We start from the raw sequence: 72,089 nt of genomic DNA on the forward strand, positions 1-72,089 counted from the left end.
CCTCAAAAACCAAGAAAGGTCTCTGGCTCCTCCTGCTTCCTCTTCTGCTGCAGTCTCGGCCTCTTCTTCCACCTCTGGAGTGACAGTGCCACCTGCCACCCCGCAAACAGAGGATCTGCAGCAACATCACCACCTGGGTCACCAAGCATCTCCACAATGTCGCATGGAACCATTCAGCTCTCCATCTCCCAAACACTGGAGTGGAAGAGAAATTACCCCCCTACCCACCCGCGATCCCTAGCCCTGAATGCCAGCATTTCTAAATTACTGGCTTTTGAAATGCTGTCATTCCATCTGGTGGAGACGGATAGTTTTAAAGGCCTTATGGCGGTGGCTCTCCCAAAGTACGTCGTGTCCAGCCGCCACTAATTTTCCAGGTGAGCCATGCACAACCAAGTGGGGGACAAAATCAGGTGTGCACTGCGCAATGCCATCTGTGGCAAGTTGCACCTAACTACGGATACGTGGACCAGTAAGCACTGTCAGGGACTTTATATCTCCATAACAGCACACTGGGTAATGGCGGATAGCAGTTTGGCACATGTTCTTCCACCACCGAATATTGCAGGGCGCTTCAGTCTACCTCCTGTTGCTTCCTCCTCCTACTCCGCTTACTCATCCTCTACCGGCTCCTCGTAAGCGTAACACCTTCACCACCAACTTCAGAACAGTCAGGAGTAAACGACAGCAGGTAGTTTTAAAGCATATCTGTTTGGGGGACAAACCCCACACCGCGCAGGAGCTGTGGACGGGCCTTGAACAACAGGCCGATGAGTGGTTGTTGCCAGTGAGCCTCAAGCCCGGCCTGGTGGTGTGTGATAATGTGGGAAATCTAGTAGAAGCTCTGGGACTAGCTGGTTTGACGCACATCCCTTGCCTGGCACATGTGCTGAATTTGGTGGTGCAGAGATTCCTTAAAAATTACCCTGATATGTCAGAGCTGCTGCATAAAGTACGGGCCGTCTGTGCGCCCTTTCGGTGTTCTCACCCTGCTGCTGCTCGCCTGTTAGCGCTGCAGCGTAACTTTGGCCTTCCCGCTCACCTTCTCACATGCGACGGGCCCACAAGGTGGAACTCCACCTTGCACATGCTGGCCAGACTGTGCAAGCAGCAGCAGGTGATAGTGGAGTTTCAGCTGCATCATGCACGGGTGAGTCGCACCACTTCACCACCAATGACTGGGCCTCCATGCGAGACCTGTGTTTCTTGTTGCGCTGTTTCGAGTACTCCATCAACATGGCCAGATAACGCCGTTCTCAGCGTAACTATCCCACTTCTATGCCTGGATGAAAAAACGCTACTGGCGATGACGGAAGAGGATGTGGCACAGGAGGAGGAAGAGAGATCATTTCGTAGGGTTTCCGGCCAGTCATACACAAGTGGCTCAGAGGGTGGGTTCCTGCACCCACAAATGCCAGGTACACAATTGTCCAGCCAGGGCACAGTTCTGGAGGATGACGAGGTGGAAGATGAGGAGGAGGAGGTGGAGGAGGAGGAACTATGTTCACAGCAGGGTGGCACCCAGACCAGCTCATGGCCATTACAGATGGCCTTGTAGTTCGCCCGGCGGTTGTCTCGCGGCGAACTTTGCATGTTCGCAATTCACTGAACATGCGAACATATGGAGAAATTTGTGCCCACCATATTCTTTTACATTATGAAGAACTTTGACCCATGACACATCCATCAGGTGGTACAGGACAGCCAATTGAGACATTTCAGCACATGGACATACCCCCTACCTTATAAATAAACCTGATCTGGCCGCCATTTTACACTCAGTGTTTTGCCAGTGTAGGGAGAGGTTGCTGTGTGGAGCAGGGACAGGCTGTTAGGGACACCAAACGCTAGCGAATAGGGCCACAAAAGTCATTTTAAGGACTAGTATAGGTGTGCTATCTATATGTGTGATACACAGAGGGGTGGCAAATACTTATATTTTTATAATGAGTCAAAAAAACATAGTTCTATATCGTGATTACCTGGAAGCCAGTTGCCTATTGGCTAGGGGCTTACTAGGGCCATTTTTATATAGGGTAAGGTTCCGGATGGGGTCGCTCTTATCATGGCATGTGGTCTGTGGTTAGGCTATCAGGGCCAGAATAGCACCCCCTGTAGGGCAATATCAGGGACAGTTCCTTGCTAACCCTTTCCTTCAATACCACATCATCATCTAGCCCAGGGATAGACACTGTAGTTTTTGTTTTCCCTCCTGGATTCATGGATGTGCACTGGAAGCCCCCGGATTGTGGTAGGACATATGGTTTCTGATTTGGTGCTGCTAAGCACCTGATTTAGTGCGGCCGAGCACTTGTTATTGCTTACCACATCTATGCTTTTTGCTTAAAGGGGTTCTGCACTTTGTTTTAACTGATGATCTATCCTATGGATAGATCATCAGCATCTTATCGGCGGGGTCCGACCAGTGGCGGATCCAGAGCCTGGTCTCGGGAGGGGCACTTTCAGATTATTTTCTGTCCGCCGCCACAAAACAATGGTGCTTATAGAACAGACTACACAGTGTAGGCTATATGTGTATAACAATCATATTTCACATGAACACTCACAGTTACTTGGCTTGGCCCTTGGGGATCTCGGACACCACTTCCACACTTTGGCAGGGGGCTTGGCGGTGCTGATGTGTTTTATCCTAATGAGAAAGATTTCATAATAAGGATTTGGAGAAAGGGCAGAGGGCTAGCAGAGCAGGGAGAGGATGGTGCTGCTACTAGGGGGTCATACCATGGGGGAGTAATAAAGCCCACCATAATGCCCCCCCAGTAGAAATAATTCTCCTTATAATGTGACAGTGCAAAAAATACCCCCTTGTAATGCCCCCAGTTGAGCTAATGTCCCATAGTGCCCCCATAATGTGCCAGTATAAAATACCCCTATATAGTGCCCCTAGTAAATGACCCCATAGTGCTCCACACCCTCCTTCCTCCTAGTGCCCCCCATAATGTACCAGTATAAAATGCTCCAGTAGATGCCCTCAGTGTCCCCCATAATTTGCAAGTATAAAATACCCCTTCTTAGTGCCCCCTGTAGATGACCCCATAGTACTCCTCTCCCCCCTTCCCCATAGTACCCACCATAATGTGTCCCAGTATAAAATTGTACTGTACAGAGAGCCCATATAAAATACCCCTTCTTTGTGGCCTCAGTAGATGCCCCTATAGTGCCCCCAATCATGTGCCAGTAATAATAGCCCCCCTGTGCCAGTAATAGCAGCCCCCAGTAATAACAGCCCCCCCTGTGCCAGTAATAACAGCCCCCAGTAATAACAGCCCCTCTGTGCCAGTAATAACAGCCCCAATAATAAGTGCCCCCTCTGTGCCAGTAATAACAGCCCCCAGTAATAAGAGCCCCTCTGTGCCAGTAATAACAGCCCCCAGTAATAACAGCCCCTCTGAGCCAGTAATAAGAGCCCCCAGTAATAAGAGCCCCTCTGTGCCAGTAATAAGAGCCCCCAGTAATAAGAGCCCTACTTTGCCAGTAATAAGAGCCCCCCTTTGCCAGCAATAAGAGCCCCCAGTAATAAGAGCCCCCCTTTGCCAGTAATAACAGCCCCCAGGTGGCAGTAAAAGTATTGTATATAATGAAAAAAAAAAAAAACACACATACTTACCTCCATGTCAGCGATGCGATGCAGGCCTCTTCTGGCCTGTGTCCCACGCTGTATGGCTCAGGCGGCGCGATGACGTCATTGCGCCGCCTGCGCCGGCCTCTGATAGGCTGCAGGCATTAGGCCGGCAGCCTATCAGAGGAAGGGAAAGGGACACGCCTCTCCCTTCCCTGCCGCAGCCCGCCGCCAGCTCAGGGGGGGGGGCAATTGCCCCGTTGCCCCCCCCCCCCCCTGGATCCGCCACTGTTCCCTGCACTAATTACACTGGAAAATGGCTGAATCCAAGATGGCTGAGGCTATTTATAGGACTGTGACATTACAGGGGCTGGCTGCTGATTGGCTGCATGCATGGCATTGTGGGTGATCCCTCGTTACCAAAGTTCTTTGCTCCTAACATGTGCAGCAGCCATTAGAAAATTTGGATTCGGATCGAATTTCACTTCGTCAACTTTGATTCTCTCATCTCTAGTTCTCAGCATAAATATATAATGGAGGAAATCTTTTGCTGTGGAAGTTTTTATACATGGGTGTCCAGCACTCCTGGAACATCACTGGAGAAGGTAAGTTTGAGGTATAATCAACAGTTGCTTTTGTCTCTGTTTGGAAGCACTGAGTGTATGGAGTGCTACTTCATCCAAGATGCCTGTGAGGTTATCATTATAGTGTTTAGAAGCCAGTTCTGCACAGGAGAGGGAATAGACTGGGGACATTGATGACTGTATACAGTCTGTCAAAGACATGTAGATTTATTAATGTGTAATACATAGGAGTTTGCTGAGATGGCTGAGGACTTGTGACAGTGAAGGAGAGAAGGTTCTGGTCAGAGAGTAGGAGGGGAGAGTTTGTAAATTCAGAAATCAGAAACTGAGCGGAGCTTGAAAAATACCAGGGGAAGTGTGTTACCCACTTTATGTGAGAGTTAGAAGTTGTGAAAGGTCGAGCGATGATATTAGAGATAGAAGCTGGGAGGCAGACGGGAAGATAGAGCCTTCTATGGGGTTGTTAAAGTTGCCCAAAATATGAGTTGGTAATTCTGAAATCAGGAAGTGTGGAAGCCAGCCAGCAAAGTGATCCAGGAACTGGTTGGGTGAGCCAGGGAGTCAGTAAATAGCTGCTACTCTGAGGATGGAAGAGTCTGAGGGTGTGGACCTTAAAAGATGGGATTAAAAGTAGTGGTACAGGGATAATGAACTGAAAAATGCATAAAGAAGTATGGTGACTCCACCACCATGGCTGTTGTCAGGTCTGTTAGTGTGTTAAAAATGTAATTCACAATAAGAAATAGCAGCCTGAGAAGCATTGTCAGATCGATTAATCTAAGTTTCGGTGAGAGACAGCATGTTAAGAGAATTAGTAAGAAAAAAGTCTTGAATGTAGGGGAGTTTATTACACACTGATCGTGGGTTCCAGAGCACACAGTTGAAGGGGTTGTGCAGGCCATATATATTGATAACCTATTGTTCAGCACCCATACTGATCAGCTGTTTGAAGAGGAGGAGGTACTCCATGCTAGCGCTACTTCCTGTTCATTACACTGCTCTTCTTTTCTGAAGTTTTGGTATTGCAGTGTGTATCGACATTTACTTGAATGCAGCAAGTACTTGCAATTATAGCCACTGCTCCATAGAAGATGATGTGCAGTGCAATGAACAGGAAGCAGCACTCACATGGAGCACTGCCTCCTCTTAAAACAGCTGATTGTCAGTGGTGCCAGGTGTCGCACCCCTGCCAATTAGATGTTTATGACCCATCCTGACAATAAGTCATTGATACATATAGCCTACAGAACCAATTTAAAAGAGGGAGGACACACAATAAATGTTTATGAGATTAGCAGGGTTTCTATGTGCGAAAGGGTTAAAGTAGGCCGGGGTTAGGAGAGATATTTTCTGCAGTTAAAAGCAAATGTATAAAGGGAAAAAGCAAATGGTTCTGTTACTGTAATTTGTGAGAGTTCTGATTGTGCTACACAATGGGACATGATTGGTTGAGATGAATCAGGAAGGTGAATAAATCATGTTAGTGTGGAGAGAGTGAAATGGAGGGGTAACGGGGCAGTGAGTGGAAAAAAGAACATAATAAAATGAACAGAGAGACAATGAACGTAATTTATGAACAGTGAGAACATGCGTAAGTGTATTTTACATAGCCTACCTGTTTACTGCCCTAACTGCCATGTTTAACTGCTAGACATTTGTCAATGATGGCACTTTGTATAAGATGACTGGTGCCCAAATCCCACACCCGTGCCCCCTTTATTTTTTCTAAATTTATAGGGCAGTGTGTGCTTAGCTCTAAGGGTAATCAACCTTGTTTAGTCGAATTAACAAGTTGACTACAACACCAGAGCAGGAAGAGCTTAGCACTAAGGATCAAACAGCATAACATAAGTTAAGATAATATCAGCTCACACTAAAGGTCCCTTTTTACAGAACGATGAGCGTTACTTTGAATGCTCTTTAGCGATGAGCAATGCGATTCCCGACCCATGTAGAGGGCCCTTAAGTCATATATACCATGGAGAGGTGATGGTTATACAGGGATAAAGCTGGAAAAATATGTATCTCAAGTAGAGTTGAGCGAACCCGAACTGTAAAGTTCGGGTTCGTACGGAACTTTAGGGTTTTTGGCACCCGGACCCGAACCCGAATATTTACGTAAAAGTTCGGGTTCTGTGATTTTTATGGCGCTTTTTGAAAGGCTGCAAAGCAGCCAATCAACAAGCGTCATACTACTTGCCCCAAAAGGCCATCACAGCCATGCCTACTATTGGCATGGCTGTGATTGGCCAACTGCAGCATGTGACCCAGCCTCTATTTAAGCTGGAATCACGTAGCGCCGCCCATCACTCTGCTCGGATTAGTGTAGGGAGAGGCTGCAGCTGCTGTGAGGAAGAGATCAGGGAGAAATCTTATCAAGAACAGTTTTTTTGTACTCAGCGATCTACAGCAAATGTGTTTTGTGGGTGCAGTGTACAATTTTTTAAAGCCTGCCCTGAGCCAACTACTACTGAAAACGAACTATTTTTTCTTCAGTTAGTCAATATCAATACATAATCGGCAGCAATTTTATGCAACTATAGTGCACCAGCACAGGTTATGTTCCAGAAATACAGCTTTTTGCTTACTGGGGTAAAAAAAACTCTAATATACTGCACATTTAGGATTACACATGCATAAGTGACTGTCACATTTATGCCAGAAATACGGCTTTTTGGTTACTGGGGTGAAAAAACCTTCTAATATACTGCACATTTGGGATTACACATGCATAAGTGATTGTCACATTGAGGCCAGAAATACGGCTTTTTGGTTACTGGGGTGAAAAAAGCCTCTAATATACTACATCTGGGATTACACATGCATAAGTGATTGTCACATTTAGGCCAAAAATACGGCTTTGGCATACTGTGGTGAAAAAACCCTCTAATATATTGCACATCTGGAATTACACATGCATAAGTGACTGTCACATTTAGCCCAGAAATACGGCTTTTTGGTTACTGGGGTGAAGAAACCCTCTAATATACTGCACATCTGGGATTAGACAAGCATAAGTGACTGTCACATTTAGGCCAGAAATACAGCTTTTTGATTACTGGGGTGAAAAAAAACCTCTAATATACTGCACATCTGGGATAGGACGTGCATAAGTGACTGTTAAATTTAGGCCAGAAATACGGCTTTTTGGTTACAAGGGTGAAAAAAAACCTCTAATATACTGCACATCTGGGATTAGACAAGCATAAGCGACTGTCAAATATAGGCCAGAAATACGGCTTTTTGTTTACTGTGGTGAAAAAAGCCTCTAATATACTACATCTGGGATTACACGTGCATAAGTGATTGTCACACTTAGGCCAAAAATACGGCTTTGGCATACTGTGGTGAAAAAACCCTCTAATATATTGCATATCTGGGATTACACGTGCATAAGTGACTGTCACATTTAGGCCAGAAATACGGCTTTTTGGTTACTGGGGTAAAAAAAAACCTCTAATATACTGCACATCTGGGATTACACGTGCATAAGTGATTGTCACATTTAGGCCAGAAATACGGCTTTTTGGTTACTGTGGTGAAAAGACCCTCTAATATATTGCACATCTGGGATTACACATGCATAAGTGACTGTCACATTTAGGCCAGAAATATGGCTTTTTGCTTCTGCCTCGGCCTCTTCCTCCGCCTCTGGAGGAACATTGGCACCTGCCACCCAGCAAACAGAGGATGTGCCACCAACAACACAACCTTCATCACCAAGCATCTCCACCATGTCACACGGAAGTGTTCAGCTCTCCATCTCACAAACCTTTGAGAGAAAGCGTAAATTCCCACCTAGCCACCCTCGATCCCTGGCCCTGAATGCCAGCATTTCTAAACTGCTGGCCTTTGAAATGCTGTCATTCAGGCTGGTGGAGACGGACAGCTTCAAACAGCTCATGTCGCTTGCTGTCCCACAGTACGTTGTTCCCAGCCGCCACTTCTTCTACAGGTGAGCCGTGCCCTCTCTGCACAACCAAGTATCGGATAAAATCAAGTGTGCACTGCGCAACGCCATCTGTGGCAAGGTCCACCTAACCACAGATACGTGGACCAGTAAGCACGGCCTGGGATGCTATATCTCCCTAACTGCACACTGGGTAAATGTAGTGGCGGCTGGGCCTCAGGCGGAGAGCTGTTTGGCGCATGTCCTTCTGCCGCCAAGGATGGCAGGGCATCATTCTTTGCCTCCTGTTGCCTCCTCTTCCTACTTGGCTTCCTCCTCCTCTTCTACCACCTCTTCATCCGGTCAGCGACAGACCTTCACCACCAACTTCAGCCCATCCAAGGGTAAACGTCATCAGGCCATTCTGAAACTGTAATGTGTTAAGGGGACAGGCCCCACACCGCGCAGGAGTTGTAGTGGGGTATAGAACAACAGACCGACGAGTGGTTGCTGCCAGTGAGCGTCAAGACCAGCCCGGTGGTGTGTGATAATGGGTGAAATCTCGTTGCAGCTCTGGGACTAATCAGTTTGACACACATCCCTTGCCTGGCGCATGTGCTGAATTTGGTGGTGCAGAAATTTATTTACAACTACCCCGACATGCCTGAGCTGCTGCATAAAGTGCGAGTTATCTGTGCGCGCTTCCGGCGTTCTCATCCTGCCGCCGCTCGGCTGTCTGCTCTACAACGTAACTTTGGCCTTCCCGCTCACCGCCTCATATGCGACATGCCAACCAGGTGGAACTCCACCTTGCACATGCTGGAGAGACTGTGCAAGCAACAGCAGGCGATAGTGGAGTTTCAGTTGCAGCACGCACGGGTGAGTCGCACTGCGGAACAGCACCACTTCACCACCAATGACTGGGCCTCCATGCGAGACCTGTGTACCCTGTTGTGCTGTTTCGAGTACTCCACCAATATGGCCAGTGGCGATGACGCCACTTATCAGCGTTATAATACCACTTCTATGTCTCCTTGAGAAAACACTTAGGGCGATGATGGAAGAGGATGTGGCCCAGGACGAGGAGGAGGAAGAGGGGTCATCTCTAACACTTTCAGGCCAGTCTATTAGAAGTGGCTCAGAAAGAGGATTTTTGCAACAGCAGAGGCCAGGTACAAATTTGTCCAGCCAGGGCCCACTACTGGACGAGGAGGATGAGCAGGAGGATGGGGACGAAGCATGTTCACAGTGGGGTGGCATCCAACGCAGCTCGGGCCCATCACTGGTGCGTGGCTGGAGGGATATGGAGGACGCAGATGATACGCCTCCCACAGAGGACAGCTTGTCCTTACCTCTGGGCAGCCTGGCACACATGAGCGACTACATGCTGCAGTGCCTGATCAATGACTGCAGACTTGCCCATATTTTAACGTGTGCTGACTACTGAGTGGCCACCCTGCTGGATCCCCGTTACAAAGATAATGTGCCGTCCTTAATTCCCTCACTGGAGCGTGATCGGAAGATGCGCGACTACAGGCGAACGCTGGTAGATGCGCTCCTGAGAGCATTCCCGACTGACGCCGGCGGACAAGTGGAAGCACAAGGCGAAGGCAGGGAAGGAGGAAGAGGTTGCCAACGCAGCTGTGTCAGCGCCAGCACCTCAGAAGGCAGGGTTAGCATGGCCGACATGTGGGAAAGCTTTGTCACCTCGTCGCAACAACCAGCCCCAACTGCTGATATGGATTGTGTTAGCAGGAGGCAGCATTTGAACAACATGGTGAAACAGTACCTGTGCACACGACTACACACACTGACTGATGGTTCGTGACCTTGTGGGCACGTCGCATATGAGGCGGTGAGCGGGAAGGCCGAAGTTACACTGCAGTGCTGACAGGCGAGCAGCAGCAGGGTAAGAACGCCGAAAGCACGCACAGACGGCCTGCACTTTATGCAGCAGCTCTGACATGTCGGGGTAATTTTTAAGGAATCTCTGCACCACCAAATTCTGCACATGCGCCAGGCAAGGGATGTGCGTCAAACCGGCTAGTCCCAGAGCTACTACGAGATTTCGCCCACTATCGCACACCACCAGGCCAGGCTTGAGGCTGACTGGCACAAACTACTCATCGATCTGTTGTTCAAGGCCCGTCCACAGCTCCTGTGCGGTGTGGGGTTTGTCCCCCAAACAGATAAGTTTTAAAACTGCCTGCTGTCGTTTACCCCTGGCTGTGCTGAAGTTGGTGGTGAAGGTGTTACGCTGACCGGATGAGGAGCTGGTAGATGATGAGGAAGCAGAGTAGGAGGAGGAAGTAACAGGAGGCAAACTGAAGTGCCCTGCAATCCTCGGTGGTGGAAGGACATGCGCCAAACTGCGATCCGTCTCAGGCCCAGCCACCACTGCATTTACCCAGTGTGCTGTTATGGAGATATAACGGCCCTGACCATGCTTACTGGTCCACGTATCCGTAGTCAGGTGCACCTTGCTACAGATGGCGCTGCGCAGTGCACACCTGATTTTGTTCCCTACTTGGTTGGGAAGTGAAGGGATGGCTCGCCTTGAAAAGTAGTGGCGGCTGGGCACGATGTACTTTGGGACAGCCACCGCCATAAGGCCTTTAAAACTATCTGTCTCCACCAGACGGAATGACAGCATTTCAAAGGCAAGTAATTTAGAAATTCTGGCATTCAGGGCTATGGATCGCGGGTGGGTAGGGGGGTACTTCCTCTACCTCTCTAGCATTTGGGATATGGAGAGCTGAACCCTTCTGTGTGACATTGTGGAGATGCTTAGTGACCCAGGTGTTGGTGTTGCTGGCAGATCCTCTGTTTGTGGGGTGCCAGGTGACACTGTCACTCCAGAGGTGGATGAAGAGGCTGTGACTGCAGCAGAAGAGGAAGCAGGAGGAGCCAGAGACCTTTATTGGTTTTTGAGGTGCTTACTCCACTGCAGCTCGTGCTTTGCACTTAAATGCCTGGTCACGCAGGTTGTGCTGCTCAGGTTGATGCCTCGCTTCAGGCTCTGATTGCACAGCGAACCACTCGTGTCTTGTCGTCAGCACATTGTCTGAAGACCTGCCACGTCAGGGAACTCCTTGGAGCTGGCTTTGGTGTGCTCGGTCCCTTGCTGCGTTGGGCAGTAGGAGGCGTACTGTCTAGAGCAAGGCCACTCCGCTTTTGCACCCTGCTCCCTCTTCTGCTGTGCTGGTGGCTCTGTGCGACCACTGCTCTTCCTCCGAACTACATCGGTCACTCGCATGACCTTGATTCCATGTGGGGTCTAGGACCTCATCGTCCTCCACATCATCTTACACCCGGTCTTCACCCCTGACTTCCTTGTTGGTCTGCACGCTTTTGAAAGCCCCAGCAGTTGGCACCTGTGTTTCATCATCATCCGAGACGTGCTGCGATGGTCCTCCCATGTACTCATCTTGAAAAATAAGTTGTTGGGCATCAGTGCACTAAATCTCTTCCACTTCTGGGGCAGGGCTAGGTGGATGGCCCTGGGAAACCCTGCTAACAGAGTCATCAAAAAGCAGAAGAGACTGCTGCATGACTTGGGGCTCAGACTTCTTGGCTGATTTGCAAGGAGGTGAGGTGGAAGACTGATGGACATCGGCTGCAGGTGCCAACTGAGGTCTTTCAGCAGGAGACTGGGTGGGAGACAATGTGAAGGAACTGGATCCACTGTCAGCAACCCAATCTACTATCACCTGTACTTGCTCAGGCCTCACCATTCGTAGAGCAGCATTAGGCCCGACCAAATATCGCTGCAGGTTTTGTCGCCTACTCGCACCTGAGGAAGGGGTTTCACTTGTGCGTGTAGCTGGCACAGATCAACCACGTCCTCTCCCTGCAACAGGAGCTCCACCAGCAGCACCACAACCTGGGCCACGTCCCTTATTTGACACTTTCCTCATATTTTTAGAATTTAGGATCTTGCCCTAAATGGCTGTTTAATTATTAGTAACAAAGAACGACAGTATGTAAAGGCTGTATCTCAAACGGTCTGAACCAGACTAGGCCTAAATTAAAGATGTCTTTCCACAAAATGGCTGTATTTCAAATGGCTATATTTCAAATGTATAGTAAAAAAGGCGGCTCTCCACTGGTTTTCTAAAAGCAGGTGCTCTTGCTCAATGTGACTCACCCTCGTCACTTGTGAATAGATGTAAAATTTATAAAAATAGTGAGCAGGCACTCTATTTATGGGTTCATGGAAAGGCAATTTTATTCATTAAAAATAACATGGATATGTAAGACAATAGATAGCAACAATATAATGACAATTAAGAACAATGTGACAATGATAAATAATATAACGAATGATAATATAGCAGCAATTCACCAGTTGATAATATATAGCAGCAATGGTAGCAGTATTAATAGTACACTCACCTAAAGAATTATTAGGAACACCTGTTCTATTTCTCATTAATGCGATTATCTAGTCAATCAATCACATGACAGTTGCTTCAATGCATGTAGGGTTGTGGTCAAGACAATCTCCTGAACTCCAAACTGAATGTCAGAATGCAAAAGAAAGGTAGGCTACAAACAGCAGAGGACCCCACCGGGTACCACTCATCTCCATTACAAATAGGAAAAAGAGGCTACAATTTGCACGACCTCACCAAAATTGGACTGTTGAAGACTGGAAAAATGTTGCCTGGTCTGATTAGTCTCGATTTCTGTTGAGACATTCAAATGGTAGAGTCTGAATTTGGCGTAAACAGAATGAGAACATGTATCCATCATGCCTTGTTACCACTGTGCAGGCTGGTGGTGGTGGTGGTGGTGGTGTAATGGTGTGGGGGATGTTTTCTGGGCACACTTTAGGCCCCTTAGTGCCAATTGGCCATCGTTTAAATGCCATAGGCTACCTGAGCATTGTTTCTGACCATGTCCATCCCTTCATGACCACCATGTACCCATCCTCTGATGGCTACTTCCAGCAGGATAATGCACCATGTCACAAAGCTCGAAAATTTAAAATTGGTTTCTTGAACATGACAATGAGTTCACTGTACTAAAATGGCCTCCACAGTCACCAGATCTCAACCAATAGAGCATCTTTGGGATGTGGTGGAACGGGAGCTTCATGCCCTGGATGTGATTATCTAGTCAACCAATCACATGGCAGTTGCTTCAATGCATGTAGGGTTGTGGTCCTGGTCAAGACAATCTCCTGAACTCCAAACTGAAGGTCAGAATGGGAAAGAAAGGTGATTTAAGAAATTTTGAGCGTGGCATGGTTGTTGGTGCCAGACGGGCCGGTCAAAGTATTTCACAATCTGCTCAGTTACTGGGATTTTCACGCACAACCATTTCTAGGGTTTATAAAGAATGGTGTGAAAAGGGAAAAACATCCAGTATGCGGCAGTCTTGTGGGCGAAAATGCCTTGTTGATGCTAGAGGTCAGAGGAGAATGGGCCGACTGATTTAAGCTGATAGAAGAGCAACGTTGACTGAAATAACCACTCGTTGCAACCGAGGTATGCAGCAAAGCATTTGTGAAGCCACAACACGCACAACCTTGAAGCGGATGGGCTACAACAGCAGAAGACCCCACCGGGTACCACTCATCTCCACTAGAGTTGAGCAAACACCTGGATGTTCGGGTTCGAGAAATTCGGCCGAACTTCCCGGAAATGTTCGGGTTCGGGATCCGAACCCGACCCGAACTTCGTCACGAACTTTTCGGCACTAAAAAGGCTGTAAAACAGCCCAGGAAAGGGCTAGAGGGCTGCAAAAGGCAGCAACATGTAGGTAAATCCCCTGCAAACAAATGTGGATAGGGAAATGAATTAAAATAAAAATAAAATAAATAAAAATTAACCAATACCAATTGGAGAGAGGTCCCATAGCAGAGAATCTGGCTTCACGTCACCCACCACTGTAACAGTCCAATGTCATATATTTAGGCCACGGCACCCAGGCAGAGGAGAGAGGTCCCGTAACAGAGAATCGGGCTTCATGTCAGCAGAGAATCAGTCTTCATATCATAGCAGAGAATCATGCTTCACGTCACCCAACACTGGAACAGTCCATTGTCAGATATTTAGGCCCAGGCACCCAGGCAGAGGAGAGAGGTCCCGTAACAGAGAATCTGGCTTCATGTCAGCAGAGAATCAGTCTTCATATCATAGCAGAGAATCATGCTTCACGTCACCCAACACTGGAACAGTCCATTGTCAGATATTTAGGCCCAGGCACCCAGGCAGAGGAGAGAGGTCCCGTAACAGAGAATCTGGCTTCATGTCAGCAGAGAATCAGTCTTCATATCATAGCAGAGAATCATGCTTCACGTCACCCAACACTGGAACAGTCCATTGTCAGATATTTAGGCCCAGGCACCCAGGCAGAGGAGAGAGGTCCCGTAACAGAGAATCTGGCTTCATGTCAGCAGAGAATCAGTCTTTATGTCATAGCAGAGAATCAGGCTTCACATCACCCAACACTGTAACAGTCCATTGTCAAAAATTTAGGCCCCGGCACCCAGGCTGAAGAGAGAAGTCCCGTAAGAGAGAATATGGCTTCATGTCAGCAGAGAATCAGTCTTTATGTCATAGCAGAGAATCAGGCTTCACGTCACCCAACACTGGAACAGTCCATTGTCATAAATTTAGGCCCCGGCACCCAGACAGAGGAGAGGTTCATTTAACTTTGGGTTGCCCCGCAATATAATGGAAAAATGAAAATAAAAATAGGATTGAATGAGGAAGTGCCCTGGAGTCCAATAATATATGGTTAAGGGGAGGTAGTTAATGTCTAATCTGCACAAGAGATGGACAGGTCCTGTGGGATCCATGCCTGGTTCATTTTTATGAACGTCAGCTTGTCCACATTGGCTGTAGACAGGCGGCTGCGTTTGTCTGTAATGACGACCCCTGCCGTGCTGAATACACGTTCAGACAAAAAGCTGGCCGCCGGGCAGGCCAGCACCTCCAAGGCAAAAAAAATGCTAGCTCTGGCCACGTGGACAATTTAGAAACCCAGAAGTTGAATGGGGCCGAACCATCAGTCAGTACGTGGAGGGGTGTGCACACGTACTGTTCCACCATGTTAGTGAAATGTTGCCTCCTGCTAACACGTTGCGTATCAGGTGGTGGTGCAGTTAGCTGTGGAGTGTTGACAAAACTTTTCCACATCTCTGCCATGCTAACCCTGCCCTCAGAGGAGCTGGCCGTGACACAGCTGCCTTGGCGACCTCTTGCTCCTCCTCTACCTTGGCCTTGGGCTTCCACTTGTTCCCCTGTGACATTTGGGAATGCTCTCAGTAGCGCGTCTACCAACGTGCGCTTGTACTCGCGCATCTTCCTATCACGCTCCAGTGCAGGAAGTAAGGTGGGCACATTGTCTTTGTACCGTGGATCCAGCAGGGTGGCAACCCAGTAGTCCGCACACGTTAAAATGTGGGCAACTCTGCTGTCGTTGCGCAGGCACTGCAGCATGTAGTCGCTCATGTGTGCCAGGCTGCCCAGAGGTAAGGACAAGCTGTCCTCTGTGGGAGGCGTATCGTCATCGTCCTGCGTTTCCCCCCAGCCACGCACCAGTGATGGGCCCGAGCTGCGTTGGGTGCCACCCCGCTGTGACCATGCTTCATCCTCATCCTCCTCCACCTCCTCCTTATCCTCATCCTCCTCGTCCTCCAGTAGTGGGCCCTGGCTGGCCACATTTGTACCTGGCCTCTGCTGTTGCAAATAAACTCCCTCTGAGTCACTTCTAAGAGACTGGCCTGAAAGTGCTAAAAATGACCCCTCTTCCTCCTCCTCCTGGGCCACCTCCTCTTCCATCATCACCCTAAGTGTTTTCTCAAGGAGACATAGAAGTGGTATTGTAACGCTGATAACGGCGTCATCGCCACTGGCCATGTTGGTGGAGTACTCGAAACAGCGCAACAGGGCACACAGGTCTCGCATGGAGGCCCAGTCATTGGTGGTGAAGTGGTGCTGTTCCGCAGTGTGACTGACCCGTGCGTGCTGCAGCTGAAACTCCATTATGGCCTGCTGCTGCTCACACAGTCTGTCCAGCATGTGCAAGGTGAAGTTCCACCTGGTGGGCACGTCGCATATGAGGCGGTGAGCGGGAAGGCCGAAGTTACGCTGTAGCGCAGACAGGCGAGCAGCGGCAGGATGTGAACGCCGGAAGTGCGAACAGACGGCCTGCACTTTATGCAGCAGCTCTGACATGTCGGGGTAGTTGTGAATAAACTTCTGCACCACCAAATTCAGCACATGCGCCAAGCAAGGGAAGTGCATCAAACCGGCTAGTCCCAGAGCTGCAACTAGATTTCGCCCATTATCGCACACCACCTGGCCGGGCTTGAGGCTCACCGGCAGCAACCACTCGTCGGTCTGTTGTTCTATACCCCGCCACAACTCCTGTGCGGTGTGGGGCCTGTCCCTCAAACATATGAGTTTCAGAATGGCCTGCTGACGTTTACCCCGGGCTGTGCTGAAGTTGGTGGTGAAGGTGTGTGGCTGACTGGATGAGCAGCTGGAAGAAGAGGAGGAGGAAGCTGAGTAGGAGGAGGTGGCAACAGGAGGCAAAGAATGTTGCCCTGCGATCCTTGGCGGCGGAAGGACATGCGCCAAACAGCTCTCCGCCTGGGTCCCAGCCGCCACTACATTTACCCAGTGTGCAATTAGGGAGATATAGCGTCCCTGGCCATGCTTACTGGTCCACGTATCTGTGGTTAGGTGGACCTTGCCACAGATGGCGTTGCGCAGTGCACACTTGATTTTATCCGATACTTGGTTGTGCAGGGAAGGCACGGCTCTCTTGGAGAAGTAGTGCCGGCTGGGAACAAACATACTGTGGGACAGCAAGCGACATGAGCTGTTTGAAGCTGTCTGTGTCCACCAGCCTAAATGACAGCATTTCATAGGCCAGTAGTTTAGAAATGCTGGCATTCAGGGCCAGGGATCGAGGGTGGCTAGGTGGGAATTTACGCTTTCTCTCAAATGTTTGTGAGATGGAGAGCTGAACGCTGCCGTGTGACATGGTTGAGATGCTTGGTGACAGAGGTGGTGGTGTTGATGGTACATCCCCTGTTTGCTGGGTGGCAGGTGCCAACGTTCCTCCAGAGGCGGAGGAAGAGGCCGAGGCGGCAGCAGCAGAAGAGGTAGCAGGGGGAGCCTGAGTGACTTCCTTGTTTTTAAGGTGTTTACTCCACTGCAGTTCATGCTTTGCATGCAGGTGCCTGGTCATGCAGGTTGTGCTAAGGTTCAGAACGTTAATGCCTCGCTACAGGCTCTGATAGCACAGCGTGCAAACCACTCGGGTCTTGTCGTCAGCACATTGTTTGAAGAAGTGCCATGCCAGGGAACTCCTTGAAGCTGCCTTTGGGGTGTTCGGTACCAGATGGCGGTGGTCAGTAGCAGGCGGAGTCTCTTGGCGGCGGGTGTTCTGCTTTTGCCCACTGCTCCCTCTTTTGCTACGCTGTTGGCTCGGTCTCACCACTGCCTCTTCCTCCAAACTGTGAAAGTCAGTGGCACGACCTTCATTCCATGTGGGGTCTAGGACCTCATCGTCCCCTGCATCGTCTTCCACCCAGTCTTGATCCCTGACCTCCTGTTCAGTCTGCACACTGCAGAAAGACGCAGCAGTTGACACCTGTGTTTCGTCATCATCAGAGACGTGATGAGGTGGTATACCCATGTCCTCATCATCAGGAAACTTAAGTGGTTGTGCGTCAGTGCATACTATGTCTTCCACGCTGGGGAAGGGCTAGGTGGATGCCCTTGGGAAACCCTGCCAGCGGAGTCTTCAAACAGCATAAGAGACTGCGGCATAACTTGAGGCTCAGACAGTTTCCCTGGTATGCATGGGGGTGATGTGACAGACTGATGGGCTTGGTTTTCAGGCGCCATCTGTGCGCTTTCTGAAGAAGACTGGGTGGGAGATAATGTGAACGTGCTGGATCCACTGTCGGACACCCAATTGACTAATGCCTGTACCTGCTCAGGCCTTACCATCCTTAGAACGGCATTGGGCCCCACCAAATATCGCTGTAAATTATGGTGGCTACTGGGACCTGAGGTAGTTGGTACAATAGGACGTGTGGCTGTGGCAGAACGGCCACGTCCTCTCCCAGCACCAGAGGGTTCACTAACACCACCACGACCATGTCCGCGTCCGCGTCCTTTACTAGATGTTTTCCTCATTGTTATCGTTCACCACAACAACAAAAATATTATTTGGCCCAATGTATTGAATTCAAATTCAGGCCTTTTTTTACAGACACCTAACACTATCTGGCTATCTATTTAGGTACCGTATTACACTAATACAGGCACAGCAGTAACCACAGATTTAGCTTAATATAAATTTGAGGCCTATTATTTAGGCGCTGGGTGACAGGTATACGTTTACAGACAGAATTAGACTTGGATATGCACAGTAGCGTGTGTGTGAAGTTATTGAGAATAACCCTATCAGCACCTTGAATCTAATATACCCTTTTAGGGATAAATTTAAAGTAGGCCTGATACAGCAGAAACCACTAATTTAGAGAATTGCTAAATTGGGAATTGTATTTCTTTTTTTTTTTTTTTCTTTTTTTTTTTTGGTACAATTTTTTATTGAAGCCCCAAAAAAGTAGACATTACACATAAAGGCCTAAGCCTCTCAATATCCGAAAGAGACATTAGAAACTCAACGTGGTCACAGTGGTAGCAATGGAAACAATAGTAACAATGACGTCACTGGTCATTACTAAGCTGTGCATATCGTAACATATTCAACTACATATATCATGTCAGATTGAAGTTCAACCGAAATGAGGCATCTTCACATATGGAGACATATAAAGGTAGGTTGGTATGGGTGCCAAGGTGGAAAGGTGCAATTAGAGATGAAAAGGAGGCTCAGACAAAGCTAGAGGATCCTCGTTGGAAGGATCAGGAGCCCAGCCTAATGAATTTATAGGTCCTGATCTGAAGTATGGGTTTGGGGTTGGTCTTTGTAGGTTCTATACGTTTCCCAATTTTTCCACACCTTCTTAAAATTTTGGAAGTTTCTCAATTCCCAAGAAGATATTTCTTCGAATCTGTGAATTTGGTCAACCTTCACTAACCATTGGCTAACCGATGGGGCTTCTGTAGAAAGCCACAACTTCGGGATTAGGAATCTCGCAGCAGCAAGTAGGTGTTTTAGAAGTACTCTGTTAGAAATCTTCTGGTCAGGAGGAAGTAGGTTCAGGAGTGCAATTTCTGGAGAAGGAACCAGATCTGTTCCGCAAATGTGGTTGATTAATTGAAATATTCTCTCCCACCAAGCGTAAAGAGTAGGACAAGACCACCAAATATGCAAAAAGGAGCCTCTATCAGATAGGCATCTCCAACATTTATCGCATCCAGAGCTTGAGTATCTAGAAACGATATCCGGCGTCTTGTACCATCTAGACATAATCTTGTAACCGTTCTCTTGAATACGAACGCATCTAGAAGATTTATGGGGGGCTTGTAGAATGATGTCAATCTCCTTGATATTAAAAGTACGTTTTAGGTCCTTCTCCCATTGGCCTAAGTAGGACAGCTGACCATTTGATGTGTTAGATCTAAATCTGCAGTAAAATTTCGATATAAGTTTTTGGGGGTTTTGTGGATTATCTAACAAACTTTCAAACCATGTCAGTGGTCTCATCATGTCCCCAAGAGAAATGTATAGGGAGAGATACGTTTTAATGTAATATATTGGATTATTGAGCGTATGTAGAGGGGAGATTGCCAATAACGTTCTCAATGTATCTAGCGACGGAGGATTATCCTCTTTGAACAACTCCCTGAGTCTAATATCCGAATTCCTTAAATGTGAAGGGAGGCTGTCCTGTAGAGATTTAGTAGCAGTATGTAAAACGTTACCCACTCGGAGAAGTGGCGATGGGAAAGGAGTATGAAGGGTGGTAGATTGGAACCACTTCCAGGCATTGAAAGTAGCCTTGATCAGAGGAGTTATATCCGATGGAAAGGGGAGGGAGCTTTTGTGTCCTAGCATGAGTGCTCTGAAAGATGAGTGTACTAGTGTTTGTTCCATCCGTACCCACGATTTATGAGGAGGGTTTCTCAGCCAATCCACTGCTCTAGCTAATAAAACCGCTCTTCCGTATAATTCGGGATCCGGAAGGGCTATACCCCCCATAGCCTTGGGTCTGTTTAGGGTCTTATATGATAATCAGGCTTTTTTCCCATTCCAAATAAAGGAACTGAATAGAGATCTAAGCGATACGTAGTACGAGGGAGGAATAGGGATAGGGAGAACTTGAAGTAAATATGTCAGCTTAGGTAGAACCAGGGACATAAGCAAGTTTTTTCTTCCAAACCATGAAAAGATTGGTAGGTCAAGATTTTTGAGGGAGGTAGAAATATGGTTCAGTAGGGGCAAGTAGTTCAAAGCGTACAATTGGGAAGGATCTTTGCTAATTTTAACACCCAGGTAAGTTAAATGGGGGGCTGACCAGTTGAAGGGGGAATTATGCTCCAGACGTTTAACTAAGGGGACCGAGAGGCCAGAATGTATTATCAGGGATTTACTGTGATTGACTTTAAAGTTGGAATATTTGCCAAATATGTCTAAGTGGCGATAGATTTTGGGTAGGGCTACTGACGGATTGCTTATCATCATCAGGAGGTCATCGGCAAAGGCTGCCGTCTTATGCTCCTGATCTCCAAGAAATATTCCCTTAATATCTCTGTCAGACCGGATGGATTGCAGAAGGGGTTCCATAGAAAGGACGAAAAGAAGAGGGGATAAGGGGCAACCCTGTCTAGTACCATTGGAAATTAAAAACGGGGAGGAGATAACATCGTTGACTGAGATAGAAGCGGAAGCTCTCGAATACATGGCATCAATAGCTGATAGAAATGAAGTTGGGAATTTTTGTAAAGTAAGGACCTCTCTCATAAAGGACCATTTGACCCTGTCAAAAGCCTTCTCAGCATCTGTGCTGAGAAGGACTAGGGGCAATGATTTCTTCTTTGAATGATAGAGGATGTTAAGAACTCTTGCGGTATTGTCCTTACCTTCTCTCCCCCTAACAAAGACACTCTGGTCTCTATGGATCAAGGTAAGTAGGATAGACGCTAAGCGGTTCGCAAGCATTTTGGCTAACAATTTAAGGTCGATGTTAAGGAGAGAGATAGGCCTATAGCTGGGGCATAGTGAAGGGTCTTTGCCCTCCTTAGGGATTAAGACAATATGAGCCCTGGTCATGTCGCTGGATAGAGGGGTGTTTGATAGGGTTTGATTATAAAGCGGAAGTAGGTGCTGGGTGAGGATGTCCTGAAATGTGGAATAATATGAAATAGGTAGGCCATCTGGGCCAGGGCTTTTCCCTTTGGGGGAGTTACGTATGACTTCAGAGAGTTCCGTTGCAGTAAACGGAGCAGACAGTCTAAGTCTATTCTCTTCCGTTAGTGTTGGAAGATTTAACTTGTCCAGATAGGACGAGAGGGGAGCTGGAGGTGTAGGAGAGTCCAATGAGGGCGTAGAAGAGTCCAGATTATATAGTGCTTCGTAAAAGCTCCTAAATTGTGAAGCTATTGAGTTTGAATCAAAGACGTGTGAGCCCGATGCATTAGTCAGTTTGTGAACAAAGTTATTTGATTTCCTCATCCTGACCCTATTCATCACAAACTTTGATGCTTTGTTCCCGTGAGCAAAGATCTTATGCTGTGAATTAAGATAATATTTTGCCGAAAGGGTGTTAAGGATATCTTTAAGGGATCTTCTATACCCGTTTAATTCGTCTAAGTGGGATTTAAGCATTGAGAGTTTGTGTGTTTGTTCAAGTCTTGTAATATTTTTATGTAGTTCATCAATTTGTTTGCTCCCCTTTTTTTTAAGGTATGTCCCTATACTGATGCATTGACCTCTGACAACTGCCTTGTGGGCATCCCAAACGGTTTGGGGGGATATCTCCGGGGAAACGTTGAGCATAAAGTACTCCTCTAGGACTTTTTTAATTTTTGATCTGGACTCAGCATTACCTAACAGATATTCATTTAACCTCCAAGATTTGTGGGATTTGTTTGCCTTAGGTAAAGTAAGGGTCATGTAAATAGGGGAATGGTCGGATAGAAGGATATTACCTATGCTGGAATCTTTACAGTATTGTAAATGGTTTTTGGAGATGAAGAGGTAATCTAGACGCTGGTAAGAGTCGTGTACAGTTGAATGAAAGGAATAATCCTTAGTGTCTGGGTGGAATGTACGCCATACGTCAATAAGCTGCGCACGCCACAACTTTGAGGTCAAGGAGCGCACAGCCGACTGAGAATGGACTGATTTACCTGATGATGAATCCAACAAGGGGTTCAATACCAGATTAAAATCTCCTCCCAGCACCAGGGTGCCTTCTCTAAAGCTGTTCACCTTATCCAAAATGTTTTTCAACCAGGAAATTTGTTGCTTGTTAGGGGCGTACACATTAACAAATGTGTAGGTTTGATGAAGGATTTTCCCTTTCAGCATTATGAACCTGCCCTCCGGATCCAGATCTTGGCCTATAAACTGAAATTGCACTCCCTTCTGTAGTCCTATGCTAACTCCTTTAGAATTTGAGGTATTAGAGCCACTATGAAACCATTGGGAGAAGTATGAGTATGAAAGGTTAGGGAAATGACCTAGCTTCAGGTGTGTTTCCTGCAGGAAGACCACCTTGACTCCCTCTCTCCTCAGCATCCCAAATATCTGACCTCTTTTAGATGGTGAATTGAAACCCCTAACATTATAGGATACAATCTTAAGGTCATCCATCTGGAATACAAGGAGAGGTGGAGTCCGCACTGAAAGTGGTATAATGGAAAGCTTTCAGCTTTACGTGAGAGAGAGTAGCACCTGGTGTTAAGAAAAAGTCCAACCTTTGATGTGCAGCCCATACCAACGGTATCATTTCGGAGTCTTCCGGTGACGTTGTAACAATAGTAACACGCAAACTGAAATAACAAAAGAAAAACAATAGACATAAGTCATAAGTCTGTATAGACATTTCTTAGTGAGAGGGGAATTGTGGGAGTACCCCCGTAAAAGCATGGCTTCATCTTAGATATCTCGCTTGAACTACGGAGACAAGGAGCGAACCAAGGTGCGCTCCCCTCTCCGGCGTTACCAACCTCATAGAAAGGGGCTTCCTGAGACTGTGGGGTCGCGAATGGGAAAGATAAGTCATTTCGGCCCAGTGTGGAAGTCCTGGGTCGCCAGCTTTGGCAACTCTTTAGAGCTGGATCCAAGTAATAGGGAGAGGTAATTGGGGGGGGGGAGGGGGGGGAGGGGGAGAGGATGAAGGGGAAACAGGGGTGGGGGAGGTGGTAAAACGTACTTTTAAAGTTGGCATATAATAAAAGCATATATATAGACAGATAGGGATCAGTGTCCCAGAGGAATAGCCTGGGTTAGTAGGTGACAAACATAACACACCCATGGTAAGCAGCGAGAGGTTGTAAAATAGCTCCTTGGAAAGGTGCTAGTAGCTTTCCTCAGCCACTGGGCTATTACCATGCATCTGGAGAAAGGAGCTTGTTATCCCCCTCCTACCGCTCAGGATAATCAAAACTTCTTGTAAAGTCCAGTACCGTCTCATACCATATAACAGGGGGGAGGAGGAAAGCTAGGGAAGGGGGAGGAGAAGAGAGGGAAGAATAAAGAAAGAGGAGAAAAGAAAGGAAAGTAAGGAAAAGAAAGGGAGGGGGGGAAGAAGGGGGGGCGGGGAGAAGAGGGGACAGGTTATGCCAAGTGAACAGTGGTTGGAGACACTGTAGTTAGGTTATATCAACAGTGAATTAGAGAAAAAGAGAGTTCAAACACTTCTGCAATCTTTTCCCTGTAGAGTGGATCAGGCGTAGCAGTCCAATGGAGCTGCGGACTCCAAAAAGATCAAAATGAGTCTGTAGAGAGGCGTCTAGGAGTAATTGAAGTAGCTTTCTTCCTCTGGCGTTGGGACTTAGGGGTCCTCCTGGGTTCAAAAAGCTGTGGCCTGGGAACCTCTGGTAGGGAAGCAACATCTTGTATTAAGTCCCAGTTCTCTATCTCCATGTTAGGGATCTCCAGAAGCTGAAACATTTGATCCAGGTCAGAATGGGACCTGATTGTGATCCTGCTCCCGTTATACAGGAACGAGATGCCAAAGGGGAAAGTCCATCTGTATGCGATCTTCCTCTGGATAAGCCATTCTGTCAGAGGTTTAAGGGCCTTGCGTTTTTTCAGAGTGATCGGCGCTAGGTCTTGATACACATGGATGCGATAATCTCTGAATAAAATTTCGGCTTTCTTTCTGGCGCACTCCAGTATAGATTCCTTGTCTTGAAAATTCAAGAACCTGCATATTATGTCCCTAGGCGGTTCTGTTGGTTTCGGTTTCGGTCTTAGGGCTCTGTGAGCTCTTTCAATGACTGGACTGGGGTGATCGGGTCCCAAAAGCTGCTCACATAATGCCATCACTGCCTCCGGTATTTCTGAGGGGAGGATTGATTCAGGCAGACCTCGGAACCTTAAGTTGTTCCTTCTGCCCCGGTTCTCTTGATCTTCTAAAGCTGCATAGACGTGATTAAGGTGGGTCTGAACCGTCTGCAAGCTGTTGGAGGTTGCCGCCTGAAAATCTAGCACCGCATGGTGTGCCGTCTCCAGGTCTTCCACCCTTCCCCCAATATGCTTTAAATCATGTCTCATGGAAGAGACTTCACTAACCAGAGGTTCCAGGGCTTTAGTGAGGACCGACTTCAGGTATTTCCTGGAGATGGGAAGGCTCTGACGTCCGCTTGCCTCTTCCGAATCGCTGTCCTTTCCCTCTGAGTTTAAACACTCGTCCTCAGTAGCAGCCGCGGGCGCCATCTTAGATTCTTTTGAGACGTGAAGAATCGCCGCTTTTTTAACAAATTTGTCCATGTCTCCTGAGGTGATGGACGGCTTCTGGTGTGGCAGGGAGTCCCCCTGTCTCGAATTGCCGATTTTGACCATGATCAGGTCGGTTTAGCTAACGTATGCTGCGATGAAGCACTGCAAGTCAGACGGAGCTCAGACACACACCACCATCTTCCTCAGGCGCTAGCTCCGCCCCCGGGGAATTGTATTTCAACCCAGAACAAAAACTGTGCTTTGACGGACACTAAATAACTTGCCCAGCCACAGCAATAACCACAGATTTAGCTGACTATAAATTTGAGGCCTATTATTTAGGCGCTGGGTGACAGGTATACGTTTACAGACAGAATTAGACTTTGATATGCACAGTAGCCAGTGTGTGAAGTTATTGAGAATGACCCTATCAGCACCTTGAATCTAATATACCCTTTTAGGGATAAATTTAAAGTAGGCCTGATACAGCAGAAACCACTAATTTAGAGAATTGCTAAATTGGGAATTGTATTTCAACCCAGAACAAAAACTGTGCTTTGACGGTCACTAAATAACTTGCCCAGCCACAGCAATAACCACAGATTTAGCTGACTATAAATTTGAGGCCTATTATTTAGGCGCTGGGTGACGGGTATAGGTTTACAGACAGAATTAGACTGGGATATGACCAAAAAATAACCACACTATTGATGATTAAATGCACTTGGTGTGACAGCTTGACCAACCACACTATTGAGGGTTAAATGCACTTGGTGACAGGCTCAGCTTGCCCCTGATGTAGTATATGGCCAAAAAATAACCACACTATTGATGGTTAAATGCACTTGGTGTGACAGCTTGACCAACAACACTATTGAGGGTTAAATGCACTTGGTGACAGGCATAGTTTGCCCCTGATGTAGTATATGGCCAAAAAATAACCACACTATTGATGGTTAAATGCACTTGGTGTGACAGCTTGACCCTGATGTAGGATTTAGCCAAAAAACAACCACACTATTGAGGGTTAAATGCACTTGGTGGCAGCTTGTGCTGGCGCACCACAAGACACAAAATGGCTGCCGATCACCCCTTAAAAAAGTGAATGAAAAACGCTCTGGGCAGCCTAAAAACTGTGAGCAATTGAATAGCAGCAGTTCAATGATTCACAGCTGCAGATCGATCACTGAATGAAGTCTTTTGGATGAGTTAATCACTGCCTAATCTCGCCCTAACGTCGCAGCTGCAACCTCTCCCTACACTGATCAGAGCAGAGTGACGGGCGGCGCTACGTGACTCCAGCTTAAATAGAGGCTGGGTCACATGCTTCACTGGCCAATCACAGCCATGCCAATAGTAGGCATGGCTGTGACGGCCTCTTGGGGCAAGTAGTATGACGCATGTTGATTGGCTGCTTTGCAGCCTTTCAAAAAGCGCCAAGAAAGCGACGAACACTGAACCCGAACCCGGACTTTTACGAAAATGTTCCGGTTCGGGTCCGTGTCATGGACACCCCAAAATTCGGTACGAACCCGAACTATACAGTTCGGGTTCGCTCATCTCTAATCTCCACTACAAATAAGAAAAAGAGGCTACAATTTGCACGAGCTCACCAAAATTGGACTGTTGAAGACTGGAAAAATGGTTTCTTGAACATGACAATGAGTTCATTGTACTAAAATGGCCCCCACAGTCACCAGATCTCAACCCAATAGAGCATCTTTGGGATGTGGTGGAACGGGAGCTTCGTGCCCTGTATGTGCATCTCTCAAATCTCCATCAACTGCAAGATGCTTTCCTATCAATATGGGCCAACATTTGTAAAGAATGCTATCAGCACCTTGTTGAATCAATGCTATGTAGAATTAAGGCAGTTCTGAAGGCAAAAGAGGGTCCAACACCGTATTAGTATGGTGTTCATAATAATTCTTTAGGTGAGTGTATATCTTTGCACAAAAAGGCTGTATTTAAAATGGCTGTTTTTCAAATGGCTGAATCAAACCCCTGTATGTATTGGGGGGATCACACACTGTCTGGAATCAGTGTAGGCCTGAATTAAAGATTTATTTGCACCAAATGGCAGTATTTCAAATGTCTGTATTTCAAATGCCTAATTCAAACCCCTGTATGTAGGGGGGTATCTCACACGGTCTGAACCTGTGTAGGCCTGAAGTAAATATATCTTTGCACAAAAAGGCTGTATTTCAAATGCCTAATTCAAACCCCTGTATGTGTCACGGCTGAGGATGGGGAAAACCCTCAGCTGTGCGGTATCAGCTGATGGATGGTCAGAGCATGGCCAGGACAGGAATCAGGGAGCAGGTCACCTCCTAACAATCCCTAATTCTGACCCTGTCTCCTAGCCTGTATGAGCCGACCCTGATGGTAGGAGGGCTCATACTCCGGAACCTAATATTCCTGTTAGCCCTCAGGGTGGCCCTAGACTAGGAGCTGGGTAAGACTACCTGTTCCTCCTAGATACGGACGAACAGGAGTCTCACTGGCCAAGCTATAAAGAAAGGGGAAACAGAAACAGTCATATGGCAATGGCAGGTAAGTGCAACTAGTACCACACCTACCTGCCACAGACACAGAGCCTGGAACCCAAGTATAAGTATTGCTGTCCACAACAACATAAGAGACATAGCACACAACACACATCACACGGGAAACCAGGAAACCATATGCTGCAATAAATAAAGACCAAAGAGACATCTACTAAACACCATACATAAAGCTTATGACCACAAGGGTGGCCCCTACTGGCAGATGGTATAACAGGAGGATGTCTCCAGCAACCATGGCTGAAGAACCCCTCAGCTAACTGAAAATAGCAGAGGCTTTATAGCCCAAAGTAGCCACACCCACACTCAGACACACCAGGTGATCACACACACAGAAGGGAGTTAACCCTTCTAACACAAGGCAAGGGAAGATGGCCACTTAAAGGGGAAGTACACACATAAACCCACACTTCACCTGTTGCCGCGGGCAACGGCATGTGTTGCAACCATGTCCTGGGGATCAGCCATAGGGCTGAGACACTGCCACCACATGCACACAACACCACACGTTGCCATGGGTGTAGCTTAAATTGCACACTGACTAATACCGATGTTGTAGATTGCCCAAAAAGTATATTTTCGCTAACAGAATATGAATGCTGTATATATTTAACTTGAATTTAACACTTGCAGATCTGGCAAATACAGTTTTTTGGGAGAAAAAAAATGTGTTTTTTTTTTAAACCCCAGAAAATGATGGGTGTATTTCTAGCTTAAATTGCACACTGACTAATACAGATGTTGTAGATTGCACAAACAGTCTTTTTTTGCTAACAGAATATGAATGCTCTATATATTTAACTTGAATTTAACACTTGCAGATCTGGCAAATACTGTTTTTTGGGAAGAAAAAAATGTGTGTTTTTTTTTCAAACCCCAGAAAATGATGGGTGTATTTCTAGCTTAAATTGCACACTGACTAATACAGATGTTGCAGTTTGCCCCCAAAAAATGGTGATTTGCAATGTCCCAAAAGTTCAGATGCAGTGCTGGTTAACTGAGCATGCATAAAATGGCCGCCGCCACTGACCTAACTAACAGAATTCTAAAAGTTAGTATTTTTGGTCAATGAGCTTGGGGCAGGGTAAAACGATAGTGCCCTGCACCCACAGAACTATTTGTTTGTAGATCGCTGAGTTAGATTCTCTCCTATGCTCTCCCTGAAATCACAAGTCCAGCAGCATCCTCTCCTTACACTTGTAACAGCAGAGTGACGTGCAGCGCTACATGACACAAGCTTATATAGAGCCTGGGTCACATGCTGCTCTGGCCAATCACAGCCATGCCATTAGTAGGCATGGCTATGATGGCCTCTTGGGGCAAGTAGTATGACGCTTGTTGATTGGCTGCTGTGCAGCCTTTCAAAAAGCACCAAGAAAGCGGCAAACACCAAACCTGAATTTTTACGAAAATGTTCGGGTCCGGGGTCCAAAAATCCTAAAGTTTGGTACGAACCCGAACTTTACAGTTCTGGTTCGCTCAATCCTACTGTTAACCCTTTGTGACAGAACAGCTGAATCGTTTTAATAAAGGCCAATTGAAAACAAATATTTTTAGCCAAAAATGAGTATCATGCCATCATGAAAAAAAATGCCTCAGAAGGTGTAGATAGCCTTGAATTGAATTGATTTTACTGGAGGGCTCAGTTTAATGGAATACCACGTGGTTTTTAATGGGCCCAGGGAAAAAGGGGATCATCCATGCATGGAGTAACAATGTTATAACATTGAGGTCCCTTGGAAACACCATAAGAAATTATTCTCAGAACCCAATCACAATATCATCAATAATATGTTTTGAGAAAGGGAAATAGACCCTAGTGTCAGGTAATTCTCTCCACAGGCAGCTCCAAATGCTTTATTCTCCTGGATCATTGGGGCCCACTATTGCATCAGTGCTTGGGCTTGCTGGAGGATCCAAGTGAACACCAAGGGATCAAACAAAACCACAGTCAAAGACAGACTAAAGCCAGGAAAGGTAGAGTTTATGCAATCCAATAAACAGTCTGAGGTGAAGTCACGCAGTGAAAGGTCAAATCCGGGAAACAGGCAGAGTTCAGGTACATGGGCAGATGAACATATAAACAGTACACCTTTGCAGGAAACTAGTGAACTAGAACCTATTGCTCACTTAGGCATCTTCTCACAGGGGAAGGTGCCTTAAATACCCCAAGGTGGTTGAACATTGGCTGGTGAAAGCCGACCCGACTGAAAAGGAAGGATGCGAGGCTGACGGGTCTGAGCCTGGGGCAACGGAGTAGTTTTGCACAGGGGACCTTGGTTTTAAATTCAGATGTTCAACAGACACATATAGATGTGAAGTTCTGATGTTCATATACACTTGACGTGTTTGTATAGCATTTGTTCAAATGTGCAATTTAAAATGGAAACTATACTTATGTAAATACATACTGAAAATACATGTCTGCCTAGAGTATAGCATCAATAACTAGGGAAATCATGGGGCCAGTGGCATCAACATCAACTACAATAATAATGAGGAAAAAATATTCCAATAAAGTATCAGATTAAAAAAGGGGATGATAATTAAATTAGAAGTAATTAAAAGTATGTAAAACATTCCTGACAGTTAATATCTATGTGTGAAAAATTACTCAATTTGCCAAGGATAAATCTCTTATTATCTCACATGCATAACAGGATTAAGATAAATAGTCTTACTTCAATTTGCACAGGAAATGCCTTTAGTTATGTAAATGCCAGTAAATCCTACAGCAAGGAAACACAAAAAAAGATTGGGTGATGATAATAAAATTATTAACAGAGCAAATGTTACTGCATGTTGCAGTTGTTTTGTATATAGATGTGAATTATACATGCATTGTCATCAGGGGCGGACTGGCCATAAACTCTAAAGCATCATTTCTAGGTGAGTTAATACCTAGGGTGCTGCCCAAACCCTCCTCACTGCTTCTGGCTGGGTACATAAGTAATAAAATGTACTCACCAAAATTCTCATTTCCTGGAGTCCTTAGGCAGCACACAATGAGTTAACTCGATTGACACCTACTCAAAGCAGAAGACATTGTAAATCAGCAATATTAATTAAATATGCAAACAATCAATCACTTGGGCCCATCCCCTTTTGGTGCCTTCTAAAGGGTTGCACACAAGACAAGACCATGTATTATCTGCAGCAATAACATATATTTGTGCTCGGCTCAGCTATCAGAAACGTATCGAGAACATAATACCATACCTATCTATCTCTAAAAGCAGTAGAATTGTGCCGTAACTGCTGTAGGAAGAGAAACCTAAAGAGGGCCTCTCTTATACTGACCATCCGAAAAGTGGGAGGGAGGGTGGGTAAGCATTCGCCGCCGAGAACCCTGTCAGGGGGAGGGGAGTTTATATAAGGTAACCAGCTTCCCCTCCCACAAATACGGCAAACGCATTTGCCTCTCACTTGTGCTCGGCTCAGCTATCAGAAACGTATTGAGAACATAATGACCATACCTATCTATCTCTAAAAGCAGTAGAATTGTGCCGTAACTGCTGTAGGAAGAGAAACCTAAAGTGGGCCAAAAAGAGGAACCAAAACTAATCGATACACAGTAGATTTATTAAGTTACATTAACAGTTTGCGAAAAGCCATGGACAGCTCACTATGCATATTTGGAATATAACGACCATAACATGAAGACTTCCATCTACCTAGCCTTTTAATTACATGAACCGGTACCCCATTGCTAGACGCAGCGGAAGCTGCGCCCATTCTAAATGAGTGACCAGTAATAGACCGAGGGTTAATGCCGGTATTGACTAGCGACATGCGTATATATTTGATGAACACCGATAAACTGAGGGGTTGCGGGCTATTGTGAACAATGCTGCATCCTCTGGACTGTCTGAGATAAACGTCAACCATTCCTGAATGGTCTTAACAGGGCACCACTTATTGTTCGTAGGGAAATATCTGATCTCTATTACTTCCCCTGGTAAAGCTGTTTTGGAATGAGGTAACTTCAGTACATAAGTATCACCGTCCCGACTGAAGTGCTTCTTCCTTAAATACGTGGAGGAGGTCGCATTACACGTGAATTCCCCCGGCCTAAGGAACCCAAAGAAACCCATGTATAATGCGGTTTTGATGGCAAGACTGATATTATACCCGAAGGGTCTTCTATCTAGGGAATCAGACAGTAACTTGAATGTCAGGCCTGATAGAGGTTGCCGGGTGACCTGAGTTTTAACTGCTTCTTTCTGGATACCTCTCAGAACTGCCCTAATAGGGTGCGCTGAAAAGAGGGACGGTTCCTCAGGGCGGAGTAAATGGAAAAAATGCTGAATCCCTGCCAGATATATTTTAATTGTACTGAAAGTCAATTTTAGCTGAGAGTGGCAAAACCCGATGAATGCCATTATATAGGAGATATGCCCCATACCCTCCGCCGGGTACGATTCACTGAACTTCGTGAACCATGCCCATGCTGTGTTGTAGAGTTTAACCGTATTTTTGGATAACGATTGGCGCATAAGCCTACGTGCTGTTTCGAGATGGTGCCCTAATCCATCCTCAGGTCTGCGTATTGTGGTATAACTGACGGAACTGGATCTGCTTCTGGGGAAACCTGGAAGAAAAGAGGGAAATTAAAGCGGGACAACGCATCGGCTGCCATATTTTCACTACCACTAATATGCGAGCAAACAAAATTAAACTGATGTAGTAAGGATAACCATACCAGTTTCCGCACAAAAGACATGATTTCTAACGCAGCCGATCTAGAATCTCCACCACTACTGCGCTATCTGTCAACAACAAGACCGTCTTATTGGTCCATTGCGCTCCCCAGACCTGTGCTGCTGCCACTATAGGATAGATCTCCAAAAGAGGAGAAGACCGCATGCTGGCAGAGGAACTAGCAATCTCTGGAGGCCAACCATCTGCCAACCAGTGAGGACCCCAGATAGCTGCAAACCCTGCAGTGGCAGCCGCATCAGAGTATACCACTGGCGATTGATTGGATGCTGCTGGGAAAAACAATGAGACCCCATTCCACTGAGACAGGAATTTGTCCCACATACTTAAGTCTGCCCTGGCCTGCTGGTCTAAACGAATCAGACTGTCCTGCTCTGGTGCCGAGGAGAGTAATCTCAACAATCTAGATATAAAGGATCTCCCCTGTGGGATTATCCGAATGGCAAAATTCAGAGTCCCCAGAAGAGACTGTAACTCTGTTTTGGAAATAGCTGTTGCCCGAGAGACGTTCGATACCGTCTCCTTGATTCTGACTAGTTTATCCGCTGGCAAACTAGCCTCCATTTTTTGTGTATCCAATTGTATACCTAAAAAGGTAATTCTAGTGCTAGACCCTTCCACTTTACTGGCTGCAACGGGGACGTTGAGATCCTTGAAGACTGACTGTAGAATCTGTAAATCCTGCGGAACCTGCCATGATGGCTCAATTAGCAAGAAATCGTCCAGGTAGTGTATGACATGATTGACCCGGAATTTGTCTGTCAACACCCAGTGTAAGGCCTTCGCAAATTGGTCAAACAACCAGGGGCTAGATTTTGAGCCAAACGTGAGTCTATTGGAAAAATAATATGAGTCTTGCCACTTAATGCCGTGCCACCGCCAAAGCTGTGGTTGTAGGGGGAGTAATTTAAAGGCATCAGTAATGTCTGCTTTTGACAGCCACGTATTATGTCCTAAGGATAATATTACCTGAATAGCTTCGTCTATTGAGGAATATTTCATGGTAAATTCTTCTGATGGTATTAACGCATTCAGACTGGGAATGGGTGATGAATGAGGCGCTGACAAATCATAAATCAGCCTTTTTTTATTAGGATTGAATTTACCGGTCACAACCCCCACCGGATTGACGCGCCAGCAATCAAATGGTGACTGACTCAGTGGCCCAATCAGATAACCTTTATCAAGTTCCTGCTGGATTAAACCTGACACAACTGATGGATTCCTATCTGCCGACCATAGATTGCTACACTCATAAGGGACCTGTGGGAGTGCCATGAAACCCGTATGAAACCCGTTCGCTAAGCCCTCCAGGACGAATTGAACCCAACCTGCCTGTGGGTGATCCGCCAGCAACAGCCTGAGCAGATCTATATTCACCACTCCTAGTCATGTGGTCTTGACATCTCTTTGAGGACAGGCCGCCTTTGGGTGAGCCCTAAAGCAAATAGAGCACAAGTGTAGCAACCTGCATTGACTATAATTACAATTTGCAAAATTAAAGTTATTACACAGTTGTGATCTGCCCAGGAGCTTGATAGGTCGACCTAATTTTTCCGAACCCGAAGCCATTCTACTGGTGGAGGGGAACTGAAAATTCTTCACCTGCTGAAATTCTACCAACCCATTGCTACTAGTGCACCATGCAGTCGTATGGGAATAAGAGTTGCATAACGAACAAGCCGGTGCTTTCAAGCCTGCAAAGTGTCGGCAGAATAATTCAGTATCCATTTTAGACCAGTCAATCTTTTGATTAAATTGGGATAGAGCAGCTGCTGCTTTAGCCGAGAAAGATCTGTGGTACTCATAAAATGCTGTACCTCCATACTTATACCCAAGTTCCACAACCTTATATAGATACAAGTCCAGTTCCTCCCTTCTCTGTGGACTGACTGAACAAACAACATCTCGCCATAAACTGAAGGCTAATACAAATTCAGAAACGGAAAGCTTCCTATTGAGCCTCACATCTTTTGATTTCAAAATCACTGACACTTCCCCGCAAGCAATCGTTTTGTTATCCGGCGTTTCATGAGTGGTGATAAGGAGTGTAGCCAAGTTTACATCCTTACCCTCTAGAATGTCCTGCCGAATATTGCTTGGGACGAAATGCGAGGGTGTGACATCAGGAAGACTAATAGGAGCTGCTCGCGGTTCCTGTTGTATTCCCTGCATGGCCGGACAACTGGCCCCTGCCGAAGAACCTGAGATGACCTTATTCTCAACAGACTCCAATCTAACTTGCACGTCGGACAATTACGTCGCCATTGAATTGATCAAGGTATGCAATTGTGTCAGGGATGTCTGAATTGTGTTCATAGAGACCACTTCCTGACTTGGCCCTGCAGACTCAGATTGTAAAAGTCTATACAGTTCAGCCTTCCTGGCTGAGGTGGAAGACGGAACCCCTCTTCTTGTTAGTTCTGCCATCAATTTAGGCACGGTCCATGCCCTGTAGGTAGGTCCTCCACTCTCGGACTGCTGATCAATACTGCCATGACAACTAGGAGTGTCCTCAATTTCCGAAATATTAGACATCTTGCACTGGAACGGTAAAGAAAAGAACACAAAAAAATTTTTTTTTTTTTATAACCTTGAACTTGTAGCCTCACTAAATGAACCGTCACCATTAGCCCACCGCCAACCTGATAGGTGAAACCATGGAAAGGACCCTGTATAAAGCAGACCACTCCCCTATAGACAGGATTAAATAGTTATACTGCAGCTGGTGCTCTAAACCCCACTCTATGCTTAACCCGTGAACCGCACACGTGACAGAACCAGAAATACCTTTAATTTAAATGACACCACCGTGTAATATGTGAGGTCCCCATGCGTAGTGCCTGAAGTCGTGTCAGGACTTATGTGTCTGAAAACGTATCAGACCGAACCTATTACCTGAAGACGTGACAGGTCTTAATTAGCTGCAGACGTGGCAGCACGTGAGTTTGCCTGAAGACGTGACAGGTCTTAATAAGCTGCAGACGTGGCAGCACGTGAGTTTGCCTGAAGACGTGACAGGACTTACATTGAGTCTGTAGACGTGACAGACTTTTGCTTGAAATAGAACTACACGGATGCGCAGATCTTATGCTGTACGTGCCCGTATGCTGAAATAAAGATGTATAACTCTATTTAATATACCCACTGACCCCCTTTTGACTGTACTCCCCCCTCCCCCCTTTTTCCTTTTTTTTTTTACCTGCTATACAGCTTCTAGCCCTGGAGTGACAACCGTATACTCTCCCCAACCGCCAATCTTGCACCTAAAAATGCATCATGTTATAGGCTTATGCTTACAGCGTAACCAGGAACCTACCTGTAAAAATGGACAAAACCCCCCTGTGTACCTATACCCCGTTCCCCCTCTCTCTCTCTCTTTTTTTTTTCCATATATATTTCCCCTCCCCTGCCTAATATGCCCTCCTTGTAATACTCTAAGTCACTCCCCCCCCCCCTTTTTTTTTTTTTTTTTTTAAATACATCTCAGCATCAGCTCCAGAACCTAATTCCCCCCACTAACCTCCAAGGACTCTCAAGAAAGGCCCTGTTTAAACAATATAATTAAAAGGCAGGAATTGCAGCGTGCCCTGGTTAATATTCACAAATACAAGCTTATGTGTCATCACGCAATTTAATTTAGATACTTTACAAATAATTACTGGATCTGTATTCCCAAATTGGCTGCTATGAAACTGGAAGGAACATGACATAAAACAGCAGAGACTGACCACCACGTAGGGTACCCTTTACATTGATTATGCCGTACAGAAAAATGTTTGTACCTAAAAGCACGTTTGTGTCTCATAAATGGCAACCCACAGTTATGGTAGCCTCCATGACACGCAACTACTAATACACCTGATCTCATATATTAACTAATAGACTGCAAGCCTCGATAAGGGGTTGAGGATACGATGCCCCAGCCCCTGACACGCCCCCTCACCACAGCGCTGGTGCCGACGACAGACCCCAGTAGGATCGGGCTTGCCTGCGTGCCCTCTCGCCCCCGACCAACTCATGCCGGTAGCCGTCCAACATCTTCCCCCCCCATACCCTGGCCCCGATCCTACCACCGTCTTGTCGCTTGCTTCCTGCAATGAACGCGGACCCAGCCTGATCGTGCAACCGGAAGTGCCTGTCAGCTGAGGTAACGCTGCTCTAAGCATTCGCCGCCGAGAACCCTGTCAGGGGGAGGGGAGTTTATATAAGGTAACCAGCTTCCCCTCCCACAAATACGGCAAACGCATTTGCCTCTCACTTATTAAGGGAGGGAAGTTGTGCTGCCTACGGACTCCAGGAAATAAAAATTTAGGTGAGTAAATGTTATTACTTCCTGGACGTCCTACGGCAGCACACAATGGGAGTTCTGTAGCAATAGAAAAAAATCAAGGGAGGGCTATATACCAAGTGCTTCCTTGATCACTCTTTTGTCAAAGGCTGACCCCTCTAGTGCTGAGACGTTCAGTCTGTAGTGTTTTACAAACGTAAAAGCTGAGGACCATGAGGCAGCTATGCAAATTAGATCCAGTGGAATTTGTGCTAATTCTGCCTATGCGGTTGACGTGGAGCGCATAGAGTGTGCTTTTAGAGGAAAAGGAGCATCCCGACCATCCAGTTGATATGCGTCTACGATGACATTTTTAATCCACCTGGACAGTGAAGCTTTTGAGGCCTTCTATTTGGGCCTGCAAACTGGAGGAAGAGGTTTTCGTCCTTTCTGAATTCTTGTGATGCTTCAATATAAAAGAGGACCGCTCTTCTTATGTCCAGCAAATGTAGAGATTGTTCTTGAGAGTCTTCAGGATTATCTCTTAATACTGGTAGAACTATTTATTGATTCAGATTAATTGCAGAATTAATTTTAGGTAGAAAACCTGGGAGGAATCTAAGAACTAGGCGGTCAGACAGATCTCTGAGATAAGGCTCTCTAGAGGATAAGGCTTGCAGTTCTCCCACTCTTTTCGCAGATGTAATAGCAACAAGAAAGGGATATTTTATAGAGGCTGTTTAAGTACGATTGCCAAGTCCCATGTGGGAACTGGAGGATGAAATACTGGTCTTAGGTTTTTTAAAGCAATTAAGAACTTATGTACCACCTTTTGTTTGGTCATTCTTCCACTTACCTGAGCATTAATGGCCGTGAAGTGAACCTATAATGTGTTTTATTTCAGACCCCTGTCAAAGCCTTCCTGTGAAAAAGAACCTCCGCCAGAGTGTCATGTTCTGTGTTATGATTGGAACATCACTTCAAATAAATTCTCCAAACCCTTGAATAGGTTTTAATTGTAGATGGTCTCCTGGAGGATATGATTGTATCTATGACCGCATTGGAGAGGCCCTGGCTTGCAAGTTCTGTCCGCTCATTCTCCAAGTCCTTAAATGGAGTCTGGACAAATCTATATGGTACAGATAAGCTTGGGATAGAAGATCCTGGCACAGTGGAAGTTTCCAATATCTGCCTTTCGAAAGCAACAATGCGAGTGGAAACCAGGCCCTCCTGGGCCAAAACAGCATCACTACAATTGCTTCTGCCTCCTCGACTATGATCTTCTTCAAAGTTCTCATGATTAGAGGAACGGGGATAAAAGCATATATCAGCATGTTCTTCCATCATATGGATAGACCGTCTAGAGCCCAGGGACGATCCTGTTTGTAGAGGAAGCTAAATTTGGTCATCTTGGCATACTCCCTAGTCGCCATAACATCTATATCTAAAATCCCCATCCTTTGGGTGACCTGAAAAAATATCTTCTTGCTGAGGCTCCACTCGGCAGGAAGTACTGCATTTCGGCTCAGCCAATCTGCTGCAATGTTCTCTGTTCCCTGAATGTGGACTGCTGTTAGGCTGTGGAGATAGTTTTCTGCCCACACAAAAATTTGCCAAAATTCTCTGGACAGAGACTGACTTCTCGTCCCTCACTGCATGTTGATGAAAAACACAGCTGACAAGTTGTCCGACTGAACTAGTACATCTTTCTGAAGCAGGGTAGACTGGAAATGACACAATGCCAACTTGATGGCCCTCAACTCTTTCATGTTGGAGGAGAGATTTCTTTCTTCCCAGGACCACTTGCCTTGAGACCATTCCCCTCATACATGGGCACCCCAGCCCCAATTTGATGCATCCAATGTGAGAACCACTGTTGATTGAGCTGTCAGAGATCTCCCCTTTTTGAGGAGAGGAACTATTCAGCCACCACTTTAGATCTACTTTTGTGGATGGATAAATTCTGAAGAATCTGTCTAATGAGAGATGATTCCTGTCCCAGAAGTCCAAAATATTTGTTTGTAGATGACGAAAATGAGCTCTCGCCCAGGGAACTCAGTCTATCGCTGAGGTTAGAGACCCCAGTACCTTCATTGCTGTCCTGATGGAGAACCGGGAGTTCTTCTCTAGGGTTGAGCGAACACAAACTTTAGGATTTTTGGACCCCGGACACGAACCCGAACATTTCAGTAAAAGTTTGAGTTTGGGCTCGGTGTTTGGCTATTTTATGGCACTTTTTGAAAGGCTGCAGAGCAGCCAATCAACAAGCGTTTAACTCTGTGCCCTTAGAAGCCATCACAGCCATGCCTACTAATCTTCATCCGTCAGTTAGGTGGGCGGCGGCGGCCATTTTTTTCGCAAGTTCTGTGCACCAGCACAGCATATGTGCTTTTGTGACAGTCAAATAGAAGCTTGAAATACTGCAATTATATTCTAGGTTTAAAAAAAATCAACCATCTTTGGCAAGACCCTACATCTGTGGCCTTTGCAGCATTAGTCAGTGTGCAATTTAAGCTAGAAATACAGCAATAATTTTCTGGGTTTGGGGCAAAATACTCAATTTTACAGCCGTTGCTGCATCTGTCAATGAGAAATTCAAGCATTATATACTGCTGTCATATTCTGTTATAAAAAAAAACACATTTATGGCAAAATCCAAATTTTGCGGCGTTTGCTGCATCTGTCATTGTTAAAAACAAGCTTGAAATGCTTCAATAAATTTTCTGGGTTTAAAAAAACACCCATTTTTGGCAATACCATCCATCTGGGTCCTCCGCCGCATTAATCTGTGTGCAATTTAAGCTAGAAATACAGCCATAATTGTCTGAGATTTAAAAAAACACCCTTTTTGGGCAAAATACTTAATTTTACAGCCCTTGCTGCATCTGTCAGTGTGAAATTCAAGCGTTATATTCTGCTGTCATATTCTGTTATTTTAAAAAACACCCTTTTTGGGCAAAGTACTTAATTTGCGGCCTTGTCTGCATCTTTCAGTGTGAGATACACGCTTTAGATACTGCTGTTCTATACTGGTATTGAAAAAACACCAAATTTGGGCAAAATACTTAATTTGCGGCCTTGTCTGCATCTGTCAGTGTGAAATTCAAGCGTTATATACTACTGTCAAATTCTGTTATTAAAAAAACACACCCTTTTTTGGCAAAGTACTTAATATTGCAGCATTTGCTGCATCTGTGATTGTTAAAAACAAGCTTGAAATACTTCAATCATTTTCTGGGTTTTAAAAAAACACCAATTTTTGGCAATACCCTCCATCTGGGCCCTCTGCCGCATTAGTCAGTGTGCATTTTAAGCTAGAAATACAAGTATCATTTTCTGGGTTTTATAAAACCCCCTTTTTGGGCAAAATACTCAATTTTACAGCCCTTACTGCATCTGTACGTGTGAAATTCTAACTTGTGCTGATTACTGGGTGGCCACGCTGCTGGATTCCCATTACAAGGACAACGTACTGTTCTTAATTCCGTCACTGGAGCGTGATCGTAAGATGCGCGAGTACAAGCGCATGATGGTAGATGCGCTGCTGGTGGCATTCCCACATGACAGCGGGGGCACAGTGGAAGCACAAGGCGAAGGCAAAGGAGGAGGAAGAGGTCGCCAACGCAGCTGAGGCACCGCCAGCACCTCAGAAGGCAGGGTTAGCATAGCCGAAATGTGGAAAAGCTTTGTCACAACAACCAGCACCACCAGCTGATATGGAATGTCTTAGCAGGAGGCAGTATTTCACCAACATGGTGGAGCAGTATGTGTGCACACGCCTACACGTACTGAATTTCGGGTCTTCCCCCTTCAACTTCTGGGTCTACAAATTGGGCACATGGCCTGAGATTGCCCTTTACACCTTGGAGGTGCTGGCCTGCCCTGCAGCCAGTGTTTTGCCAGAACGTGTGTTTAGCACGGCAGGGGGCGTTATCACAGACAAGCACAGCCGCCTGTCTACAGCCAATGTGGACAAGCTCACGTTCATTAAAATGATCCAGGCATGGATCTCACAGGACTCGTCCGTACCTTGTGCAGAATAGACATATATACCAGCCTTAGCCAGCCATTGTTATACTACAGCGCAATTGCTCATTGTTGTACAGGGAGTGCAGAATTATTAGGCAAGTTGTATTTTTGAGGATTCATTTTATTATTGAACAACAACCATGTTCTCAATGAACCCAAAAAACTCATTAATATCAAAGCTGAATATTTTTGGAAGTAGTTTTTAGTTTGTTTTTAGTTTTAGCTATTTTAGGGGGATATCTGTGTGTGCAGGTGACTATTACTGTACATAATTATTAGGCAACTTAACAAAAAACAAATATATACCCATTTCAATTATTTATTTTTACCAGTGAAACCAATATAACATCTCAACATTCACAAATATACATTTCTGACATTCAAAAACAAAACAAAAACAAATCAGTGACCAATATAGCCACCTTTCTTTGCAAAGACACTCAAAAGCCTGCCATCCATGGATTCTGTCAGTGTTTTGATCTGTTCACCATCAACATTGCGTGCAGCAGCAACCACAGCCTCCCAGACACTGTTCAGAGAGGTGTACTGTTTTCCCTCCTTGTAAATCTCACATTTGATGATGGACCACAGGTTCTCAATGGGGTTCAGATCAGGTGAACAAGGAGGCCATGTCATTAGATTTTCTTCTTTTATACCCTTTCTTGCCAGCCACGTTGTGGAGTACTTGGACGCGTGTGATGGAGCATTGTCCTGCATGAAAATCATGTTTTTCTTACCTTGCAGACTTCTTCCTGTACCACTGCTTGAAGAAGGTGTCTTCCAGAAACTGGCAGTAGGACTGGGAGTTGAGCTTGACTCCATCCTCAACCCAAAAAGGCACCACAAGCTCATCTTTGATGATACCAGCCCAAACCAGTACTCCACCTCCACCTTGCTGGCGTCTGAGTCGGACTGGAGCTCTCTGCCCTTTACCAATCCAGCCATCTGGCCCATCAAGACTCACTCTCATTTCATCAGTCCATAAAACCTTAGAAAAATCAGTCTTGAGATATTTCTTGGCCCAGTCTTGACGTTTCAGCTGTGTGTCTTGTTCAGTGGTGGTCGTCTTTCAGCCTTTCTTACCTTGGCCATGTCTCTGAGTATTGCACACCTTGTGCTTTTGGGCACTCTAGTGATGTTGCAGCTCTGAAATATGGCCAAACTGGTAGCAAGTGGCATCTTGGCAGCTGCACGCTTGACTTTTCTCAGTTCATGGGCAGTTATTTTGCGCCTTGGTTTTTCCACACGCTTCTTGCGACCCTGTTGACTATTTTGAATGAAACGCTTGATTGTTCGATGATCACGCTTCAGAAGCTTTGCAATTTTAAGAGTGCTGCATCCCTCTGCAAGATATCTCACTATTTTTGACTTTTCTGAGCCTGTCAAGTCCTTCTTTTGACCCATTTTGCCAAAGGAAAGGAAGTTGCCTAATAATTATGCACACCTGATATAGGGTGTTGATGTCATTAGACCACACCCCTTCTCATTACAGAGATGCACATCACCTAATATGCTTAATTGGTAGTAGGCTTTCGAGCCTATACAGCTTGGAGTAAGACAACATGCATAAAGAGGATGATGTGGTCAAAATACTCATTTGCCTAATAATTCTGCACGTAGTGTATTTTGGATATTTCACACTCTTTTGGAGTGTACCTTAATAAAAAAAATTTTTTACCAGAAAACAGTGTTGGCCACCTCGTTCTCCTCCGCTTCCACCTACACCGCTATATCCACCGCCTCTTCAAACTCCTACTCCATATGGATCTCCACCTCATAAATCAAGTTTTTTTTCTTTAATTTGAATGTATTTTATTTTATGTCATTTCACTAATTTGTCTGTTACATATTCAGGTGCAATTCACCCCTTTTGGGTGTGATATATCCCGGCTGTACCTAGTAGACTAGTAAAAACATTTTACCAATTTGTTTGTTACATTCTTGGGTGACATTTGACCATTTTTGCAGTTATTAAACCCCTGTTCTGCATTGGTGATAGGGACATAAATTATTAAAAATTGTCTGTTACAAGCTGACATTTTACCAATTTTGCCGTATACAAACCCCTGCTCTGCATAGGTGACAGGGAATTAAATTTCAAAAAATCTTCTTTACTTTATGCTCGCCCCCTCCTTTCATTCAATGCTTAAACCATAACAACTTGTCCCACATTTGCGCTTCAATAATTTGTCCCACTTTTCCGCTCGATCATATTTAATTTTGAAAAAAATTCACCCCCCTTGGATGTGGTCTCTCTTTCTCAATCTCCCTCTCCCGCGTGGAACCCTGATTCGCCGATAACCGTGATCAACATGGTAGACTCAGAAAAGAAAATCGAAAGTTGATAGAGAAGATATCCAAATGGATCGTGGACGTCATGGTGACGTGCGACCCGATCAGGCAGAAGTTATCTAGAGTCAACAAAGTGGCAGCTAACAATTCCAAATCCTAAATACCCCAGTGACATTCCCTATAATTTTGTATTAATCATTCCAATAACAGGGCATCTTAAAAGTCCTGTATTGTTATTTATCGTCACTACCTCCCCAATCGGGAGTAGATAATTGCCACGCGCCCCCTCCTTTTCTTTGAGTCTTCCGTTTTAATAACTTTTCCCATATTTCCGCTCGATCACAATTTAATTTCATCCATTGATCTCCCTTGTATGTGGTCTCTCTTTCTCACGCTCCGTCTCCGTCGTGGAACCCTGATTCTCTGCTAACCGTAATCAACATGGTAGGCGCAGAAAAGAACATCGAAAGTTGATAGAGCAGATATCCAATTGGATCGTGAACATCATGGGGACGTGAGACATGGTGGGGTAGTAAGTACTGACTGATGGGTCTGCCCCCTGCAACTTCTGGGTCTCCAAATTGGGCATATGGCCTGAGCTTGCCCTTTACGCCTTGGAAGTGTTGGCCTGCCCTGTTGTCTGAACATGTGTTTAGCACTGCTGGAGGGGGTTATCACAGGTTATATTTCCCAATGTTTTGGGGTGTATCCTAATTTAAAAAAAAGAAATAAATTAAAACCAAAAAGCAGTGTAGGCTACCTCCTCCTCCTCCACCGCTACTTCCTCCTACACCACCACATCCACTGACTCCTCAACCTCCTACTCCATATGGACCATGTCCTCCTAGATCAAGATTATTATTTTTTATTTTTATGTATTTTATGTTATTTAAAGTCATTTCCTTATCCACATTTTTTTTGCAGAGCACTTGCTATGCTCTTAACCACATTTTGATGCCATTTGCAGCCCTCTAGCCCTTTCCATGACATTTTTAGAGCCATTTGAGTGCTCAAAAGTTCGGGTGTCAGTGGGGTTCGGGGTCAGGTTCGGGTAAAGTTCGGATCCCGAACTCAAACTTTTTTGTGACGTTCGGCCGAACCCGTTGAAGTCAAACATCAAGGTGTCCGCTCAACTCTATTCTTCACCAGATAGTGGACTCCTTGGACAATCTTCAGAATTCTGTCGTCTGATAGAGTGATCGTTATTTGTCTGGTGTCGATGATGAATCCCAGAAACTGAAGATGTTTGGATGGATTGAGACTCGATATCTCCAAGTTGATTAGAAAACCGTGCATGGCAAGCATCTCCAGAGTTACCTGTAGATGAAGCTTCAATTGTTGCTCTAAGTAGGCTTTGACTAACCAGTCCTGCAAGTATGGGACCACAAATATCCCCTGTAATCTGAGTGCCGCTGTAAGAACCACGATTACCTTCATGAACACCTGTGGGGCTACTGAGATTCCAAAGGGAAGGCATGTGAACTGAAGGTGAAGAACATGAGAGGGCATCTGTATTGCTATTCTTAGAAACTTTCTGTGGGCTGGAAGGACTGTTATATGGGATAGGCGTCTCTTAAGTCTATTGCTGACATAAAATCGCCTTCTTGAAGGAATGCTGTAACAGAGTTGATGTTCTCCACTCTGAACTTTTTCTTGATTAAATATCTGTTTAAATAAGTAAAATCTTTCACTAAGCTCCATTTTCCTCCTGTTTTCGGGACTGTAAAAATATGAGCGTAGATGCCCTTTCCTTTTTCTGCAGGAGGAACTGAATATAGGTCGTTTTGGGCTATATATTCTTCTAATAGTTGCAGAAGCATTGGATTCCCTCCTCTATTGACAAAAAATCGGTCTTTGGGTACTTGTGTCAGTTCCAAAGAATAGCCTCTCTTTATTATAGAGAACACCCAAGAGTCTGAAGACGTTGAAGACCAAACAGCAGCAAATGCTGATAATCTGCCACCAACTGGAGGTATTGGTGATCTGGCGTCATAAATTAGAGGACTACTGACTAGTGATCTTCTTTTTATTGTCTTAGCTTGGTTTCCATCTGTACTGGTTCCTTCCAGTAAATCTTCCTCAAAATTTTGTTGGTCTCTTAGGCTGTGGAAATAAGATACCCTTGTCTTCACTTAGGTTCTTCATTGTCTTCCAGCTGTTGACCAAACAGTTAAGCTGGCTGAAAGGGCAAAGCACAGAAGTGGTACTTCGATGGCACATCTCCGGACCACTGTTTGATCCACAACGCTCTTCTGGCTGCTGTTGACAGAACCATGGATCTGGAGGAGAACTTCAGCGCATCCACTTGATAATCGCACAGAAAATCTGCTGCAGATTTCATGATAGGAAGATTCTCCCCAAAAAAAATTCTAGGAACTCCTTCTTGTAGATCATTTGTCAGTTGACTAAGCTAGATCCTTAGGGCTCTTGCTACAGAAGCTGAGGACAATGCAATGTGTACAGATGAAGTTGCAGCCATATAATCTATCTTTAAAAAGGAGTCATCATTTCCATTTAAAGGCTCTTTAAGCAGAGAGGAATCCTAAGAGGGGGAACACAGCTCATTTAGAGAGTATGGCGACTGCCAAATCTACCTTAGGCGGTGCTTCTCAAGTTGAGATTTCCTTTGGGTTTAGTCTGTAAACTGCTTTAAATCTTGAGCTTTGATCCGCTTTTTTATCTGGTTTTGGCCATTCACTCTCCAGGCACTCCAGTATTTGCCCTTAGTTGCAGGAAAATAAAATAGTTGCTCTTTTTTAGATTTATTTTCTGTGTTCTTTTCCGATTCCACAGTCTGTTTAACCGCTTTCATGAGAGAGGAGATTCTATCACTATGGAACAGGTACAGCTCCTAAGAGGCCCTTATAGATGAATCGGCTGAAGATATACCTTCCTCAGCGTTGTCAGAATCAGAGGCAGTCTGTACAAATTGTGGTGTTGTTTCTCTGTGCATTATTTTAGCTTTCTTAGCCACGTGCACTGGAAAGCAGATTCTGCAATGTCCCTGTAATCTGAGACTTGAACCAGTCCATAAATGAAGAGGCCTGGGTTTGAAAAGCTGAAGATATATTAACTGGTTGGCAGTTGAGACATATGCTCCCCTCAATTTCATCAGTTAGGGGCTGCTGGCAGGTTGAACACGCTGCTCCATAGGTCAGAACACCAACCCCACTAATGTCAGAGAAACAGAGCATCGCATCCATTGCTAGGGATGCAGTCGTGTCACTGGAGGGTGTGGCTCAGCAGCGCATATTTCCCAGCTCAGTCTTGCTTAAGCCCAGACAGGTAAGTTTATTACAGTTATCAAATATTTCAGTGTTGGAGTGTTGAATCCTAGAAGAATTTTACATTATACATGTGTGGTGTGACTTATGGTTTAATAAAATATGAAGTTCTAAGAATACTTAGAGTTTCTATACTTTTTTTCTATAAATTCTAAAGGTCTCATACATATGTATGCCTTGTGTACTAGCACATCAAAATCTATAATGATGATATATGGTAAAATAAAATGTTATTTCTCAAGTATGATACATGGAGTTGCTTTCCCTAGAATAATAAATTTGGCATCGCAGCATACACACTGCAATCAACAAAAAAATATATTCGGAAAAAAAAATCTGAAAATTATTTTTACTGAGAAGTAGAATTTTTAAGGCATATAAGAAAATGAGGTTGTCTGGCCTTGGTGCCCAAACCCCTGAGGCTCTAACCTGTGCCCCTTAAATGGGTTGGGCACATTTATTTATGTTTGGCAAATCTTCCCTCCTGAGAAGACCTGCAAAGGAAAGCATACTCTGCTGCTCACTGCTGGGTCCTTTCTTGGATCCCCCGCTATCAACATCAGCTTTAACACTGCTGCTGAAAATCGCTGGCCACAGCGGTGACCTGCTCCCTTTGCATCATGTTAATTGGTCATGTGATGCAAGGAGGGCAGGTCACCGCTCCGGCCTCACAAAATGTTCAGACCAGTGCACTCATCTTTACTCTAAAGACATACTGATAGGGAAACTTAGATTGTGGCCCCAATGGGGGCAGTGAGTGATGCTAATGTTTGTAAAGCGCTATATAACTGTGTAAAATAAAAATAACAAGGCCAATATCACAAAAATAACCACAGAAAAAAATATCTGAATAAAGAAAGATGATGTTGAGTGCCAGATTTACCAATGCCAATAATGACTGCAAGATTGACAACAATTCAAAGAAAGGGAAACACATTTGTCATGCCTTCAGCCAGTTTATAGTTAATTTATGCATAACTTTCATACATTACGTTAACTTATGCATAGCTTTCATACAATACGTTAATATGTTTTCTGTATAATTCTCTGCTCATTGTGTAACAGCTCCATCTAGTGGCCGTTTTACATACAAATGCAGCTATTCATACTACAAGTTTGGTCTACTTCAGCTTCCTTATCTTAGTGACATTATCATCCCTGCACATAGCAGCCTTTTTCTTCATTCACAGTCATCACTGCCTGAGGATAGCACATGGCTTGGAAGCCTCTTGAGACATTCTCCCCATCTAAGCTCACAGTAGCATTGCTGGTATGTCACATAGCGACATTACAGCCTGTTTGCATCTGTTTTCTTATGTATTTGCATATCTTTCTCCTTTCCTTTATAGCAGCTTATAGTTAGCAGCTAGGGGCCATGCTTGTTATGCAGATAGGAAATATGCTTTGGTTAGATATGCATCTGTGTTTGTACATGCATTACTATATGTCAGACCCCATTAGTAAGTGGATTGTTTTTTTCTGTTCCCCAGTTTTACCGCACATTGATTTACATCCTTGCAATAAAGATAAAGTTGGACGTTACTCCATTGTCAATTCATTGCCGGGATAAGGTTTAGCTGTCTGTCAAGCTATGTACCTTCACACATAAGGAGGACAGAACAACATCATAATTCTGGTATTAGGCACAATGGACGAACACAGATTACACCACATATTGGCAGAAAAATAGTTTTTCAAGTCAGTGCTTGACACTAAATCCGAAAGATAATGTCAAAAAAGAAAATACTGTCTCTAATATAGATTAGGGTGAACTATAAATGCCCTACCATTTCCCTGCCCAAAAAATTTCCTCAAAATTTAGGGATCAAAAACTGGGATCATCAATGTCTGGAATCATTATTTTTTAAAATTAGGAACATTCACTTTTAAATCTAGGCTCCTTCATTTTTAAAACTAGTGTCATTCATCTTCTTCCCTGAAGATTGTTTGTTATTGTTGATATATAACTTTTTTGACTTTCAAATCTTTTAGCTTTTTGCTATATGTGAGTAGGCTCAGTTTCACAATAGTGCCATATTAAGTCTGCAAGTCCAGGCCAGACCACTGGTCTAATGATCTGAACTGACAGCATAATAGATCCCTCTATGTCAGGTCGGGTCATTAGGCCAATGGTCAAGCCAGGTTCTCTGGACATAATATAAGGCACAAATGCGCCCATATTATGCTTGTGTGAAACTGTCCTAAACTTGTTTTGCAAACAGTAGTTAATACGGTTGAAAAAAAAGACAAAAGACAAAGTCAATCAAGTTCAACCAAGGGTTAGGTGGGGATGCGAATCCCAGAAGGAAGTGCGACTCAGATTTCTACACATTTTCATAAGTATTAGGGTACATCCACATGTCCGCAATTCTGTTCCACATTTTCCGGAATGGAATTGTGGACAAGATTAGGCATTTTCTATTAAGTGCCGGCGATGTGTGGTCCGCAAAATGCGGAACGCACATAGCCGATGGCCGTGTTTTTACGGATCTGCGGAGTGTGAATGGAGCCTTAATGTAATTTTTGTTCCAAGAATTCATCTAAACCCTTTTTAAAACTGTTCCTGCTGGGACCACATCCTGATGAAGTCTATTCCACAGATTTATAGTTCTTACAGTAAATAAGCTTTGATGCTTCTGGAGACTGAACTTTTTATTCTCCAGTCAGAGGCCCCCTTGTCTTTTGAGGGCATTTGACATGGAACAACTTTTCACCCAATTTTTTGTATGGCCCATTTATATATTTGTATAGGTCAATCATGTCCCCCCTTAGACGTCTCTTCTCAAGACTAAATAAATTCAATTATTTTAATCTATCTTCATAACTAAGACCCTCCATGCCCCTTATCAGTTTAGTCGCTGTCCTCTGAACTTTTTCCAGCTGCAGAGCATCCTTTCTATGTACTGGTGCCCAGAACTGAACTGCATATTCCAAATGAGGCCGCACCAACGCCTTGTAAAGTGGTAGTATTACATACCTGTCCTGCAAGTGTAGTATGTCTCGCTTAATGCATGAGAATATTCTGGTTGCCTTAGAAGCAGCTGATTGACATGGTATGCTCTTATTCTATCTACAAAGACACCCAAATCCTTCTCTATAAGTGACTCTCCCAGTGTTACATCCACTATGACATATGATGCACATAGAATATTACTACCAAGATGCATAACTTTACATTTATCCACATTGAACCTCATTTCCAAGTTGATGCCCAATCACTCAGAGTGTTCAAGTCAGCTTGTATTTTATGGACATCTTTCATAGACTGTACAGTACTGCACAGCTTAGTGTCATTTGCAAAAATGGAAATGGTGCTAATAATCCCAGCCTCAATATTATTAATAAATAAATTAAACAATAGAGGACCCAGCACTGAACCCGGGGGTACACCTCTTGTAACCCGGGACCATAAACTAAGGTCTATAAGCTTGGAAAGTATAGTTTGCAATTGGATTGAAAACTGGTTGAAGGACTGTACCCAGAGAGTTGTGGTCAGTGATTCCTATTTAGGCTACTTTCACACTGGCGTTTTGGCTTTCCGCTTGTGAAATCCGTTCAGGGATCTTACAAGCGGTCCAAAATGGATAAATTTTGCCTTAATGCATTCTGAATGGAAAAGTATCCACTCAGATTGCATCAGTTTGCCTCCGTTCCTTCTCCATTCCGCTTTGGAGGCAGACACCAAAACGCTGTTTGCAGCATTTTGGTGTCTGTCTGATGAAACTGAGCCAAACGGATTTGTCCTGGCACACAATGTAAGTCAATGGGGACGGATCAGTTTTTTATGACACAATCTGGCACAATAGATTATGTTAAAGATAATACAAACGGATACGTTCTGAATGGATGCAGACGGTTGTATTATCTGAATGGATCCATCTGTGCAGATCCATGACGGATCCGCACCAAACGCGAATGGGAAAGTAGCTTTACCTATTAAATGTCCATGATGGAATAGTATCAAAAGCCTTTGAAGAATACAGAAACACTACATCCACAGCCGCCCTTCTGTCCTGGCTTCTACTCACCTCCTCAGAAAAACATATCAGGTTAGTCTGACAACTTCTGTCCTTGGTAAATCCTTGTTGTTTATCACTTATAATATGATTTACAGTCACATACTTCTGTGTATAGTCCCTTAAGAGTCATTCAAACATTTTTCCAACAACAGAAGTTAAACTAACTGGTCTATAAATACCTGTGAAGGACCTTGATCCTTTTTCTAATATGGACACCACATTTGCCTTGTGTCAATCACTTGGCACTGTACTAGTACCTAGAGAATCTTTAAAAATTATAAACAGGGGCATAGCAATGACTGAACTGAGTTCTTTGGGTGTAATCCATCTGGACCCGGCGCTTTGTCCAAATTTACCGTATTTAACTTAGCAAGGATCATAACTACAGTTAGCCAAGTATATTAAGCATATCACTGGATGTAGTAACAGACCCAGCACCACAGATATCAGCTCTTTTCTCTTCTTTTGTATATACAGAGCAAAAAAAAAAAAAAACATATTTAGTAACTCTGCATTTTCCTTATCTTCATTATTTAGGACATCTACTAGCTCAGACCATAGATATTTAACATTTATATATTTTCAAGGAATTTTGGGGGATTTGTTTTGCTCTCTTTTGCCACCAGCTGTTCATTTTGCATTTTTGCAAATTTTATATTCTTTTTACAGATTTTATTAAGCCCTTTGTAAGCTTCAAAGGCTACAGCTGACCCTTCAGATTTGTATTTTCTTAAATGCCCTTTTTTGTCATGGGGGGGGGGGGGTAATTTTAGCAGTTTATAGTTTCTACCTAGAGGAATAAACTTTTTAGTGCAATTACTCAATGTGGATTCAAAGCTCTCCCATTTATCCTCAGTATTATTATGTTACAGTAGCTGCTCCCATATCCTGAAATGCTGCCCTCAACCCAGGGAAATTAGCCTTTTTTTAAATGCCTGAGTTTGCCGCTTATAATATTGGGGGAATATAGGTATATTGTGGTCATTAATACCTAGTGTTTCTCGAACAGAAACATTTCCAACAAGCCCTGCATCATTAGAAATTACTTGATCCAACAGAGCATTGCCCCTAGTGGGAGCTTCTACAAACTGGCCCATAAAGTTGTCCTGCAGAAAGTTGAAGAATCTTCTCCCCTTTGCGACTGAGGCAGAAACATGACCCCAGTAAATATCTGGAAAGTTAAAATCTCCCATTATGACCACTAAGCCATCCTGTGAAGCCCTCTCTATTTGGTTATACAGTTGACCTTATGTGATGTTAGGGGGTCTATAGATTACACCAAGTATTATATTTTCAGTTTTTATATCCCTTTCAACTTCCACCCATAAGGTTTCCACATCCTCACCATCCGCACCCACAATTGCCTCTTTCACACTTGTCTTCAGATCACTCCTCACATACAGGCACATTCCACCGCCTTTTCTATTGATCCTTTCATTCCTAAATAGTGTAAAAATCTCAATATTTACACCCCAGTCATGCGAAGAATCCAACCATGTCTCAGCCACACCAACTACATCTATGTGTTCTTCTAGTACCAAGCCTCCAGCTCCCCCATTTTGCTTGCTAGACTTCTTGCATTTGTGAAATTACATGTTCAATTACTATTACCTGTAAAGTGAGTATCCAGGATTTTTTGTTCTTGTTATCAGCAGCTCTATTTTTCATCGGTGTACAGTTCTGCCCAGTCTTCTCCCTACTTTCCTCACTAACCCCATCCCCAACTAAATCCCCACTTCACCATCCTATATCCCACTCTCTATTGACACTATCTGCCCCTCATTAGCATGACCCCCCATCCTCCCCACAGGTCCTAGTTTAAAAGCTCCTCCAGCCATCTAACCATTTTTCACCCAGAGCAGTTGTACCCTCCCCATTAAGGTGCCCGTCCCTATTGTAGAATCTGTAGCCAACAGAGAAGTCAGCCCAGTCCTCCATGGACCCAAGCCCTTCCTTCCTGCACCAGCTTGTGAGCCACTTATTTAACTCTCTAAGCTCCCATTGCCTCTCTGGTGAAGCTCGTGGCACTGGTAGTATTTCTAGCTTTGGAGGTACATGTACTTGAACTTCTCTCCTAGTTCCCTAAAATCATTTTTAAAGGGACACTGACAGGGCCAATAAGCATATTGAGGTATATATCTGGCAGTACAGGTCTTATAATGGGTATTACAATCATATAAGTATCCCCCCTGTCCACATTATACATACAGTAAACTTAAGTTTTATAACCTGCTCCAACGGTCTTCAATCTGCCCAAGGGGCGGCGTTTCACCTCTCTTGCGCCCAGCCAGCCTCCCCCAACTGCCGCTTTGAAGCGCCGCCCAGCTCATGAATATTCAGTTTGCTGGGCGGCTTCTGCGGTCCCCGCTCTGAAGCGCTGCGCTGAACAGTGCCCTGCGCATGCGCCGGATCTTGTGAAGTCGGGGACAGTAAGTGCCGCCCAGCGAAGTGAATATTGATGAGCTGGGCGGCGCTTACTGTACCGGACTTCACAAGATCCGGCACATGCGCCGGGCACTGTTAAGCGCAGCGCTTCAGAGCGGGGACCGCAGAAGCCGCCCAGCAAACTGAATATTCATGAGCTGGGCGCCGCTACAAAGCGGCAGTTGGGGGAGGCTGGCTGGGCGCAAGAGAGGTGAAACGCCGCCCCTTGGGCAGATTGAAGACCGTTGGAGCAGGTTATAAAACTTAAGTTTACTGTATGTATAATGTGGACAGGGGGGATACTTATATGATTGTAATACCCATTATAAGACCTGTACTGCCATATATATACCTCAATATGCTTATTGGCCCTGTCAGTGTCCCTTTAAGGACCTTCAATCTCCCCCTGACTTTGTCATTGGTGTCATTGTATACCATGACCACCGGATCTTCCCCAGTCCCATCCAGTAATCTGTCAATTCGACCCAATAGTGCTTAAACTTGTTTTTTTATATTGGCCTTTCCTGGAAATGTGAAAGGTCTAGAAATAAAATATGAAACAGAGTTAAATGAATGCCAAATGTAGAAAATATACAAAACCTTAGCATAGTTTTGTAGCATAGCATAGTCACCCTCTTCCCCCCATAGATTTCCATTCAATGATGAAATCTGATGCTTAACCCCTTAAGGACCGAGGACGTACCGGTACGCCCTATTTCCCGAGTCCTTAAGGACCGAGGACGTACCGGTACGTCCTGACTTAAAATCTGCATTCCGGCGCCGCAGGGGTTAATCGGAACGGGACGCCGGCTGAAATCATTCAGCCGGCATCCCGTAACAACGCAGGGGGGGGTCATTGGACCCCCCCGTATCGGCGATCGCAGAAAACCGCAGGTCAATTCAGACCTGCGGTTTTCTGCGTTTCCGGTCCATTCGGGTGTCCTGTGACCCGATGAACCGGAAAAAGACTGCGATCGGTGGCGTAATTTTACACCACCAATCGCAGTCCGAGGATTTGCAGAGGCGGAGCTGGCCCTGGTGCTGAACGCCGCTGTCCAGGGTGCTGATTGGTGCAGGGGAGAGAGGCGCGAGATTCAAACTTCCTGCGCTCCTCTCTCCCCTCCTCTTCCTGTCCAGCACCCTGACCGTGCAGCATCGTCCAGCACCAGCTCCTGTGTCCCCCTAAATCGGCATCCATCACCCTCCTGCACCCATCGCCACCCAGGTAGGTTAGGGTCAGTGAGGGAGAGGCACCGTTAGGCAGGGAAAGAAGGGAAAAGTTAGAAAAAAAAAAAAAAAAAAAAACACATTTATTCCAAACTTTTTTTTTTTACAACTTTCAGACCCCAGACCCCACGCCACTTAGCTGGTGTCCCCCAGTGGACTTTGAGCCTGAGATTCCGGATTTCGCTGGCAATCCTGGAATCCAGATTCCCACAGTGGGGTTTACTGAAATAGACTTTTTTAGTTTTTTTTTCAGTAACCCACTGGTGAATTTGATGGTGGAGCAGACGAATCTGTACGCCCAACAGTTCGTCGCTCAAAACCCAGGCTCAGTTTTGGCTAGACCCGGTGGCTGGACGCCGGTCAGTGCAGCCGAGATGAGGACATTTTGGGGCCTCGTGCTGCATATGGGTCTAGTCCAAAAACCCAGTGTCAGGCAATACTGGAGTGGGGACGTCCTATACCAGACCCCACTGTACAGTATGGTCATGACACGTCACCGGTTTGAGGCCATCCGGAAATGTCTGCATTATTCCGATAATGCAGCATGTCCCCCCCGAGGTGATCCTGCCTATGACCGGCTGTACAAGATACGGCCGGTCATCGATCACTTTGGGGCCACATTTCAGCAGGCCTACGTACCTGGAAGGGAGGTCGCGGTTGATGAGTCTCTCGTTGCGTTCAAGGGGAGACTCAGTTTCCGCCAATACATTCCCACAAAGCGGGCGAGGTATGGCGTGAAGCTATACAAAATTTGTGAGAGTACCTCAGGGTACACTTACAAATTTCGTGTGTACGAGGGGCGAGATTCCCGGATTCAACCACCAGAATGTCCCCCCACTCTGGGTGTTACCGGGAAACTCGTGTGGGACCTTATGTACCCACTGCTGGATAAGGGTTACCACTTGTACGTGGACAACTTTTATACCAGCATTCCCTTGTTCAGGTCCCTTGCCGCCAGATCCACGTTCGCTTGTGGGACCGTGCGGAAAAATCAACGCGGCCTCCCTGCCTACCCCCTCCAGGTACCTATCCCCAGGGGTGAGACCCGTGCACTTACCAGTGGAAACCTGTTGCTGGTCAGGTATAAGGACAAGAGGGATGTCCTTATGCTGTCCACAATCCACGGTAACAGCACCACCCCAGTCCCTGTGCGAGGTACCGCGGCAACGGTCCTCAAGCCCGATTGTATCGTCGACTACAATCGGTATATGGGAGGAGTTGATCTCTCTGATCAAGTCCTCACGCCATATAACGCCATGCGCAAAACCCGGGCATGGTACAAAAAAGTTGCGGTCTACATGGTGCAGGTTGCCATGTACAACTCTTTTGTACTATCCCGAAGCGCTGGCAGCACAGGGACATTCCTCCAATTCTATGAGGCAGTCCTCAAAGACCTGATCTTTTCGGACCGGGAAAGAGCAGGCCGGAGTACCTCGGGAACTGGAGGCGCCCGGATCGTCCCTGGCCAACACTTTCCAGGTGTGGTCCCCCATACTGGAAAGAAGGGACGAACCCAAAAAAAGTGCAGAGTGTGTCACAAGAGGGGGATACGGAAGGACACCACAACTCAATGTGACACGTGCCCCGATCATCCGGGCCTCTGCATTATCGATTGCTTCAGGGAGTATCACACTTCCATGGAGTACTAAATTTTTATAATCCCCAACAGTTCACTAGAGAACATAAAACACTATGGCTCTCAGACTTTGGAGACACGAAAACAATTTTTCTTTCCCCAAAAAATATTAGTTTTAGTGCAGGCATCCTCAAACTGCGGCCCTCCAGATGTTGTAAAACTATAACTCCCAGCATGCCCAGACAACCTACAGCCATCATCAGGGCATGGTGGGAATTGTAGTTTTACAACATCTGGAGGGCCGCAGTTTTAGGATGCCTGCTTAGTGTCTCCAAAGTCTGAGAGCCATACATATTGGGCATCGTCGCGTGCGTAAAAGTCGTCGCTATAAAAATAACTTTTTACCAAACGCCTCGGATGAACGGTGTTAAAAATATAAAATAAAAACGGTGCCAAAACACCTATTTTTGGGCAAAATTTAAATTTAAATCCATTTTGCCGGTAATAAAGCAAGGGTTAACAGCCAAACAAAACTAAACATTTATTGCCCCAATTCTGTAGTTTGCAGAAACACCCCATATGTGGTCGTAAATGGCTATATAGCCGCACGGCAGGGCATAGAACGAAGGGAACTCCATACGGTTTCTGGAAGGCAGATTTTGATGGACAGTTTTTTTTTTTTACACCATGTCCCATTAGAAGCCCCCCCTGATGTAGCCTAGACTAGAAACTCCAAAAAAGTGACCCCATCTAAGAAACTACACCCCTCAAGGTATTCAAAAATTACTTTACAAACTATGTTAACCCTTTAGGTGTTCCACAAAACTAAATAGCGAATGTAGAAACAATTTTAGTATTACATTTTTTTGTTACATTGCCTCAAAAAAGAGTAATATAGAGCAACCAAAAATCTAATTTACCCCAAAAATTGTCCCAAAACAACAACCACCTTATCCCGTAGTTTCCTAGATGGGGTCACTTTTATGGAGTTTCTACTCTAGGGGTGCATCAGGGGGCTTGAAAGGGTACATGGTGTAAATAAACCAGTCCAGCAAAATCTGCCTTCCAAAAACCGTATGGCGTTCCCCTTCTTCTATGTCCTGCCGTTTAGCCAAACAGTAGTTTACGACCACATATGGGGTGTTTTTGCAAACTACAGAATCAGGGCAACCCATTTTGAGTGTTGTTTGGCAGTTAACCCTTGTTTTACTCCTGGAAAAAATTGATTATATTGGAAAATTTTCCAAAAAATAGAAATTTCTAAATTGTTTCTCCATCTGCCATTAACTCTTGTGGAACACCTAAAGGGTTAACAAAGTTTGTAAACCCAGTTTTGAATACCTTGAGGGGTGTACTTTCTTAGATGGAGTCACTTTTTTGAAATTTCTATTCTAGGGGTGCAACAGGGGGCTTCAAATGGGACATGGTATAAACAAAACCAGTCCTGCAAAATCTGCCTTCCAAAACCCATATGGTGTTCCCCTCCTTCTATGTGCTACCGTTCGGCCAAACAGTAGTTTACGACCACATATGGGGTGTTTTTGCAAACTACAGAATCAGGGCAACCCATTTTGAGTGTTGTTTGGCAGTTAACCCTTGTTTTACTCCTGGAAAAAATTGATTATATTGGAAAATTTTCCAAAAAATAGAAATTTCAAAATTGTTTCTCCATCTGCCATTAACTCTTGTGGAACACCTAAAGGGTTAACAAAGTTTGTAAACCCAGTTTTGAATACCTTGAGGGGTGTACTTTCTTAGATGGAGTCACTTTTTTGAAATTTCTATTCTAGGGGTGCAACAGGGGGCTTCAAATGGGACATGGTATAAACAAAACCAGTCCTGCAAAATCTGCCTTCCAAAACCCATATGGTGTTCCCCTCCTTCTATGTGCTACCGTTCGGCCAAACAGTAGTTTACGACCACATATGGGGTGTTTCTGCAAACTACAGATTCAGGGCAACCCATTTTGAGTGTTGTTTGGCAGTTAACCCTTGTTTTACTCCTGGAAAAAATTGATTATATTGGAAAATTTTCCAAAAAATAGAAATTTCAAAATTGTTTCTCCATCTGCCATTAACTCTTGTGGAACACCTAAAGGGTTAACAAAGTTTGTAAACCCAGTTTTGAATACCTTGAGGGGTGTACTTTCTTAGATGGAGTCACTTTTTTGAAATTTCTATTCTAGGGGTGCAACAGGGGGCTTCAAATGGGACATGGTATAAACAAAACCAGTCCTGCAAAATCTGCCTTCCAAAACCCATATGGTGTTCCCCTCCTTCTATGTGCTACCGTTCGGCCAAACAGTAGTTTACGACCACATATGGGGTGTTTCTGCAAACTACAGAATCAGGGCAACCCATTTTGAGTGTTGTTTGGCAGTTAACCCTTGTTTTACTCCTGGAAAAAATTGATTATATTGGAAAATTTTCCAAAAAATAGAAATTTCAAAATTGTTTCTCCATCTGCCATCAACTCTTGTGGAAGACCTAAAGGGTTAATAAAGTTTGAAAAAACAGTTTTGAATACCTTGAGGGGTGTAGTTTCTAGAATGGGGTCATTTTTGGGAGGTTTCTATTATCTAAGCCTCACAATATGACTGCAAACCTGAACTGGTCCATAAAAAGTGGGATTTTGAAGATTTCTCAAAAATTTCAAATTTTGCTTCTAAACTTCTAAGCATTGTAACATCCCCAAAAAATAAAATATCATTCCCAAAACAATTCAAACATGAAGTAGACATATGGGGAATGTAAAGTCATCACAATTTTTGGGGGTATTACTATGTATTACAGAAGTAGAGAAACTGAAACTTTGAAATTTGCTAATTTTTCAAAATTTTTGGTAAAAAATGTATTTTTTTATGCAAAAAAATTAACTTTTTTGACCCAATTTTAGCAGTGTCATGAAGTACAATATGTGACGAAAAAACAATCTCAGAACGGCCTGGGTAAGTCGAAGCGTTTTAAAGTTATGAGCACTTAAAGTGACACTGGTCAGATTTGCAAAAAATGGCCTGGTCCTTAAGGTGAAAATGAGCCTGGTCCTTAAGGGGTTAAGCAAGGAGCCAGCCTTCTTTTAAAAAAAAAGTTAGTTTGGATAAGGATGGGGCAGCTGACTACTCTAGAGCATTTTTTTTTTTTATCGGATAAGACATATTACAAAGTTTCTTATAGTCGCCTGTGCTATTGATTTATGCAAAGTTGTGTAAAAGTACAGTGACAATTTAAACAAAAAACAAACTAATCTCAGCAATTCCTCCTGTATGTCTCTTTTGGCAATTTAAGCTGATAAATCTGTAAAGACTTTTGGAGAATTAAGCAAAATAAGCCAAAATACAGAGGTTTTTTTTGGTTTGCATCAACAGCCTCATTTATGTAAGTAGCTGTAATTCTGTAAAGTGTTTATTTTACCTTAATTGCTCCTACCTCCTGTTCCGAGCTTTGGTCACCTTACCATGTTCATGCTGCTCTTCTTATTTCCTGTGATGCTGAGTACCTGGCTGGGTCAAAGCAGCAACAGAGACAGTGATAGGGGAGTGTCTATGTAACTCGCTAGTGGGAAGAGCTATAAACTAGCATTGTTAGGGGTGTTGCTAGAGCTGTGGACCAAGAGAACTGCTTTATGGGTTTGGTTGGATATAGCAACAGGAAGTGCTACATACAGGAACTAAACCAACCAGAGTGATTGGTTTACATGGTGAAAATGGGTCAGTAGAATCCAAATTGAAAAATAATAAACATGGGGAAGAGGGTATATTAGGTAAACAACTACATAAGCATATCTATTTAAAAAAAAACATAATTATCCTAAAAAACACTCTAAGATCACATTGTCTAAACATTCAAAAACTTTTGTAAATCAGTCCATTTGTGTTTATATGCCCTGGGAGATCAGCCCTGTACTCTCTCATTGTCCTTCTCACAAACCTGTCTCTGGCTATAACAGAAGTTCTCCCCCCCACTTTTCTGTCCGTATAGAACTCCGTGTAGAACATGCCTGCTCAACCTGCGACCCTCCAGATGTTGCAAAACTACAACTCTCAGCATGCCTGAACAGCCTAAAGCTATCAGCCCACAGCAGGGCATTTTGGGAGTTGTAGTTTTACAACAGCTGGAGGGCCGCAGGTTGAGCATGCCTGGTATAGAAGAATAAGAACACTAAACACAAAAATGCCAACAAGACAATTTGTTTCAGGAACTGCAGAAAAGATAAATAATTGGGGCACGATAATCTACTATTTACTCTTCTTCATTTTTAGATGTAATATTTTTAATAATTTTTTATTCAGATGCAGTCGAGCTAAACTTGATGGTTAACGTGTTGCGTAAAGAATGGCAAGAACAAGTTAACTAAATTTTCTATGGATTTCAAAGGCTTTTGTCATGAGATTATTGAGATAAGACAATGACATGTGTTATCAGGGTTCATTTTAGCTCGGCCACATCTGTACATTGGAAACATTTAAAATACATAGAAAAAAAATAAAACATGAATAAAACAGCTAAATGTAAAAGGGCAGCCTACAACTCTTACACAAACGCATAGTGATCTACAGTGTACTGAAGCTATTGTATACCATAATGCAGAGCGATGAGCCATTAAACCCCTAATCACTGTGAATTCATTCAACTAAATTGTTAAAGAGCTCAATTTTGTCAACAATTATATTCATATATTTTCTTTTCAATCTCCTCCCTCGCAATTGTCCTTGATCTGCTTAGTTTTTTGCCACTTGACTGCATGCAAGGTCAAGATAAATGAGAGGCAATCCTTAAAGAGATAAGAGCTGACTGAAAATGTAAGCAGTGGCAAATAATATAAATAATCTTCTGGCAGTGATAATAGAAATGTCAAGGAAACAGGAATTATCTTATGCGTGAGGAATCTTGCCTGTGCTTGGTATCTGTAATTTCAAACCTCTAAATGGGTCAATACAATGAAAAAGAAACAGATTGAGACAACCACACAGAAAGCAATTGTCTTAAAATACAAGCTATTAACACTTAAGACAAGGAGAGATGGTGCTCGATACAATGTATATTGTTCTAATTTGAGGAGACATATTACCTATTAGTTGAGTGAAATAGACTGTAAATGGTTAATAATTCAATTGCCCCTGGACTATAAATCCTTATTTTAATACTGTTAACCTCAGTGAATCTAATCAATATGTTGATCCTAGCTCTCCCTACATCAGCTACTTTACAGGATTGACTTTTATTACACCTAAAGGGTTAATCATTTTCAAATAGTGTTCTTCAGTTTTTCTTTTAAGGCTGTAAACCAATAAAGATTTATAAGAAAACCTCTATTTAAACTGTTACATGAAAACATCAATTTTAGTGAACATTGCAGGGAAGGCTTCAAGGACAATTTTTTCTATATTGCCTGTTATTACAGAGGAACTGAAGTTTATGTGTGATATCCCATTTATATAGAGTGGTGAGGGCTACTATAAGAAAATGTAACTTAAAAAAAACAGCCAATCAATCCAGAACCCCCTCCTGCGAATTATGTTCAGATCCGGTAATGCCGATAGGTATCTCACATAATACTCAAGATTACCTTGATTTGGATACTGTCACAGAGATTCTCATTGTCCGAGGTGCAGGTCACGTTGTATGAGGTGCAGGTCTTTATAAGTTCTCGTACGCAGGAGGTCTTTGCAGATGTAAGGCTGCTGTCTGGGAGTTTGCCCCGGCCGGTGGCAAAACTCTGCTAACCTATCGCTTGTGCTCACAGAAGAGCGGGTTACGTCCCCACTAAGAGCTACGTGTCGTCAGTAGCACTGACGGTGTCAAGTTTTGTTTTTAGTTACTGATTTGCACTTCCACTACAGCAGGACATACGGGACTGCTGCAACACTGCAGCATTTATGTGAGTATCTAGCGCCAGTGGCTTATTAAATGTATACGCATTTGAAAATCTAGTCTACATGTAATGCATTATGAGTAGAGATGAGCGAATTGAAGCCCACGAAGTGAAAAGCAACACAAATTTCAAGAAAAATTTGATTTGCGCTGAGTCTGAATTTCCTCACGCTTCCTGGTAACGAATCACATTTTTTCCTAAAATGTCTGCTGCACGTGTGAGGACATGGAGAAAGGAACTCTGGGAAGGCGGGATCACCCACAATACCATGCATGCAGCCAATCAGCAGCCAGCCCTGTGATGTCACAGCCCTATAAATAGGTGCAGCCATCTTAGGTTCTGTCATTTACCAGTTTACTTAGTGCAGGGAGAGACGTCTGCATGCGCTAGGGACAGTGATAGGAAAGACTTGATTGTGGTGAAAAAACAATTTATAAGTGCAGGGAAAGGATAGGGAGGAATCGTTCCACAGAATTTGTGTAGAACAGGGTTCAGTAGGGGAGGCTACAGACTGGGTAATAGGAACAATCCAATTACACCTTGATGCACTGACTTGGGATCCAAATTGCCATTATACAGCTCTGTAAATCCAGCAAACCGTTCTTGTTATAGGGGTCCAAGTGCTGTTTGATACAGCCATTAACAGGGTTTATTACAAGGAAATATTTCTAGAGTATGTCTTATTTAACCTTGTGCAGTGCAGTTATATGTTGTAAAGCCCCTTTTGCTGTGTATTAGTGGCAAAATAATAATATATTTGCCCTTGTGTGCTGCAGTGATATATTCTAAAGCCCTGTTTGCCATGTATTAGTGGCAAAATAAAAATATATTCTCCATTCAGCGTTGCACTTATCTGCTAAAAAGCTTTTTGTGTTGTGTAAAAGTAGAAAACAATTAGGGCCTAATTGCTGATCAGCGGTGCAATGATATATTCTAAAGCCCTGTTTTACGTGTATTAGTGGGAAAATAAAAATATATTCGCCGTTCAGTATTGCACTTATCTGTTGAAAAGCTTTTTGTGTTATGTAAAAGTAGAAAACAATGAGGGCCTAATTGCTGTTCAGTGGTGCAGTGATATACTCTAAAGCCCAGTTTGCTGTGTATTAGAGGTGAAATAAAAAATATTTGATTAGTGTTGATCAAGCATCAAAGTGCTCCGGTGCTCGAGTAGAACACTGGGATGCTCGGGTGCTCTACAGAGGACCCAAGCACAATGGAAGTCAACACGAGCATTAAACCAGGGACCCCCTGCTCTGAAGAGGGGAGGGTGTCTGGTTCACAGGAAAAGGTCAGAAATTGATGGAAACACCACTTAAATGGTTTGGGAACAGCATGGGAAGGATTTCTGGATGCATCTTGGTCTCCCAGGTCGCTGCTGTGAACTATGTTGTCCGAGTAGTACGCCACTTTTACAGACCGACAATAATTATTTCCTATATATTTACTTGTATATAAAGAGCAAGTGTTGCCAAAAATTACAAGGAAGAGGCACTCTGAACTGGCACTCCAATACACCCTTTATTACACATAAAGTAAGGCATCATACACACCCTTGAAAAATTATGATTGATGTCCTGCTGATGACCCTCAAAAACATTTGGAGCAAGGGCCTGCAGGTGACCCTCTAAAACATTAGGGGGGAAGGCCTGCTGCTGATCTGACCATCTAAAACATTATGAACAAGGGCCTGCTGGTGACCCTCTAAAACATTAGCTGTGAGGATCTGCTGCTGATCTAACCCTCTAAAACATTAGGGACAAGGGCCTGCTGCTGATCTGACCATCTCAAACATTAGGGGTGAGGGTCTGCTGCTGAGCTGACCGTCTAAAACATTAGGGGCGAGGGCCTGCTGCTGATCTGACCATCTAAAATATTAGTGGTGAGGGCCTGCTGCTGCTCTGACCATGTAAAACATTATGAGCAAGGGCCTGCTGGTTACCCTCTAAAACATTAGGGGTAAGGATCTGCTGCTGAGCTGACCATCTAAAACATTAAAAGAGAGGGCAGCGTAATAAGCATGTTCATATGATGGAGGAGGAGGACGAGAAAAGGAAGATTGAACCATATACCCTTTTTTTGTGGTGGAAGGGGTGCATAGGAATACAGTGTATTCAATACATCATAAAAGCCACATTTAAAGTGCAGTTTTGTGTTCAGTTGCTTTCCTCTGGTGGAGTAGAGAAGTCTGGGACAATCCAGGCCGTGTTCATTTTGATAAGAGTCAACTTGTCAGCATTTTCAGTTGACAGGCGGATGTGCTTATCAGTTATTATGCCCCAAGCAGCACTAAATAACTGCTCTGACAAAACGCTGGTGACAGGGCAGGTCAGCACCTCACAGTCGCAGAGCGCCAGTTCGTGACACGTGTCCAGCTTGGACACCCAATAGTTGTAAGGCACAGAGGGATCACTGAGGATGCTGACACAGTCTGCTACATGCTCCTTCACCATCTTCCAAAACTTTTCCCTCCTTGTGACACTAGGCTGCACATCAGAGTGAGGGTGCTGGCGGGTTGCCCTGCCTATGTTGGGACTGCTGTGTGTTCCCCCTGTCTCCCCTACTCGGTTGCCCAAGGAACTACGTACTCTGCCGCCAGCGTTGTCAGCTGGATATTTTTGGAGCAATTTTTCCACAAGGACCTTCTACCATTTTGATAGTCCTCTCCACCACAGGAATGAGAGATGAGAAGTTCTCTTTGTAGCGGGGGTCGAGAAGAGTAAACAACCAGTAATCAGTGTTGGCCAAAATGCATATAACACAAGGGACAGGCAGCATAACATAAAGTCAGCCATTCAAAGGCCTGGGGTATGGACATCTGTGCTGGGACACGGAAGTAGATATGCTAGCTGATGGTGCTTGTGAAGGTGCAGGTGCAGGGCAGGAGGCATCCGGGCCTGCGTCTTGGACAGGGGATTGGCCAGCATGTAACACAAGGGAAGAAGAGGCAGTGGTGTTACCCGCAGACACTGATTGTGGACCCAGGCGTTTGGCACACCTATAAGGGTGCTTTGATGCCATGTTGCGGATCATGCTGGTGGTGGTGAGATTGCTAGTGTTCATCCCTCTGCTCATTTGAGTACGGCACAGACAGTTTTTTATCGTCCGCACTTTCCTCAAAAAAGCGCCAGACTGCGGCACACCTACCCCTTGGCAAGGGGGTGCTCCGGGGAACAGTTGACGGCCTGTTTGGTGTGGCTCGCCTTCTCCCTTCTGCCACCCCACTGCCTCTTCCAGCCTGTTGCGGTGCCGCAGATCCCTCCCCCTCTGTACTGCTGTCCTCGCTCGGCTTGCCACCTTCCCAGGTTGGGTCAGTGATTTCACCGTACACCACCTCCTCTTCCACTTCCTCACTCTGGTCATCCTCCTGACTTGGTGACCTAACAAAAACCACTTATTGACAACTGTGTCTCATCTTCATCATCAACCTCTTGAGACACTAATTGCCATTGACTTATTGGCAACTGTGTCTCATCATCATAATCCACCTTGTGAAACACTAATTGCCGTTCCCCAGTGTCATCTTCTGACTGTGGATGCTCAAGAGTTTGGGAATCAGTACACAAGTTCTTGTGATGTCCATCTTCAAGCGGACTTGGCGAGATGCCCAAATCAAGGAATGGCGCTGAAAAGAGCTCCTCGGAATGGGAGGAAGGTGGATCAGGGTGGGGATTCTGTTGACCAGACTCTTGGCTACTGAGACTGGACTTTGTAGAAGACATGGTGGTGCTTAACCGACTCGAAGCACTAGTGTAACTTCAAGAGTGGTGTCCTGCGCTGCCCAACAAACTGAGAAATAAGGCTAGGTATCGTGGAGGAGTGTGTTTCTTGTGCTCTGGCAGCAGGCACAGTTTCACCGCGCCCAGAGCCACGGCCTTTGCGTGCACCATCAGCAGCACCACCCCTTCCCCGTCCCTTACTGCTCGCTTTGAGCATATTAAATGTTATGTATGCTTGCAAGTATGTCACACGTACAGTAGCGCAGGTTTTGTAAGTGTATGCGCAAATAAATTAGACTGAATGTCACTGATATTTAGGATGCGCAAATGTTATACAGGAGATGTGGTGCAGGTAATGTTGCAGTCACCAGCGGGGATAAAATTAGACTAAATGTCACAGATATTTAGGATGCACAAACGTTATACAGGTAATGTCGCTGTCACCAGCGAGGAATTATTTTTACAGAATTTCACAGATATTTAGTATATGCAAATGTTATACAGGAGATGTAGCGCAGATAATGTCGCTGTCACCAGCGTCGAAAAAATTGGACTAAATGTCACAGATATTTAGGATGTGCAAACGTTATACAGGAGATGTAGCGCAGGTAATGTCTTTGTCACCAGCAGTGAAAAAATAAGACAGAATTTCACAGATATTTAGTATGCGCAAATGTTATACAGGAGATGTAGTGCAGGTAATGTCTGCATACACAACTGCTAGATGATACCGGGAGCTCAGGCCTCTCGCTGCGACCCCTGCTGCCACGCCATCTTACTCAGCTGCGACCTCTACCTGCGCCAGAAACATTTAGGGCTCTGCCACTCCCCTGTGCAGGGCCTGTCACTTCTCTGTCTGACATACTAAGGCTTATTTATGAAGAATTTATGGTGTTGCCTGTACCGACCAGTTACCTTCCAGCTGTGATTGTGTGGCCTGCAATGTAAGAATGAGCTGGAGTCGGCGTGTTTACTGGACTGTCCTCCAGTTATCAGCCATAACCCCATACATTTCATAATTTAATATGCATTACCATCGTGGTCACCCCGACGGCCGGGATTTCTTGGACAAGAGATTCCAGCTTCTATGTCTGATGCAAGGGAAGCGGTTGCCACAATAAAAATTGCTGACAGCCTCTCCTCTAAACAGGCTAAGGAAACCAGGGAGTTCGTTAGTTGGAACACGGATGTGTTCTCAGACCTCCCTGGACGCACTTCCGTAATCCAACATGACATTGTCACTGAGCCTCAGGAAAAAAAATCTGGTTAAAGCCATACTGAGTACCCGAGGCTCGTCAAAAAGCCATCTCAGAGGAAGTGCAACTCATGTTGCAGCTGGATGTCATTGAGGAGTCTAAAAGTGAGTGGGCCAGTCCTATAGTCTTAATTCCCAAGCCAGACGGGACGTTATGATTTTATAACGATTTCTGGAAATTAAACAAAATATCAAAGTTCGATGCATATCCAATGCCTCGGGTGGATGAACTAATTGAAAAATTAGGTCAAGCCAGTTATTTTTCTGTTCTGGACCTCACTAAAGGGTACTGACAGGTACCCTTGACCGAGGCTGCCAAAGAGAAAACTGCCTTCATTGCACCAGAGGGGCTGTACCAGTATAAGGTGTTACCCTTTGGCCTGCATGGCGCCCCCGCCACTTTTCAACGTGTAATGGATATTGTACTTCGTCCACATCGGTGGTACGCCTCGGCTTACCTCTACGATATTATCATTCACAGTACCGACTGGGAAAGTCACCTGCCCAAAGTACAGGCCGCAGTGGACTCCCTTCGAAAGGCGGGACTAACAGCTAATCCAAAGAAATGTGCGATAGGGTTAGAGGAGACTAAATACCTTGGGTATGTCATTGGGCGTGAAGTCATTAAACCCCAAGTAAGCAAAATCGAGGCGATACAGAATTGGCCCCGACCTGCCACCTCTAGACAAGTAAAGTCGTTCCTGTGAATGGTGGGCAATTACATGAGGTTTGCCCCCCAATTTTGCCACTTTAGCAGCTCCGTTGACAGGGCTCTTAAAGGGACGGAAGTCTGTGATAGTCTGCTGGAATAACCAGGCGGAAGAGGCTTTCTCCGCTTTGAAGTCGGCCCCTTGTGGGTCCCCGGTTTTGGTGACGCACGACTTCAAGAGGGAATTTGTGGTACAGACTGATGTCTCCGAAGTAGGCCTCAGTGTGGTGCTGTCTCATGAAGTCAATGGGGAGGAGCATTCCGTTGTCTTCCTCAGCCGTAAGCTCAATTCAGCGGAGACCCGGTACAGTATAGTGGAGAGAGACTGCCTGGCTATCAAGTGGGCACTCGAGTCTCTCCACTATTATCTGTTGGGGAGGAAGTTCCGTCTGGTGACCGATCACTTCCCACTCCTGCTCGGGTCACCAGGTGGTTCTTATTGCTGCAAAACTTTAAGTTCACAGTACAACACAGGGCACAGGATACAAACGCGGATGCCCTGTCTCGAGTACCCTGTCTGGCGTGTGTTTACCCCCTCAGGGTTGAACAAAGGGGGAAGGTATGTAGGAAGGCGCAAGGGTCCATCATTAACAGAAGGTACGTGTCACCGAGGTTCCTGGCCTCGGTGAGATAGGAAGCGGTTATTTTGTGTGTCAGCCACAGCTAGTGCTCGCTGACACAGTTTTTTCTTAGTGTGGCTGAAAAGCCGATCTGGCCGGTTCTTATTGGGAGCAGCCAAAGAGCAGGGTGGTTGGCTGTTCCCCACGTCCAGGCCAGGTTTTGAGCTGGGGTTTAAAATCCCAGCCAGCAGCTCAGCTGGGTGTGGAATGAACCTCCAGGTGAAAGTGGAGCTCTGTGTTTTGGGAGCTGAGGAGTTCTACCATACTACAAGGCTGACAGCTGCCAGCTGAAAGCCAGGCACCCTAAAGCCTGCTGTGGACTGCCAGATGACGTGTTTCTTTGAGTTCTGTGGACTTTTGCTGTGTGAATTAACACGAGGATTCCTGCAGTGTGAATTAACACCAGGGCCCTGCCTAGTATTGTGTTTTTTCCTGCCTTTTTTTGAGTGATTAAACACTGACTTTTGTTTATCAACCATGGTTTTGCCTCTGTATTGCGTCCGCTTACCCTGCCTACCAGATCAAATCCCTATAATATATATACAGTACAGACCAAAAGTTTTGACACACCTTCTCATTCAAAGAGTTTTCTTTATTTTCATGACTATAAAAATTGTAGATTCATACTGAAGGCATCAAAACTATGAATTAACACATGTGGAATTATATACATAACAACTGAAAATATGTCATATTCTAGGTTCTTCAAAGTAGCCACCTTTTGCTTTAATTACTGCTTTGCACACTCTTGGCATTCTCTTGATGAGCTTCAAGAGGTAGTCACCTGAAATGGTTTTCACTTCATAGGTGTGCCCTGTCAGGTTTAATAAGTGGGATTTCTTGCCTTACAAATGGGGTTGGGACCATCAGTTGCGTTGTGGAGAAGTCAGGTGGATACACAGCTGATAGTCCTACTGAATAGACTGTTAGAATTTGTATTATGGCAAGAAAAAAGCAGCTAAGTAAAGAAAAACGAGTGGTCATCATTACTTTAAGAAATGAAGGTCAGTCAGTCGGAAAAATTGGGAAAACTTTGAAAGTGTCCCCAAGTGCAGTCACAAAAACCATCAAGCGCTACAAAGAAACTGGCTCACATGCGCATCGCCCCAGGAAAGGAAGACCAAGAGTCACCTCTGCTGCAGAGGATAAGTTCATCCGAGTCACCAGCCTCAGAAATCGCAGGTTAACAGCAGCTCAGATTAGAGACCAGGTCAATGCCACACAGAGTTCTAGCAGCAGACATATCTCTAGAACAACTCTTAAGACGAGACTGTGTGAATCAGGCCTTCATGGTAGAATATCTGCTAGGAATCCACTGCTAAGGACAGGCAACAAGCAGAAGAGACTTGTTTGGGCTAAAGAACACAAGGAATGGACATTAGACCAGTGGAAATCTGTGCTTTGGTCTGATGAGTCCAAATTTGAGATCTTTGGTTCCAACCACCGTGTCTTTTTGCGACGCAGAAAAGGTGAACGGATGGAATCTAGATGCCTGGTTCCCACCGTGAAGCATGGAGGAGGATGTGTGATGGTGTGCTTTGCTGGTGACACTGTTGGGGATTTATTCAAAATTGAAGGCATACTGAACCAGCATGGCTACCACAGCATCTTGCAGCGCCATGCTATTCCATCTGGTTTGCGTTTAGTTGGACCATCATTTATTTTTCAACAGGACATTGACCCCAAACACACCTCCAGGCTGTGTAAGGGCTATTTGACCATGAAGGAGAGTAATGGGGTGCTGCACCAGATGACCTGGCCTCCAAAGTCACCGGACCTGAACCCAATCGAAATGGTTTGGGGTGAGCTGTACTGCAGAGGGAAGACAAAAGGGCCAACAAGTGCTAAGCATCTCTGGGAACTCCTTCAAGACGGTTGGAAGACCATTTCAGGTGACTACCTCTTGAAGCTCATCAAGAGAATTCCAAGAGTGTGCAAAGCAGTAAGCAAAGCAAAAGGTGGCTACTTTGAAGAACCTAGAATATGACATGTTTTCAGTTGTTTTTTTCACACTTTTTATTTATGTATATAATTCCACATGTGTTAATTCATAGTTTTGATGCCTTCAGTGTGAATCTACAATTTTCATAGTCATGCAAATAAATAAAACTCTTTGAATGAGAAGGTGTGTCCAAACTTTTGGTCTGTACTATATATATATATATATATATATATATATATAAATACATACACTCACCTAAAAAATTATTAGGAACACCATACTAATACGGTGTTGGACCCCCTTTTGCCTTCAGAACTGCCTTAATTCTACGTGGCATTGATTCAACAAGGTGCTGATAGCATTCTTTAGAAATGTTGGCCCATATTGATAGGATAGCATCTTGCAGTTGATGGAGATTTGAGGGATGCACATCCAGGGCACGAAGCTCCCGTTCCACCACATTCCAAAGATGCTCTATTGAGTTGAGATCTGGTGACTGTGGGGGCCATTTTCGTACAGTGAACTCATTGTCGTGTTCAAGAAATCAATTTGAAATGATTCGAGCTTTGTGACATGGTGCATTATCCTGCTGGAAGTTGCCATCAGAGGATGGGTACATGGTGGTCATGAAGGAATGGACATGGTCAGAAACAATGCTCAGGTAGCCCGTGGCATTTAAGCGATGGCCAATTGGCACTAAGGGGCCTAAAGTGTGCCCAGAAAACATCCCCCACACCATTACACCACCACCAGCCTGCACAGTGGTAACAAGGCATGATGGATACATGTTCTCATTCTGTTTACGCCAAATTCGGACTCTACCATTTGAATGTCTCAACAGAAATCGAGACTCATCAGACCAGGCACCATTTTCCCAATCTTTAACAGTCCAATTTTGGTGAGCTCGTGCAAATTGTAGCCTCTTTTTCCTATTTGTAATGGAGATGAGTGGTACCCGGTGGGGTCTTCTGCTGTTGTAGCCCATCCGCCTCAAGGTTGTGCGTGTTGTGGTTTCACAAATGCTTTGCTGCATACCTCGGTTGTAACGAGTGGTTATTTCAGTCAACGTTGCTCTTCTATCAGCTTGAATCAGTCGGCCCATTCTCCTCTGACCTCTAGCATCAACAAGGCATTTTCGCCCACAGGACTGCCGCATACTGGATGTTTGTCCCTTTTCACACCATTCTTTGTAAACCCTAGAAATGGTTGTGCGTTAAAATCCCAGTAACTGAGCAGATTGTGAAATACTCAGACCGGCCCGTCTGGCACCAACAACCATGCCACACTCAAAATTGCTTAAATCACCTTTCTTTCCCATTTTGACATTCAGTTTGGAGTTCAGGAGATTGTCTTGACCAGGACCACAACCCTACATGCATTGAAGCAACTGCCTTGTGATTGGTTGACTAGATAATCGCATTAATGAGAAATAGAACAGGTGTTTCTAATAATTCTTTAGGTGAGTGTATAGAGAGAGAGAGAGAGAGAGAGAGAGAACCCATTATAAGAAAGAAAGATGCCACATCTGGGTAACACACCTTAGTTTTCGAGACATATTGTGTGTTGGATGGATATGGTATTATCGCATAGCCCCAGTTAAATACCGTGAATACCAGCGTTCATGGCGAAAATATCAGAGAAATATCTTGGCAAAAGACAACTTTTCCAATTTTTTAATACAAAGTTGGCATTTGACCCAGATATTTTTCTCACCCAGCATGGGTATATGTAAATTGACACCCCAAAACACATTCCCCAGCTTCTCCTGAGTACGGCAATACCAGATGTATGACACTTTTTTGCAGCCAAGGTGGGCAAAGGGGCACATATTCCAAAGTGCACCTTTAGGATTTCGCAGGCCATTTTTTAAACATTTTGATTGCAAAGTAGTTCTCACACATTTGGGCCCCTAAATTGCCAGGGCAGTATAACTACGCCACATGTGACCCCATTTTGGAAAGAAGACACCCCAAGGTATTCCGTGAGGGGCATGGCGAGTTCCTAGAATTTTTTATTTTTTGTCGCAAGTTAGTGGAATATGAGACTTTGTAAGAAAAAAAAAAAAAAAATAAATAAATAATTTTCCGCTAACTTGTGACAGAAAATAAAAAATTCTAGGAACTCGCCATGCCCCTCACGGAATACATTGGGGTGTCTTCTTTCCAAAATGGGGTCACTTGTGGGGTAGTTATACTGTTCTGGCATTCTAGGGGCCCTAATGTGTGGTAAGTAGTTTGAAATCAAAATGTGTAAAAAATGACCTGTGAAATCCTAAAGGTGCACTTTGGAATGTGTGCCCCTTTGCCCACCTAGGCGGCAAAAAAGTGTCACACATCTGGTATCGCCGTACTCAGAAGAAGTTGGGGAATGTGTTTTGGGGTGTCATTTTACATATACCCATGCTGGGTGAGAGAAATATCTTGGCAAAATACAACTTTTCCCATTTTTTTATGCAAAGTTGGCATTTGACCAAGATATTTATCTCACCCAGCATGGGTATATGTAAAATGACACCCCAAAACACATTGCCCAACTTCTCCTGAGTACGGCGATACCAGATGTGTGACACTTTTTTGCAGCCTAGATGCGCAAAGCGGCCCAAATTCCTTTTATGAGGGCATTTTTAGACATTTGGATCCCAGACTTCTTCTCACGCTTTCGGGCCCCTAAAAAGCCAGGGCAGTATAAA

Source organism: Bufo gargarizans, chromosome 1 (assembly GCF_014858855.1).
Source record: "Bufo gargarizans isolate SCDJY-AF-19 chromosome 1, ASM1485885v1, whole genome shotgun sequence".
Classification (NCBI taxonomy): Eukaryota; Metazoa; Chordata; class Amphibia; order Anura; family Bufonidae; genus Bufo; species Bufo gargarizans.